Below are 72,089 nucleotides of genomic sequence, written 5' to 3'. Positions count from 1 at the left end.
CTAATGCTGTTCTGTCACAAGTAAAAAGACCTCTATGGGGAAACACTCAAATGTTGCAGAGAGATTGTAGTCTTCTGATGGTGCTTCAGCGATAGCAGGATATGTTTAAAGAAACTTTCTGTACTAAGAGAAAATATTTGGTGGCAGACAATTGTCACTTTCATCTGGTTTGATCAGGGTTAATTTAACTTCTTTTTGCAACTTAATGTTGCTGCTTAAGTGAGAAGCTATGCTTCTGACAGAAACCTGTCTAAAGTTGATAGCAAACCCTACCTAAAGGAGAGTCAGCCCAGTAACCTAGAGCCTACCCTCTTGAAAGGCCCACCTTCATTAATTAGTTATATATCAGGACTAGCACAAGTAGGCTGCTAATTTGGTGTCTGTGGCTAGGTGTGATGAATCTGGGTATGTGACTCAGTTTCTGACTGGCAGAAAAAATTGTAGTGCTCTTTTAGGTGATAATCCATAACAATATTGCTTTATTTGCTATTAGAAAGTTTTTTGGGTTTGGCAAGTTGACTTAAGATGGTTTTCAGTTTTGTGCTTCAATAAGGAACAAACATATGATTATGGCGATCATAGTTCTGCAGTCGAATCTGTTGGTGTTAAACATACAAGGCAATCATGAAAGATCTATGAAGAAAATACTTTAAATAGAAGTTTAATTTCTTTCCTTCCCTTGAAAAATCCCAGGATTGTTTGAACCTGGTAGCGAGGTGCTCTTCCAGGACTGAATTATGCCTGTGTGGGCAACTAATACATTGGTAGTAATAACTGAGTGCTTACAAGGCCCTAGTTACTCTCCAAATCAAAGGGGAAGATGGTGAAGAAAACTGTAACACAACTGGTGTGATCAAGGTGGTAATTTGCAAAGGTGATGTTGAAGTAAGGTTGTTAGTGGTATTGTATGATACACAGGTGCTTGCTTTTATAAAGTATTGGAATGAGGATCCAGGCTGTGGATTTTGAGTACAAGTGGTCATTAATGTCAGACATCTAGTTCGTCTAAATAGCAAAGCCATTGTCCCCTTTCAGTTGCATCATTTAGTAAACACAGTAATATGGATATCAATGGATATTTCTTTCCACACTTAAAAAGGGTGAACAAAATGTATTAAATTACTTTTTTAGGAGAATTACTGAAGTCTGGATTGCTATCTTGATACTATAAACCTGCAATAAGTGGCAATGTCAAGGGTTCCTACCCCACCTCCTCCTGGGGAGATGTCCAGTGGACCTGTGGCTGAAAGCTGGTGCTACACACAGGTAATCTACGTAAATTCCAGCGCCTTTATTTTCTATTCATAATTATAACTAAAATAAAAAATAAAATTATTGAGCCGTGCTGACAATCTAACTAGCTGGTGCAAGTTAAACTTTATTGACAGTCTCTACATCTCTGCATCTTTTATTCAGGTTAAAGTAGTAAAATTTTCCTACATGTGGACCATTAATAACTTCAGTTTTTGCCGAGAAGAAATGGGTGAAGTTTTAAAGAGTTCTACCTTTTCATCAGGGCCAAATGACAAAATGAAGTGGTAAGGTCTTTATTCTAGCAACTGCTTTGTGGGTTTTGTTTGTTGGGGTTTTTTTAATTTGTTTGTTTTTCCCACTCAAAAAAGTTGCAAAATTCAATTGCAAATAAATATTAAACCTCATACTTCTTGAAGTTTTACTGTAGGTACAGATTGGTTCTAATTTCAAAGTTTCAATAGTCATAAGGGAAACATTAATTTTTGTAGCATGTGTCATTGTATTTTATAAAAATATTTCTGAATTTATTCTGGATACTGTTGAGAAATGTACAATTTCTGTGTTCCTTTCAGGTGCCTGAGAGTAAATCCAAAGGGATTAGATGATGAAAGCAAAGACTACCTGTCATTATATCTGCTTTTAGTCAGTTGTCCAAAAAGTGAAGTCAGAGCAAAATTCAAATTTTCCCTGTTGAATGCTAAAAGAGAAGAAACAAAAGCAATGGGTAAGGGAATCTTGATGTATTACGTGTGGATTTGTAAAAGCATTCCCAAAAAAATCAGCCTTGTAAGCTTTTCAGTTGAGAACAGAATTTAGTATTGAAATAAACTCTAAAATACATATTTAATATACTTTTAGAAACTTAATTAAAAATCATCTTCATGTTTCACACTTTCCTGATTACTGAGCTATGTTAATTCTATCTTGAGCAGTATAAATTACAGCACATTACTGTCGTCACTCCGGATTCTTGTCACTTGGCTCTTCTAGCAGATTATTCCTGCTTCCTATTATTAAGGGTGTATTTGCTTGTTTCTAGCTGCAGTGGAAGTGTTTGATTTCCATAGTTAATTGGAGTAAACATGCATGGTTGGTTTCAGACCCTCCTTTAAAGTGTTTTGGTTTAGTTCATCTGATTTATACTCAAACTTTAGAAACATGAGCCATATACCTGAGGAATTAGGAAACTTTGAAATAAACAGTGGTTTAATTCGCTGCTTTAATATGAAAAATGCAGCTCTTAGTTTTAAAGTTACAAGCTTAACCTTCATTGGAAACACTTTTTGGAAAAGCTGGAATTCTCATGAATATGTGTAATTTAAAGCTGGTCTGCACTGTTGCCAGTCCTATATATGAAGAATCTGTCTACTTTTCTTCCTCCTACTCCAGGACTTAGGAGATCTCGTAGGGTCTGTTCTGTTGCAAGTTCTGAATTTCTTGGAAAAACCTGTAGCTCTCTAGTACTCATACCCAAAGTTCATGCTGCTTTCTCCTTATGTAACTAGGCACACTTGTAATCTTGAAGTAAATCCACAGAACTGAGTTAAAATCTAAAATGGTTGGACTTTTTGGAAGGACCAGGCTTCCTGGTTCTGTTATATGAACAAAGCTACACTTTTGTACATATGGTGGATAGTAGTTTTTGCCTTGTGACGGACTTGAATTGTGGAGTCATAGAACAGTTGGGGTTGGAAAGGACCTTAAGATCATCTAGTTCCAACCCCACTGACACAGGCAGGGACACTTCACACTAAACCATATCACCCAAGGCTTCATCCAACCTGGCCTTGAACACTGCCAGGGATGGAGCATTCACAGCTTCCCTGGGCAACCCATTCCAGTGCCTCACCACACTCACAGTAAAGAATTTCTTCCTTATATATAACCTAAACTACCCCTGTTCAAGTTTTAACCCATTACCCCTTGTCCTACCACTACAGTCCCTAATGAAGAATCCCTCCCCAACATCCTTATAGGGCCCCTTCAGATACTGGAAGGCTGCTATGAGGTCTCCACGCAGCCTTCTCTTCTCCAGGCTGAACAGCCCCAGCTTTCTCAGCCTGTCTTCATATGGGAGGTGCTCCAGTCCCCTGATCATCCTTGTGGTCCTCCTCTGGACTTGTTCCAACAGTTCCATGTCCTTTTTATGTTGGAGACACCAGAACTGCACACAATACTCCAAGTGAGGTCTCACAAGAGCAGAGTGGAGGGGCAGGATCACCTCCTTTGACCTGCTGGTCACGCTCCTTTTGATGCAGCCCAGGATACAGTTGGCTTTCTGGGCTGCAAGCGCACACTGAAGTTAGCTCATGTTCATTTTCTCATCAACCAATACCCCCAGGTACTTCTCTGCAGGACTGCTCTGAATTTCTTCTCCCAGCCTGTAGCTGTGCCTGGGATTGCCCCAACATAGGTGCAGAACCTTGCACTTGGCTTATTTAAATGTGATAAGGTTGGCATTGGCCAACCTCACAAGCATGTTGAGTTCCCTCTGAATGGCATTCCTTCCCTCCAGTGTATCAACCAACTCACACAGCTTTGTGTCATTGGCAGACTTGCTGAGGGCGCACTCATTCCCACTGTCCATGTCACCGACAAAGTGCAGTAGTGGACTGGTGTATGTAATTAAATGAAACTGCAATGTGACATAAAAAACATTTTGAGATAATCAGAATCACAGAATTGTTGAGGTTGCAAGGGACCTCTGGATGTGGTCTTGTTCGATCCCCTTGCTGAAAGCAGGATCAACCAGAGCAGTTTGCTTTGAATCTGTCATGCTTTGAATATCTCCCAGGGATGGATACTCCACAACTTGTCTGGGCAACCTGTTGTAGTGTTTAATTAGATACTGCTGGTCCTTTTTTGCTTTAGGGGTTCACTAATGACTCTTGTTCATTTGTTGCCCACCAGTACCCTAATCACCAGTCACCTGTTTCTTCCTGATGAGTAGGTCTGCAAGCAGACACTGAGCACATTGCTTGCATTGGCTTCCCCTCTAATCCTGTAAATTCTCTACTGGCTCATCACCCACTGCAGGACAGAGCTCTATGCATTCCTACAGTTTTCATGCAAAGGGTAGCCTAGCCTTCCCAAGGAGATTGAACCTGTCCACTGCAGCACTATGGTCCCATGAGCTATCCTACTGTGTCTCTGTGGGGGCAAGATGATAGCCCTGCAACTGCACACAGAGTTCTAATTTCTCCTGTTTCTTCCTCATCGTGTGTACATGAGTTTATGAGCACTTCAGAGAGGTGCTCCAGAAGTGTTACTTTAAATGCTAAAGATCACAAGGTGCTAAACCCCAAAAATCCTGTGAGTAGCTGCATTTTCATTTTCTGCAGTAGTAGCTGTCCTGTGTTTGGCACTACAGGAATTATAAACATATTTTTATCTTGGGACATTACCAACAGAAATCTTATTTCTTGAACTTTCCAGCCATTTGCCATCTGCTTCTGGAGATGCTGTGTTTTTATTTATACAGTATAATGATGCCTGACTTCAGATGGCCTTTGTAAATTAATTCACGCATAGACTGCTTCAAATGATGAAGCTGTGTGTAAAATATATTAACAAAGTAGCATTTGAGCTTTATTAGGAGGAAAAGAATCACATTTATGCTTTTATGTTGTTTTATTTTTGTTGGTTTTACATACTTAAATTGCTACTGGTCACTTAATTTCAGAGGGTTTAACACTGGTTGTTGCTGGTAACAGTAAAATAAGTTTTCAGAATGAAGAATTGGGCTGAAATCTAGAAGAAAACAATTTTAACCTCTTTTTTTTTTGTTTTATGTTTTCATTCTATTCTGAGGTTTGTTGTGGATTTTTGGCAAGTTGATAAAATTGTGAAAATGCTAATCCAGATGCCAGAAAACCTAAATGGTATTTTTTAAAATGACAATTTTTATTTGGCGTACAAATTTAAATGTAACAGTAGTTGGCATTTGTTCTGTTGCCCTCAATGCCCACACTGCACTTAGTAAGTGTATTTCCCTCTGCTTCTTTGTTCTGCAGCATAAGGAGGATTTGTTGTTGTTTGAATTGTATTGTCAGTTCCTCAGTGATTCTTCATTGTATTAAAAAAATAGAATCAAAACTTGTACAATATATTTTGCTTGGTCTAAATCTAGTGGAAAAACTGTTAGGAATATGATTTTTCCAGCTATTGGCAGTGAGGATAATGTATTAGACATATGTTTTCTAGCATGTGTGGTGTGTTAAATGGTCAAGTCTGTTTCAGTGATGCTGCCACCAAGCTGAGTAGAGAAGTCTGACTTTCCTGATACCTTTATTTTAGATGTTGTAGAAAGAATTATATTTCAACAGATTCTGTAATGAAAAGTACATTGCTTTTATAACAAACTTCTGACTTCTAAATTCTTCTCTAAAAGGCTGAAGTATCTATCTATCCATACAGCTTTGTGTGGAAATGTATGGAAATATATGTTTCTTGTCCAGCTTTTTTTGGAATGAAAAAAAAATCTAATTAAGAACTCTGAGATTTCTTTCCCCTTCCCCCTGAATCCATGTTATTTCAGAAGTAGTCTTGCTCTCTTCATTTTGAACAGTCTTTCTACATCTGATTCAGAATGTGGTTTATTCTACAGATATTCTCAAAGGTATTCCCAAATAACCTCCTTTCCATGTTTTAGTTCCATATAGAAGTATATAATACTCTTCCCTGTGGAACAAGTAAACACCTTTTAGCAAACCTGCCATGTAAAATAACTAATCTTTCAGAATTACATGTATTTGCACTAATATGACCTTGGGAACCCTTTTGTGGTCTGTGAACATTAGAACTGGAAAAAAAGGGTTGTATGGTCACAGCAAATCCAGTGGATTAAAAAAAAAATAATAATTATCCTAACTATGGTTAAAAAGTAAATATAAATAATACCTTTTTATGACCAAAAAAGTTTATTACTTGAAAGCTTTTATTTCTGTTTTGCCTTTTTTAGTGCTCTTACCATATTTCAAAATAATTTCAGCCTGTGAAACATGATTTTCCATTTCAGGAGGAAGTCAAAACAGATTGTTACAACAACTGCAGAAGTGCTGTCAGAATGTACTTGTGGTGACAAATTCATTGTAATGGTACTTCCCTGTGAACAATTTCTGTTTTGACACATTGGCATTCTTAAACATTAACTGAAAAACTCCTTTCTTGCTGGATGGTGCCTAAGATAGCATCTAAGGGGGTGATATGGTTTGAATTGCAAATTTTGCTCTATTAAATTCTATCAACTGTTTCATAAAATAATGCTATTACAACGTTATATTTTTAATAACTGTGGGTTTTCTCAGCATGACACATGATCCAAACATACTAAATGTTGTTTTTTTTTAACGCTTGGCTTTAATATAGCATTTAGGTGTTATTTGCTAATATTTTTATTTAACTTGCTTTATTTGTACATTGACTGTATTTTATCAGAAAGCCAAAGAGCATATCGATTTGTGCAAGGCAAGGACTGGGGTTTTAAGAAATTTATCCGAAGAGATTTTTTACTGGATGAAGCCAATGGTCTTCTACCAGATGACAAGCTTACATTATTTTGTGAGGTGGGTATAGGTTTGTAAGTGGTAGACTTTTAATTAAAATGTTTTCTGCTCAAATAAAGGTTAACATTGATTTAAACAGGGTTATCTTAAAGTTTTCTTCTGTAAACTGTAAATATGGTAAAATGCACATTTACTTGTTTTGTCTTCATTGCATTTGTTGGTTTTTTCCTACATGTATACTGAACTGTAGAATAAGTCTGAATTGATCACTTGAAAACTATTGAGCTTCTCCATAAATCTATTAGGATTACTTTAGGATTACTTCTGGAAAAGGTAGCTTACACATGCTCTCAGTAGAAGTACTCTTTTACTGAGATCACTTTTATTTAAATATGTTGTATTTGGAATTACAGGATTGGTTTTCACTGGATAAACAAAAAGAATGTCTGCATGTTGGTTTGCATTATAAAAACCCCAACTGATTGTCAGAATCTGTATTTCTGTAATATCATTGATGGCTTTAACCAATGACCAGGTATTTCCAGTAAATGAAGTTTTTTAATAGTGATTTTACATATTGCTTTCTGAGCAAATGCACGTATCCTGTAGAAGGACTACTTAATACTGAGAATTAATATTGAGAGCTGTGGTATATATTTAACTTCATGGTGCATCAGGGGTCACTTCTGCATCAGTTATATTGTAACCTAAATTGTCATATTAAAATTCAGTAAAATGCTTACTCAGTGTTAAAAATGGGAACTAGAGAAAGTATAAGTACAGTGTAAGATACTCATTGGCTGGTTATCTCTGCTGCCGTAAAGTGATTAGTGACTTAGGAGGATGATAGATGTTCTAACTGTTAATAAGTTTGCTTTGATCTCTGTATTTACAGGAAATATGTAAAATTGTCTTGGCAAGATTACAATTTAATTATATGTCATTATGCTGTGTAGGAAGAATAATTGAAATGTGGCCCCTGAGACTAGATATTGCAAATATAGTGCATCTTATTTTCACATAGACAAGTTAAATGAGCTGCATGATAAATTTGTTATGAATACAATTATTTGGGTGATAAAAGCTGGTGTAACAAGTGTCTTATGGTTCTGTAAAGATACTTTTGAGTATTTTCTCATTTTAAGTTTTCCTTGTACTGAATGCTTTGATGTAAATGAACAGTTCATAAAAACAGTCTTTTGGTTTTGTAAATAGGTCACTATTTAATGTTAAAGTTTTTTTCTTTGTTTTTTTTAAATTGAACAAATATTGAATTTTCCGGAAAGAAACATTGTCATGTAAATCTTGATTCTAATCTTTAAATATAGCTGTGTTTCAGTACAAAACTTCTTGATGTTTTATCATGAATGGCTTTTTTTGAAGTGTTTGACCTACCCTGGTTACAAATGCTGGAAGAATGTACAACATTTAGTTGTGCACAGTGAGCATGTTAAATACCTTTTAGCTTGTTTTAGGCTAAAGGGAAAAAAAATCAGAAATCCATATAGTTTTGAAATTAGTTTAATCTAGTGTGTTCTGCCATTTCTGATGACACCTGAAGAACTAGGTGTTGTTTGAAGTACTTGTTTCTATAGACAAGTTTGAAGTTTTTGTCCTTTAAAAGTGAACTGTAGGTTATAATTTCTGTGTTTGCCTTCCTCCTTGTGTCCTACCTGGAAGACTGACCACTTCTCAAAACTATGTTGTTAAAATTTACCAGATGTAGCAGATATTTAGTAAAGATCAGTGGGAACCTGCTGTGCTGGTTGGCTCTTTTCTCCCTTTTGAATTGCAGGATTATTTGGTCTTCCTTGGCAGCAGAGGTGTTCCTTCTGTGTTCTTGAGTATTCTTGGCCATGTCCTTGAATTGGAAACTGAAGGTTTGTTAAGTTAAATACTTTGCAAAATCTGGTGTTGCCACTGACAAGTGACCTCCTGATTAAATACAACTTCATAATTTTAATTATTTTTAAGCAAACTGATGTGTTTCACTCAGTTTGCACGTTCCATATAACCTACAGTTACTGAAGTCTTGCAGGTATTATTACTAATATAATAGTAAATTCTCTGCAAGGATGTTTTTCCTAGTGAGTGCTTTCACAGATCTCTTACCTAGCTTATGTTGAGAAAGTAGTCTGGAATATCACTTAAATTATCTTTACTATTAGATCACCATGGGTTCAAAACCAAGAAAATAATAGACATTATCCACATTAACTGTCATCATACACAAAACTTGAACAAGTCTTATTTTATACATTCTTTTATACCCTTACATGTGAGAGAATGCAATGCAAATAGGACCTGTACCCCGAAAGTATGTAGGCTGTGCAAAAGCTGCATGTTGGATAGCTTCCTAAGCAGTAAAATACATCAGACCTTTTAGATGGAGTACCTGGAAATCCTGGCTGGATTGCCGCTGCTCTTTGAAAAAGGCTGTTTGCTGTTCTAACATGTTCTCACCATCCCTCAGTTCAGTAAAGAAATACCTTTGCTCTTGTGAGTGATTTTTATAAACACAAGTAAGGATTGTATCAGGTGTTACTCAGCCTGAGACGAGGTTTCAATAGTTATGTGGGATTAACTTCATTGGATTTCAGCTTTATTTAAACAAATTAAAAAAATAAAAAAACAAAGAAACCCTGAACCATCTGGACAAGTGAGATATGAAATAGCAGACTCCTGTGTCTGTATTTAGAATTTTAAAAATCTGTTACTATCTATAGACAATACATGTCAGGCCTCTCAGAGGTAGGAGACTTGAATTAAAATTTTGCTTGGGTTATATCTTTAAAGGATGGATCATAGCAAATTGTTGTGTTGCACAACTCCTGATGTGAATTGGAAACCAACAGAAGTTTGGAAGATCAGAGATCAATTTAATTACATATAAAGAATGTGCAGTTGACCTTCCTAGGCACTTGTCTGTAGCCAGCAAGAGAATGCTGTGCAGGCAACTTGGATCAGGAACTTTGAGTCAAGTTTCTGAAGAAGCAGAACTCTCCTTTGACAACAGAAGACTAGCTTTGCTAAGCTGAAACTTTGTTTGTGTGTATGTGTATCTCTTGAAATCACTCTGTGTGTATGAAAACTGTGAAATGAAGTACGCAATAGCTCTATAGATTTTTAGTGTTATAAATTTATAGTCTTAGTGTAAAACTGAAATTTCACAGTGCCTGGGGTATTTTTTTTTCCTTTAAAAGGTGGAATATAAAGGAATTTCTACTAATCACAAGGGGGTATGGGATGAAACAGGGAATTAGTCAATGTTTCAAATTCCCAAGCTGCTGTCCTAATTTGATCATCTTCCTCTTCTGATCTGGAGTTTTGCTTGCTGTGCTTCAACTTTCTGTGAAGCTTAGCTGTGCTGTTTTGTTTTATGCCAGGTTTATTCTAGATGCTGTGCCTCTAGAAATCAAACTGAGCACTGATCTTAACAGTATCAGCATTTTCTCTTAATATATAACCCTACTGTTCCGTATTTGGGAGATCTTGTGATCACGATCTTGTAATATGTCTCTTATTTACAAAAGTGTTTTTTTTTTTCCTCAGGCATCTAATCTCAGGGAACAGATGCTATTCTGTTTTCCCAACATAAATTAAAACAATATGTAAAGATATATGAAAAGAACCATGTAAGAAAGCTGCTGTCCTGTTCTCTTCTTACATGAAAGATTTAAACATGGGGAATAATGGCAATATATTCACTTCAAATGCACAAATTTCACAGTTTTCTTAACTAATTCTGTACAAAAATGACATCCTGTGAGCATGCATTTCACTGTTGAAGTTACCTACTCCATCTTATACTTCATTGACTTACATTGATAAAATAATGGCTTTTAATCTTGTTTGGAAAACAAAGACTGGTGATTCCAGCCTCAGCTGTACACAGTAAAATAAAGTAATGGAGGACCTATGTTACTTGCACTTAGTTTTCATTATCACCATTGCAGGTGAAGTATGAACTTACTGTAGTTAAAGTTGTAATTATCCAAAATTTCTGTGGATTATTTCCTTAAAACTTTGCTGTGACCTTGTGATCCTGATGATGTTTATAATTTATATTGTATGTGTTTGCTTGAATGTGTAAAGAGTGAGCTGTTATCTCTGAAAGAGAATTAACTTTTTTTTTATCCCACTGATATCTCAAGAGCTGTACTGATACTTTGCCTTGTCTATCTGGTGGCATGTGGTATTCTGCTCTTTTTGTTTGTTTGTTTTGGTTGGATAAACACAAAATACTAGTCTCTAAGTAAAGCCCTGTTTGCTTTATAATGCTTGAAAGTAAACTGTAAAGCGTTGGCTTATGGTTCTGGCCTAATGCCAAAAACATCACTGTTTTTTGCTTTGCTTTGAAATTGATGAAATTCTAGCAATAGGTACTGTAATATAATTATTACTGTCATTCAGTTGTGAAGGAGTTGTCTTGCTGTGATTTTTTTGTTAGGTAAGCGTGGTCCAAGACTCAGTAAATATATCAGGACAGTCTAATACAAACACTTTGAAGGTACCTGAATGTCGACTAGCAGAAGATTTAGGGAATCTCTGGGAAACAACAAGATTTACAGATTGCAGTTTTTATGTAGGAGGACAAGAATTCAAAGCTCATAAATCTGTTCTTGCAGGTACTTTCTACTTTTGTATTACTCTTACTTTGTAATTTAAATTGCTGAAAATTTTAAATTTGGCTATATTCAATATTTACTTTTCTTAATACAGCACGATCTCCAGTTTTTAATGCAATGTTTGAACATGAAATGGAGGAAAGTAAAAAGGTAAGCATTACTGAAAACTTCACATGTAAATATTTGTATCTTGTGAGAAAGGGAAAAGTTGCAGAAAACTTAAGTATTACAAATTGAGGAAGATGAGTACTGTATGATAGTGCATGAGTGGAGGAGGGTACTACTCCTGATTGATTTCCTGGTGAGTTCTGCAGGAATTTGTGTAGAAAGAACAATTAGGGTTGAATGTGGAGGTTCTGGAGGATTTGTTCCTGCAAGTACTTGTACCTGCCCTAGATCAGTCAGGATTTTCTAACAGTGGCTACTTATGTAATTGACCTAGTAATCTCTGCCCCTTTTTTGCTTTATGCCTTCACATGAGCTGATTGACTTGACTGAGGTTTTGCAATAGTGTATTAAAACATTTTATATGGTAGCTAGGAGACATAGAAACAACAGGTGAATTATGACTAAAATTAAGCCCTGAGGCAGTGAAGCTCTACTTTTCATTCAGTTTCTGCAGGTACTTGACCCGTGTAAGTGTTCTAGATGGATAGTTACTTAATCAGCACAGAGAGCTGCTGCTGCTTTTATGCACTTGATCTCTCCCACAGTGAGGAGTTGTTTGTGTCTTTCATGAAGAAAAATATCTGAAATGGGTTGGTTATAGGCAGAATCCATAAAAAAGGCAAGGAACTGATCAGCTCATGAAAGGGTTGTAATAGATGATCATCACTTAGTCTTGGAGGCTGCAAGGTTGCCACTGGTGTGAACAAATACATTGGATGAATATGGGATGGAAGTACAGTTGGATTTTACAAGCATGACATTTTTCTTCCCTGCACTTATGCAATCTGGAAACTTTCACAGGTAGATTTGGAATACTGGAAGCATTTTGTAGAGATTTCTGAACTGAAAGAAATCCAGATATGTCACAGCTTCAGTAATGCACCATTGCTGGGGGCCTCCACCTTCATATTAACAATGAATCACTAGTGCACCCTACTCGTAAATACTGTTTGTGGTTCAGTGGATAGAAAACCAGAACATGTGCATCTCATGTACTGTTGTGTACTCCATTCAGAAGTCTGGTGCTTGCTTCTTCATTTTTGAAATAATTTCCTACTGTGTTGGTTGCTTATAGGGAGTACTATTTGAGGGTGGGGTCAAGCATGTAATACCGCAGTCTTACTAGGATGGGCTTCAGCACATATAATGTCAATTATATCAGCTTTTTTGTTTGCTTTTTGGATTCTGAGAACCGAACGTAGGCTGTGTTGACTCAAAGTTGAGCCAAAATGTCTGACTTTGTTCTGTCTGGTGCTCTTACTTGTGGTATTCCAAGCAAATCATTGTTGGGTGCAAGCTCAGCAGCAATTTTAAACATTCCTGAAACTGTGCCTTGATTTTTATTTTTATGTGCAGCCTATGCAATAGTCCAGAGTTGCACATGTCTAGGAAAAAGTTGCAGTTATTCCTGAAGCGTTCCCAACTGATTTCTATGGGATTTTAAGAGCCGTTAATTTTTATTTACTTTCTGCTTAATATTGTTGAGTGCTAACTTAAGTTTGTAAGGATTTTGCGTGACGGATGGCAAATGAAAACTTGTAGTGTTCATCAGATGCTATTTGATGTGTTAAAGTTGTAGCTAAACTTTAGAGGCATTTATTGAGTTTTCTTTTTTTCTTTTTACCAGAATCGTGTAGAGATAAATGATGTAGAGCCTGAAGTTTTTAAGGAAATGATGAGGTTTATTTACACAGGAAAAGCACCAAACCTCGAAAAAATGGCTGACAATTTGTTAGCAGCTGCAGACAAAGTAAGTTATTGACTTTTAAGTTCTCAAACCTCATGTTTGCTTGTGGAATTTTCTTCTAAAAAAAAAAACAAACAAAACAACCTACCACTTTTTTTTCAGATTGATGTGTCCTTTTATATATATATTTTTTTTTTAAATTATGAGAAACAGATTTAATCAGAAATAGAGAAAGAACAGAATTCTTTTAGCAATAGAAGGCTGATAAATCTTTCTTGGCCAGAAGTGTTTTCAGATTAATTATATTTACTACCCAATTTTTTAATTTTTTGGGTTTTTTTGAGATGGAGATTGGGGACCATTAATATGCTTGGAAAACTGGTCTTGAATAAAATGTATCCTAGATCTTTGTGATCTTGAAGAGGATATACGCAAGTGTTTGAATTAATCATACTTCCTAAAGTACTGCTACTTCAGAACTTTCATCTTTTTATTTTCCCTGCAAACATAATAGTTTTAGCTTTTCATCTCTTCTATATTGGAGCTTTGTCTATTTTAAATTGTCGCTCTGTGAAATACTTTTTCTACAATGATATTTGAGATAAAGGGGCTTTATAGCAGCACAGCAGTTAAGGTGAGATTATTCTCTATCATAATTTACAGTTTTCTAACTTCTGATCCCAATACCTGATTTTTTTTTTTTTTCACTGCTTTACAGCTTGAGCTAAGATTTTACTTGGCTATCCTCAGAGGGTGCACAGTTGTCTTTCTCTGAGGAGGCAGAAGCAGTTTAGAATCCAGAAAATACTCACTTCATTGTGTGTAATTGAAGTTTTCACTCCCAGCTGCAATGGCAATTTCTTAAACTACCTTTGCAGTTTCAGTATTGGTTGATCAATCATATTTGTAAAATATTAGTGGTGAAAGTTGCCTGTTCTCATAATCAGTCCTAATATAAAAGATTTAACATAATAAGTCATACCAGTAGTTAATTTCAAGAAAAAAAATATAATATTCTGGCAATTTAATGATTTAAGTTTTCAAGATCTTTTGACCTGGCTTTGGTAACTTGCCACTCGTGCTCTTTTCATCTCTCATTGCTAGCATCTTATCTTCCAAAACTGATGGTGTTTTGTCAAGTTTCAGTATACCCAAACAGAGTGGTAAAACGGTGATATTTTAGGAAAACTGGCCTTTATTTAGGGCATAATTGATAAATGTAGATAAAATTATAAGTTGCAGAGGTGGGATTGTCTGCAATATCTGGAAATAAAATGGAAACTTTATTCCTTTTGAATGTGTAATCTAAAAAACTAAATAAATAATCTAATAATCTTAAAAAAAAAGTTTTACATTTTACAGAAGGCATTATTCCTACCAGGTAATACCTTTATTTAGAGTGAATAAATATCAGTTAAACAAATCTACACTGCTGTATCTTGAGGAGCACTATAGAAATAAAGTGGAATTAAAAAGCATAGGTCTAGAAACATAGAAGTTAGCACGATAATTTGAATTGAGTGGCATTTCTTCATTGCACTCAACAGTTGCTAATACAGATGTGTAAGTGGCAATATATGCTACTTATGTCTAAAATTCTTTTCAGACTTAAACTCTTATTTGGAGGGTGCTAAACTAAATGGGATGGGTAAGCTCTCAGTAGTAATGTATACAGCTGAATGAAACCTGTTCAGACTATGACATCCTTCAGAAAAGAAGCATCGTTTATTAATGCAGAATATAATGTGGGAATGCAATTCTTTTACATCAGATTTCTGGTAGGCTGTGTCAAAGGTATGGAAGAAATAAAGAATTCGGAGGTTGGGGTAGGAGTGAACTTGGAATAAACTAGTTTAATATATTTTCCAGGGGACATTTCCATGAATGTTACCACTGTATAATTTCCTGCCCCTCATTTTGAGATGTATATGTGTCTAATGTAACTTTAGAGCCTGTGTCTGTTTCTTGCTCTTCCTCCCATACCAAACTGAAGGAAAAAGACAACTTCTGAATGAGTTATTTTTGTTCTCCTAGTAAAGCATTTGATCAGTTTGCGACAAACCTAATACATGTCTTAGCATCTGAGGACTCTTCAGTGCAGCATATTGAATTAGAATTATCTGTCTGGTTTGATGTTAAGCTTGAGAGGCAAGAGATGCTTTCATGACTGGAAGTGTCGTAAAACTGTAGAGGTACTGGTAGAAAAAATGAGTTTGAAGAATGATTAGTGTAGTTTTTTCTTTTATCAGTATGCACTGGAACGGCTGAAGGTCATGTGTGAGGAAGCACTCTGTAGTAACCTCTCGGTAGAAAATGTTGCTGACATTCTTATCCTCGCAGATTTGCACAGCGCTGAACAGTTAAAAGCACAAGCAATAGACTTCATTAACAGGCAAGTAATGTTTTTGAGACTAAATATATTTGTATTTATGCTTTGTGTACCTTTTCATCATGAGCATGGCACTTTCTTACAGGTGCAGTGTTCTTAGACAACTTGGGTGTAAAGATGGGAAAAACTGGAATAGCAAGTAAGTTTTCCTGCCTCACGATGTTCTGTACAAACACTGCTAAATAGACTGCAGATCTTAAGAACTGTTGCTTCATGTCCACACTACTGAGGCCAGTCACTGACTGTAAGTAAAGTAGGATTCAGCAGATGCTACCCCGGTTATGATTGTGACTTCCCCTTTAACTGATAGGTAGAGTTAATTGCCTTCCCATGTGAGATACTAACAATAGCTAGTTTTCATTCCTCTCCCCCACTCGTATCAGTGCTGTGGGATGGTGGCAGCAACCTTTATAAATGGAACTATTCTCTTGACTAACCAGGTTTATGCCTGGAGGAGTGACAACCCCAGTGTGGCTTCATGACTTGCTTAGGTCAGTATGAGCCTGAAGTATTTCCAAAGAAAGGAGGGCAGTTGCTCTTTTTGCCTTTGGCAATGCTTGTGCACCTTCCCGCATGCCAGCACTAGTACTCTTGAGGCCACACAACTAGTCAGGTCCCTGTGATCTGGCTGGCTCTGTAAGTGCTTCTGCCTACACTGGGAATAGGTCAAGCATATATGGCTTAGACTGTAAGACCAATTGCAGCATGTATTTGGAACAGCTCAAGTGAATCACAGAGTAGAAGGCAGCCAGCTTCAGAATAGCCAACCATAGGCTGAAACAGTGAAACGAAGCAGAGCACTTATCTTCAGAGAAGTTAAAATGTACGTTGTACCAGTTGCTTTAAAATTAGTGTTTCTCCTTTAATAACAACAACAAAAATCTTCACAGGCCTAATGATTGAGCATGCTGTGAAAAAGGGAGTGGTAGACGGTAAATAGTGAAATACCAGTAGAAAACTTAATAAAGATAAGTCAGCATATGTAACAATGTAAACTAGCAGGTGTATTCCTTTTTAAGTGATTTGGAATTTACTGAGCTGACTTGTGTCTTGGCACATTGCTGTTAAAGATGCTGGTCACTTCTACTTCAGCTAAAGCATCTGCAATAAATCAGGGAAATAACATGAGAAGGCCTGACTTAATTTACTAACACATGGCACCAGGGAGTCTGAACTTTGATACTGTTTCTCAAGGCACTTACCTTTACTGACTTGCAGCAGAAGATTAAAGGCTTGCATTAGAAATGTGCAAAGGTTATTTAGAGATCATATGGTACAAGTGTCAGCTGTTAACTTTATGCTTGACAGTATTCCTGAAAACACTATGAGGGTGCTTATGAAAGGCTTTTGAAAATGCAGGGTAGCAGAAACCTTTGATGTATAAGTTGTTCAAAATTACAAATTTATCCTGTGTCAATGTGGCATGCATACCAACCAGTGTAATGTTCTTCATGTGCAGAAGAATCTATATTCACAAAAAGCTAAACATATACATTGAGGAAATACATGGCTTTTAATTTCTTGGGTACTTGCTGAAACTTGTTGTTGCTTCTATGTTAAGAATCCATAGTGGCTATTGAAAGCCATTCGGAGTGTAGTCTGTGATTTTGTACTGAAGGAGTGAGTATTCTCAAGTATACTCCACTGGTAGTGAAACTGTGAGCTTGCAGTGAAGGGCTCTGTAGTCAGGCAGCTAATCTGTCTTCATTGCTTTTTCTAACATATGAACTACATAATTTTTGCTGCTGTTTTGGCTGATTCATGTTGTCATCTTTCTCTCTCCCTAAATTGAGCATGCCCTTCTATTTAATGAAATTACCACGTCTTCCCTAGCATTTTGTGTGTACACTAGACCTCACTTTCTTCTAGATTTCCTCTTTCTTTTATTGTGTTTTTCTTGAGCAATTTCAAGGTGGTTATCTTAACACAGTGCCCAGTACTCTGGGGATGCAGGCCTCTAGCTAATTTGTTCCTAGTACTAAGTAAAGCAGAATAGGTACCTTATGTCCTCCTACATGTGATGTTATTAGTACACCCAAACTGCAATTTGCTGTTTCTTTCCAATTGCATCCTTATCAGCATTCATAAGGTCTGTTTCATAATGTTCAGCTGCTTATCTGCAGTAGTTGTCTTGCCTGCTCTTCTCAACTGTGTATTTTTGCATTTAGTTTGTAAAGTTGTGTGACTATTATTAATACTTCTGTTTTCAGCCAAGCAACAGACATAATGGAAACAGCGGGCTGGAAGTCCATGATCCACTCCCACCCTCACTTAGTAGCAGAGGCCTTTCGCGCACTAGCATCTGCACAGTGTCCACAGTTTGGCATTCCACGCAAACGGCTAAAACAGTCATGAAATCTTCCATGAACTCTAGAGAAACTGAATTGACTCTACTCCATGTCCAGAGGTGTTTTCACAAACCATAAAAAGAGTTTTTGTTATCCTTGTCCACAGAACAGAAGCTGAAAAAGCCTATTGTTTGCTTTTCAGATGGATAATTTATGGTTTAATCCTCAGCTTTAAATTAGACTGATTAATTCACTGAAAGGCCTTAAATTATCTTCAATGACTCTAGTCCATATAGCCTAATGTATCTTGATTTTTTTTATTATTATTATTATTTTTTAATGTGCCTTGTCTTTTTGACTAGGCTCTGCAGGATTGCACTAGCGCCATAATGCAGTAAAGTTGATAACTGAAGATTAATTTTTGAAAGGGATCTTCCATTATTTTCAGAAGAAAAAAAAAGATTATAGTTTGGTCCTGTGCTAAACTGGAAGGTTTTAACTAGCCTCTCATTAAAAGCACTTGAATCAGAGGCACATAACGTACCCTAGGCAAGTGTTAAATATGGGGAGAGCCTGTTTACCTTCAGCAAATGCTTACAGGCTATTTATGGCAATAGACTGCTTTTAACATAATTTACTTTTCATTGTGGGGGCAAATATGCAACGGTTTGGCCCAAAAATGTATTTTCATTACAGTTTGTAATGCTTATTGTGTGTGTGTCAAAGCTGTCCAAATGGTAAAAAGAAACACAGAATAAACCTCTTGCTTGTGTTTCTTTACGGTCCATCATTAGTTTACATTTAATGCAGAACTGAACAGAGGTAAAGATTGTTCAATGTGAAAACAGAATAGTATTGTATATGGAAAAAATATATCCCATGTGTATGGTTACATAGGAAAGTAAAGGATGCATAGAATGACCAAATGTAAATTGAAGAAATGGGCCAAATGGATTCTGAATATGCACTTTTCATGTGTAACTTTTGTATGTTGTGTGGTACATATATATTTTGCTTTTGATGAATTAATGAGGTACAGGTAATTGTGGCTTAACTTTTTAGATACAATTTAAGATGCCCACAGCCACATGGGATTTAGTTTTGTTAGAAAAGAAAGGCATGTCTTTTTAAGACTCAATTGAAGGTGGCTATTGCAAGCTTTCATATTTAAGTAACAGAATATTTTTGCTTATTTGAAAATGGCATGTGAATCACAAAGTTTTGAAGGGTTTTTTCCTCATCTTGACCTATGTGCACAGCTTTCATTAACACCTAAGAAGGTTATGTACACATCGAGAGGAATATTTCCCTGAAATGTCAGATGGAGTTTGCAAGCAAAGACTTGCTCAGTCTTGCATTTCAGTTATTGTACTAGCATTGTGGATGGTATTGAAATTCTGCATAATGTGAAAAGGATGAAACATTTATAAACTGCTTGTCATGGGCCAGTTCTTTATGATGCGAACCTTAGCTTTAATATCAACATCCTCAGTGTTTGATAGCATTGTTTACAATTGGGAGGAAAAGTCTGCAGTAGTGCACACTCTAAATGTTTCCTGAGTTATTGCGTTGAGTTTACTGTAATAGTGATAATATGCTATACTTTTGGGGGAAGACTTGGATTAGCAATGGGGAATGGGAGGAGATCTCACCTAATTTATGAACATATTTGCATAAGGGGGTTAGTTTGCCTATTAAAAAAAATCATGCAGGGAGGAGAGAGGAAGAATTTCAGATTGTTTACTATCTTAAAATCTATCTCCATCCTCATTTCATTAGGATTCATCTGAATTGCTCTGAAGGAAATTTTTAGAGGAAAGAGTATATAGTTTTATACTTTGGCATTTAAGATACCACTAGCATAGGTAAATTGGAAAAAATGCTCAGTTCCATTTTGAACAGTAAAATAACCTCTAAAGATGCATTTTCTTCTTATCTTCTGACTAAATCTTTATGATGGATAAAGTGTAAAATCAGAAACTTTAATAGAACATAAGGCATCAAATTATATATTTGCAGAGATTTATCCTTTTATCAATTTAAAAATATTTATCTAAAATAAGATCTCATAAGCATTCTTCACAATAAGACAAAACTAATTGTTCTCTCCAAAACAGTGATGTTTTTGCTGCATTGTGTAATGCGTTAGGACTATATATCCTCAGACTCATCACTGGTAAAACTTGCAGCTCTAACATACAAAGTGACTTGAATATTTAATGCTGTAATGATTGTCCAGTTCAGCTTACTGAAAAATACCAATGTACAGTAATCAAATGGAAAGCTTAAGGACTTTTTATGAAATTTTTTTTTTTTAATAGAAGCTTAATAGCACACTTTGTACCAAAAAAATGTCAGACACTATGCTGTAATATTACCTACATTGTAGAGTGTCCACTTTTCAAGTCAGACAATGTGTATCATATGTTACACTAACAGGAAAAAAAACCAAACAGCCCACATGGTGATTGATCTGTTTAGATATAATTTCATTATGTATGTTTTGAAGTTTTGTCAGCTCTTGCGAAAAAAGTGAAACAGTTGCTGTATTACTGAGTGCACTAATTATTCACCTCTTATTCTTTAATTAGCTACATGCAGTGTTCTCACTGGAGCAGGGCTGGCTGGTAATTACAACTTTCTCCTTTGGAGTCAGTAGCTTGTTTTTATTCCCCACATCTCAAGAGCTTGCCCTTCAAAACCTCAGTTGTCAGTTCTAAGTGCAGCAGGTATGAAACTATCTGATACAAATGGACAGGTTTTTTTTGAGGCTGAAATCTTAAGGGTCTTTCTTAGTTTTATATGTGTTAGGAATATAATGTATGAAGGTGCCATGTTTTGGCTTGCCAACACTACTCCCTCAGATAGATGTGAACCATTGCTTCCATATTTCTCTGGGGAGAACCCTGCATGTGTCCTGTGTGTGTGTGCGTGTGTGTGTATGACTGTGCGGTGTTTTTTTGTCAAGAATGACTTTCTAAAAATAAGGACTCAAGTTGCTGTTAAAATGCTATGATGTATTATATATATATTTTTTTTTTCATTTGAACCTCTCCTAAGGAGATACTTTGGGTGGGAGATGCTTCAATAAATGATCCTTATTTCTGAGTCCGTTTACTGCATGCAGAAGTATGAACACATTGTGCCTTTTTAGGAAACCGTTGTAATGAAGGGAATATTTAACAGGACACAAGATCTTTTTTTGAAAGGTAATCGTAAAGGTGGAGTATGCTATTTGATATACAATTGGGATGCAAAAGTTACAAATTGTCCATTTAGGCTCTGTTGCATGTTGATTCTTTCTACCTAAATTCATTTTCACTGAGGTAGAAACTACACAAAAAAAGTGGATTAAGTATTATAGATACAAGTTGAGTAATGGTATATTTTTGTGAAAATGTGAAAATACTTGCTGTTACAAGATAAGTGTATGTCAAAATGTGATCATCATGGACACAAAGTTAGCTTCACAAGTTACTCTAGTCTGATGTTTTTCTAAACATGGGGTATAAAATCCACCTTTGCACAGATGGTCAGTAGAAGACCTACATGGAGGTTATGTTCCTTTTAAATCCTTATAGTAAGGTTTCTCCCTTGGGAGACTAAAACAATGTGCAGTATTTGAAACTGTGTTTCATGAAAGACAGCAAATGTGAAATATTGCTACCTGAAATGCTGTTCAATTTCATTGGATTTTACAGTTGATTAAAATGTCTGAGTTTAATGGATTTACTTTTTGTAATTGACAAATGGAATGTTAACTGTCTGCTGTCTGGTGTTGATAGTGCATTTAGTGCAGAGCTTAGCTCCTTAGCTAGCAAGACACTGACTTAGTCTCATAACTTGGCTTCTGCTTACAGTAAATGGACTACATTTGTAAAGGGAATTCACTCTTTCAAGTGTTTTGCAAGGAACTTCACTGTATTTGTAACCTGGTTTTTGAAGGCTTAAGATCAATGAGTCCTATTTTAGAAATTAAACCAGTGAAATGACTTAGACCTGTTTTGGGGTGGAAATGATTAAAAGAATTCAGATATGTAAACAGTTGTATCAAACCATCCAGCCTTTTTTTTATCAGCTGATGTTAATGGTGAAATACTTTTTGTACCTTGTTGCTGAAAATATTTTTGCATTTCAGCACATCAAGTTACAATAAAGTTGTTACTTATACAGAATGTGTCTGTGTGGCTTGTATTTGACTTACTTCCTGTATGTGTTCACAGTTGCTACTTCTCTGGTTTTGAGAAAGGAATTTTACCAGCATTGTCAGTCTGTCTAGCATGAAATACACTGCTGTCCTTTGGAATCTGGTTTTTGGCGAGGATCATATAGCAGTCTTGCTCTGATCTTCACTAACTTAATTATTTTTTCATTTTGACACCTTCAGATAACTTCAAGGTCTGAACAGCTTATAACTTGCCTACCTGAGAAATGACTGCCTTTACACAGACTCTGTCAGAACTGATACTGGGTGGGAAGAAGAGTTGATCTTGTGGTAATGAAGGTGGACTTCATAGTTTCTAAGAGATTTTGGTTTCTTTTTCCACCTGCTATCAAAACCTGGTTGGTTTGTTTTTTGTCAAGGAGTATAGGCTCATATGACTACATACAACAGGAATGTTGCTTACATTTGTTATGGGAGAAGTGGTATGCAGGAATAATCTCTGGGTAGTTCATAGGATGTAATATGTTTATAGATATTTTTGCAAAGATATGCTGCTCCATGTGTTTGACTTTGGATGTGCTGAACTCAAGAAAACAGTAATGTCAAGGTAAGTCACTTTTATAAAAAATGTCACAGGCTGTTTGAATAAATATAATTATTTGTTTTGTGTTATCTAGGACAGGACAGTCAACCATTGCAGTTCTTCCTAAGATGACTTGAATAACAAAAAAAGATACAGAGCTGTCATCACAAGGCTCCTGTGGGTATCTTAGCATAGCACATTGCTGTTCTGTGTATAGGTGAACGCAAAGTTCTCCACGTTTGCTTAAAACAGAAATCCCTTAAATTATTTTGCAGTGATTGAGCTTGAAGTTACTCATGGGGCTAACAGCAACAGTGGTGTAACTTGCACCTTCATGGGCAGTTTCAGTACCTTCCAAGGAAAACATGACTAGTTACTCCTTGTGAATGGCAATCAGTTATTTGTGCAAGTTCAAATTTTTGAACTGAGCTTCAACTTCTAGGTAAAGAATGTCAGACTTTATTATTTCTTTTATTTTATAAAGCTATATTTTTATCCTTGGTCTTTCTGAAGTAATTTTTCTTGATGTATATCTTCTCATTCAAAAGTTTTCTTTGTTATTCAGCAGAATGGATTCAGTTGGCATTGATGAACAAAGCACCTATTTTTCTTCTAAAATTCTGATGGCCTTTGGGGTGTAAATAAAGCTTTTCCTCATTTTAGTTGACTGCTTCTGTTTTAAAGTATTTTATGGCATCACTTTATCTGAATCTTGGTTTAACTAAAATACTCCCAGTAACTCTGTCAGGTTTGTGAGAATCCTCATTGTAAGTCCAGTGTATGCCCTTTTCTTTAAAAGGGGAAAGCTCAAATAATCTTGATTGGTAAGATATACTGTTATAACAAAAAGCAACTCTTGTATACCAAAGTGCCAGCCCTGCCATATGCTGTAGGCGGTTTGATGTACTATGAGTAGTGCCAGCTTAAGCAGTACCCATTACAGCTACTAGAAGAAAATTTTTTTAGTCACAGCTGAAAAGTACTGATTAAAACATGTCTTTGTGCCGCTTTGCCAAACTTCGTAGTAATGGACTAATCACAACAGCTTGCACCTTAACTTAATCAGCAATTCTGATATATTCTAGAATCTTACCTAACTTAATATTTGATGTTTTTTTTGCTTTGTTTTGTTTAGGATTCAGTAAGTTTAGCTATTATCTGTATGAAAGAATATAACCTTTTAATGTCTATGTTGCAGATGACTTCTGTTACAATTAGTATTTGTTAAAGTGTTACCTATTCCACTACAAATTTTACTTGCCATATTTATTAAGTAAATTATATTTATGATCAAACTACTTCTATTATACACAAGTAACTTTGCACTTAACATTGTGATGGTATGTTAATGGAGGAAATGCTGTTAATTGCTTTTAAAATTAGAGTAGGTTTGAAAAACTTTCTGCAAACTTCTTGGTAATTTTCCACTAGAGGAACATGGTTTTATTGTTGTTGATTTTGAAGATTCCTTCTTTGTTATCTCGGAGAAAGCTGGAAGAAATATAAGTGCGGAAGCTGGAACGCTGCAAATGTGTGATGTGAAGGACTTGCATTTTCCACTACAAGCACTGCATCTAGGAAAAGAATACCCACCAAAAACGAGACAGAGCTGTGACAATTCAGGAGTGCTTTGGAATAGAGGTGGCATGCCAGTGGTTGTCTAGTAAGTTATATTTTAAACAGTATGTGAAGTTGATGCTTTAATTGTAAAGTTGAGTTTCTCATACATTTAAGTATGAATAACAGAAGTTAATTTGTGATTTGATGCTCAGGAGGGAAGAATAATTTTGCAGAGCTGCCTGGCCTTGGCTTATAGAGAAACTACCAAGAAGAGTTTGAGTTCTCAGTTAAAGTATTTTGAAGGACACTTAGAGCTGTAGCAATCATGGTGATCATCCTCTAAAGTAGTGTGGATTTGGCTTCCTTTGAAAACATTACCTGACACTAATATTTTTGTCTTATGTTCTTAGTACAGTTTGGAGCATAACAATATTTTTTGTGCAGGTGTTGGTTTTCAATCAACAGCATATATGTGATGAGTGAAAATTGGCGCTCTGCCAAACTCATGCATGTTTCATGTGTTGGCAGTGATAGTCATGTAGGAAATAAACTTCACTATGTCAAATTTTGTGCTGCTGATCAAAGCGGAGGCAATTTGTGCTGCATTTTAAGCAGGTATGGGTTTTGACTTCCCGCATTTCTCACTGCATAGTTGACTGAGCCATTTCAGTTAATAAAGGTAAATTTTGAAGCATATGCAAAAAAAAATTCTAATAGGGTGCCTTCTGAAAGCACAGAAGCTTTAAGTGCAGGGTAGCCTATTTTAACCTCAATTGCCAAGTAAACTTTAAAATTTCTATTTTTCAATTGGTAACTTTCTATGAGCTTTAAAATCTTCTGCATTACATACACAATTTTCTAACCCAGCTGTGTCAAGGTTATCAAGTCTTGACATTTTAAATCAGACTATCTACATGTTATTGAAGAATGAAACTAAAATATTTACCTGCTGTGGCCATCAAAGAATAAGTCTTGCTAGGGTAGTTCTGCCATCCCTATATTAAGATCTGTGATGTATTCCATAAACCCACACCATGTGTTTTAAAAGGAGAAAAAAAAACCACAAAAAAAAACAAACAAAAAACTAAACTATTAAATTTTGCATCTTGTCCCTGTCAGATCTTGCAGATGGCTGTTGGTTTTGGACACATGCATGCGGGAGTTCTTTCACTAGCAAGGCTTAGTTTCTCCCTTAGAGCAGGACTGTGTGTTGTTGCGCTGGATCACAGAAGTCTATGCCATTTTACCTGGGGAGGATTACCCCAGGGCAACAGAAGGGCTGAAATTCGTTTACCTCTTTTCCTGCTGCTGTGATAAGGACTGGCATGCAGGGAAGCATGCCGAGGGTGTGCTCACTAAGGCTAGCTGCCAAGTTGGTTGCTGAAAGTGCAGCTGAAGTTAACCAAAGGTGTTTGATATAGATTGCTGGGGCATCTATGTTATGGACAAGCTTCTAAGCTCGCTCTTTGCTGTTATTTCATAGGTATTTATGTGGTCTTGGCTGTAACTAGTGGGATAAATAATGCCCACTAGTTGTTGCGTACTTACTGGCTTTTCTGGTCAATGTGAATTTGAGGTGTAGGTATGGTGCAGTGTGGATATCTTTTTGAATGGAACTTTTTCTTCAAATGGCTTCTTGGTTTTATGTTTTGTTTTTCAGAACGTGTGCTTGCGCTTCTTAAATAATTTAAATGCAAAATAACTAGTGAACCTGCAAAAGCTCTATAATGAAATTTCAGCAAGTTCAGTTTCCCTGAATGAGAGAAATGGACATAGACATTTCTTTGTAACTGTGCCTGCTAACAAAAAATGTATCAGGTGTAGTAAATCTCTAAACAAAGGGGGGGTGTTAAACTGTGTACTAAATTACTGGTAAAACACTTTGCATTTTCTTAATGCTAGAATATGAGGCATCTACTCTTGACAAGCTGACAGACCAGAGAATTGAAACTTAATGAATCTTAATGCTTTCTGTCATGTACTTCAATTTTCTCAAATTAGCTCTCCAGTTAGTTTAGTCTTTGTGAAGGAATGATTAATGATAATTAATGCATTCTGATAATTTGCATATTCAAGCTCCAGTGTTTCTAAAAAAAATGCAGTTTGTATATGTGGGCAAACCAGGTTTGTCTGTTATCTCTTTGGGGTGTTCAGAATTTCAGTTTTCAGGGAGAGCTTGGTAGATGCATTAGGTAGTTCAATATACTTTTTTTCCATAAGAAATGTTTTGGGCACAACCCAGATACTGGCTCTTTTCTGTAAAAACAGTTTCTTCCCAGCTACTCTTCAGTAGGTCAGTGGGAATGTAGGGATGCAAAGCTGTCATTGGGAGCCTTAACTCTACCTGGAGTCTACCTCAGCTTTGGAAAACATTTAGATCTGCGAGATGGCAAAACAGGTGAATCCTGTAGAGCATTTACTGTTCAGAGGGTTTAATTTTGTTTTTGAGTCTCTATATGCGTCCTTTATGTTGTACTTTACTTGGTTTTGTCTTACTCATAATATGCATGCATGGGGGATTTATCCAGATACGTTATATTAATTTTGTGCTTAAGATCAGCAGCACAAGGTTGCGGAAGCCATTGTGGGTTTTTTGTCTGCATAGGAGCTTAAGCTTTCCATGCTGCTCTGCAAATATCCAACCTTTGAGTCCCAAAAAAACTCCAAATAAATAAAATGTTGGTTTCTGCTTAATTAGTCCTGCCTCTTCTGGTAGAAATGCTCGTCCAGAGGAAAGAACTGAGTTCAAACAAAGTATTTTCTCAGTAGTTGGGGAAAAAAAGGACAGTAGGACAAAACTTCGTAATAGATTTACAGGAAATAAAAGATTCAGCTTGGATAAATAGAACTTAATATTTGGCATGATAATCAGCTGAAACAGATTTTGTGCAAAGGAGATGCTTTAAAGGTACTACTGCAGAAGAATACCTTGAGTCTATAAGAGCACTGTGCAAGATGGAACCTTACAAGCATATTAAATTGGCATGACTGATTTTCTATCTGGACTTGTGCAAAGCGTTCGACACTGTCCCACATGACATCCTTGTCTCTAAATTGGAGTGTCATCAATTTGATAGGTGGACCACTCGGTGGATAAAGAACTGGCTGCATGGTCACACTCAAAGAGTTGTGGTCAACGGTTCAATGTCTGGCTGGAGACCAGTAACGAGTGGTGTCCCTCAGGGATCAGTGTTGGGACCAGTCTTGTTTAACATCTTTGTCACTGACATGGACAATAGAATTGAGTGTGCCCTCAGCAAGTTTGCCAGTGACCCCAAGCTGTGTGGCTCTGTTGATACGCTGGAGGGAAGGAATGCCATTCAGAGGGACCTTGACACACTTGTGAGGTGGGCTGATGCCAACCTCATGAAGTTCAACCATGCCAAGTGCAAGGTCCTACACCTGGGTGGGAGCAATCCCAGGCACAGCTACAGGTGGGGCAGAGAAGAGATTCAGAGCAGTCCTGCAGAGAAGGACTTGGGGGTGTTGGTCAATGAGAAATGAACATGAGCCAGCTTCAGTGTGCTCTCACAGCCCAGAAAGCCAATTGTATCCTGGGCTGCATCAAAAGGAGCGTGACCAGCAGGTCGAAGGAGGTGATCCTGCCCCTCTACTCTGCTCTCGTGAGACCTCACTTGGAGTATTGTGTGCAGTTCTGGTGTCCTCAACATAAAAAGGACATGGAACTGTTGGAAGAAGTCCAGAGGAGGGCCACAAGGATGATCAGGGGACTGGAGCACCTCCTTTATGAAGACAGGCTGAGAAAGTTGGGGCTGTTCAGCCTGGAGAAGAGAAGGCTGCGTGGAGACCTCATAGCAGCCTTCCAGTATCTGAAGGGGGGCTACAGGGATGCTGGGGAGGGACTATTCATTAGGGACTGCAGTGATAGGACAAGGGTTAACGGGTTGAAACTTACACAGGTGAGGTTTGGATTGGATATAAGGAAGAAATTCTTTACTGTGAGGGTGGTGAGGTACTGGAATGGGTTGCCCAGGGAGGTTGTGAATGCTCCATCCCTGGCAGTGTTCAAGACCAGGTTGGATGAAGCCTTGGGTGATATGGTTTAGTGTGAGGTGTCCCTGCCCATGCAGGGGGGTTGGAACTAGATGATCTTGAGGTCCTTTCCAATCCTAACTATTCTATGATTCTATGATTTATAAATAGGTACCATGCTAGGAAGGTTGGGTGAAATGATACATTTGTATTCAGCTTTAGATCTTGCCCAAACTACCACTTGGTTCTAGATAATTTTGGCGTTCTTCTGCATCTGGGAGAACATGGGGCCAGGCAACATAAATATTCGGGGAGTAAAAATGGGTATGTATATAACAACAGTTGTTGAGGATACTCCCATGTGGTATAAACCCAAGAGCATTTCTAAGCTGGGATAATTTTGTGTAATAATAATCATCTCTGCACTCTTGGTCATAGCCATTCTATGAGCAGTCATATTTACTCTAGTTCATTGTATTTACTTTAAGTCAGTACTATCAGCAAGTCCATAATCTTCCCTTATTGCTTATTTGCAGGGAGCAGACCAAACATTTGCTCCTAATTCCTCCAGATAAAAATGTGTAAAGGAAGGTGCTGTTGCACTGAGACCATGCTTAACTATAATCCTTGTTTGTGTTTTCACATGAATTACAAAAATGTAAGGAAGTTTTTATGGGCGTGAATGTTCCTCTTGCTTCATTCTTTAAAAGCAACCACAAAGCCTGGGGCTGGCCCAGCCATGTTCAGTGCTACTGAGACCACATCAGTAATAAAAATAAGCAGCTTATTTAGCTGTGTGTAGAGATTCCTATCACAGAACCATCAGTAGTGCTGGCATAGTTTTGTAATCTTTACTTGCTTCCTGTAAGGCTAAACTTTGTCAAAACTTGCTTCTATTCCTGCAGAAAAACAGGGTTTAAACATCTATAAGGGAAGTACCAGTTCTCCAGAGGAACTGTGCTGCCTAAGGGCATGTCTGGCTGGGGAGAGTTAACAGTTAATGTACTTGTAGGTGGATGTCAAAGCTATTTATTCCGCAATTTTAGCTTAAATAATGAGGGTGTCTTACTAGATGTCAAAGGTAACAGAGCTATAGAATCTGTTCAACTTAAAAATCATTAAGAATTAACCATTTTTTCCTTAAAATTTTCAAGTAGTACATGTTTGAAAATGTAAAATTGAGGACAATTCTGAAACTTGATCAGCCAGAGGGGATTTTCTGTTTTCCATGACAAAAGTGAGTATGTGCAAAATGAGGGAAAGTGGCTCTTAAAGCGGTCTTACAACTTCCTACTTGAAGCTCTTAGTAATGGCTCATAATTTGTAGCACTCATTAAAGGTTTGTTAAATATTTCATTCAAATACCTGAAGTGGAGTGAAATAATGATTTAAGCAATAGTGATTTGAGCAATCTCAAATTTTGGAAGTGTGGCAAAGTTTTCAGATGCTTTAAACTGATTAATCTTTCAGTAAGTGATAACTCTGAACATGTTACAATAGTTCTGAAATCCTATCATACAGTTTTACAGACTGTAGTCCCTGTCTTTGGAAATGCTAGATTAAATGTTAACGAAGCATGCATATGGCTGCTTTCCCATTTCTTGGAACAGTTTCACCCTTGAATCAAGATAGTTCAGAAAATTCCTGCAAGAACTTCATTTAACATCTAGGAATACAAGTAGTGCATTCTCAACATTCTTCAATCAATGCTGTTAGCCTATGTACTTCCTTGGATCTCTTCCTTCATGCTGGTGATACCCCATTTACCAACTGTGTGTAGCATCCTCTGAATTGGTAGCACTGTTCCAAAGATGTAGAAAGAAAACTGCAGTTTGCATCATGTTTCCTACTAAGATCTCAGTCTGACAGAATGACTGTGAAGCATCTTTTGTTCTTTGTCAATCCATTCATGTAAAGTATATCCCAGTCATCGGGAGTCATATTCTGTAATCACCTGAAGATCCATGTTTTTGTACAGGTTTCTACACACTTGCATGGAATCATCTTGAAACTGCTGTAACAATTTTAAATTGGTAACGTAAGGCAATGTTGTTTTGGTTTGCTGAATTATCACTGGGTACATAAGCCAGGGGATCTGGGGAGGAAAAGATGCGTGTGATGATGGTACAATTTGTTTCCTGAAAATGTTGGTTTAGTAGAATATTTCCCCAATTACAAAACTGTACTAGCCAAATTGGCATATTTTGAGCTTCAATATTAATCTTCTGTATTCTGCAGTAAATTAAAACATCAGTCATATTCTCCGTATTTCATAGTCCTGTAGAAGAAGCCTGAGGGAAGGTACACGTGTTTAGTGCTACTTATGTCCCACCAATAAAAGAACCTTCTAGAAGGAAGTCTGTGTAGGCCATACAGCAAGATGTCAAATTAATTGTACAGCAATAATGAGTTAGCACTAAATGCTAATTAAATATTGATGAAAGTCATACTTTCAATTATCTTCATTATGGAGCAATGTTTTATCTAGACATGAAATGCTGGGAATGTGGGCATATATTGTCATTAGTCTTGTCATATCAAATTAGTTATTTCTTTAAAATTCATTTTAAATGCAGTGGAGGTCCATGTATAGTATCTGTGACATAGTAGATATTTATAAGATTTCGCTGTGTCCCCCCTTCCATTAAAAACCCTGCAAAGCATTCGTCTTTAATGAGGACACTTTGTAAGTACAGGTTCTGCCACAGCTAGCCCATAGCTAGCTGTGGTCTATGCTATGGTTTTTTCTAGTCAGCATGCTAAAATGCGATGACTGAGATAAGTCAATGAGGTTTTGAACTTACTAGCTGAAGTCCTCTCTGTCTTTTTTGTTCCCAAGGAAGTAAGGTATTGATTTAATCTTACTGATTGAAGGTTTCTGAGCATTTATTCTAATGTATACCCTCCCTGTCTGTCGTCTTCACAAGGTTTTTGTTGCTTTGCTGAAGTGGAGACCAATATCTCAGTGCCGTTAGGCTACAGGAGCTGAGCTGGAAGGGCCAAACTCAAGCTCAAAGAGGACAGCAGCTGTAGGGCAGCACAGCAGAGAGAGAGAGGAATCCAAAAGTGTGAGCTTTACATCAAGAAACTGAGTTGAAGCAGAGAGAGGAACCAGTGGGTAAGACGTGATCCATGATGCTGTGCTTGCAGGAGAATGGGATGGGCTAGAGGCACTCCTCTTCATGTCCCTACCACTGCTGAGAAGGCTTTTAAACAAGAAATTAATGTGCATGGACTTCGTTGCTCAAAAAAAAAAAGTCTGGCACTATGAAAACCCAATCCCCAAGAATGTGAATGCTCTTTGTAACTTCTAAGGCTCTTTGTCACTTCAAAGAGCGCTAAAAGTTTAAGAGTGGAGGCAGGTGGGCGATATATAATTAGAAAGGAGGTTGCAGATCTTTTTATTATAGAGCATTCAGCCTTAGTGCTTTTGTCTAAGTTGTTCCTAAAAGATAACTGTGGTATTATTCACTGTGGAATATATGTGAATCCAGTGAGGGGCATTTTAAAATTACCAGTGGTGAAGCATGGTAGAGCAAAAGGAGCACTTGAGCTGAAGAATAGATAATACCCAGTGGAGCAGAACTGCGGTACCAGCTGCTGAGAGGGTAATTCAGTGCTCATAATGGTTTTCAACTTCACTCTAAAACTATCACTTTGGAAGTATCCCTCATCTGTAAAGTACAAAGTTTTCCCAGACCATCGGAATAGAATCTCTCCACATCCTGAGCATGTGAAATTAATGACTGAATATTATGCTGAGAGCCATTTAATTAAAAACACTTTCATTAATAATGCATTTGGAGAGCGTGTGTGTGTTATGTAATTAAAGATAGTACATCAGTAAATGATACTATGCAAAACCAATTCAAAAAATTCAAATGAGTCAGTGAAACATAAGGAACTTAATTCAAGTGGGAATAAAAGTCAATGTGAAATAAGCTTAGAGTTTTTCCTGGAAGCTGCAATTAATCTGCTTCTGGCGACACAATTCAGTACTCATTTTTTAAGGGGCTGTGCTTGTTTTAAAGATAACTGGTATGGTGAATCAAAATGCACATTTCTCTCTCCGTTCCTTTTGCCAAGTAATGTAAGTATCCCTTAATGTCTTGATACACCCATGAACTTGTCTGACTCAGTGTGTGTGGACTGCTTTGCTGTCCACACTGTTCATTTGTGGTGCGTGTTTTTACTTTGAGCAGTCAGGTTGTGTTTGGCTGTGGCAAAGCACTGTGGGTCTAGTATTTATGGTATATTTACTTGAAAACCAGGAGAAGTACGTGGAAGAGACAGTATTCACTCAGGACAGAGGCATCACCCTGTCTGATATCACCTCCAGGAGGCTTGGGTTAGCAGGCCTCCTGTTTTCCCCGAGTACTTCAGCTAATCCAAATCTTCAGTGATTGAAGCCAGAAATGTTACAGTTAAATACATCTGACTTGAGAAGTGGATTGGAATTAAGTAGCATGAAGTACTATATAATAAATAAGGATGCTTATCATCTTCAGTATGGTAACTTACAATATTTTTAATCCTTTGGTTTACCTGCTCAGAAATCTGTGTTAAATATTCTGTGCTCAGATCCCAGGTTAATGGTGCAAGTCTGCTAAGCATCACCTGCCACTGCTGTGTGTGGTTCAGGGACTCCTTCAAAGAAAAGCTGGCAGAAGAATCGTAGAATAGTTAGGGTTGGAAAGGACCTTAAGATCATCTAGTTCCAGCCCCACTGACATGGGCTGGGACACCTCACATTAAACCGTATCACCCAAGGCTCTGTCCAGCCTGGCCTTGAACACTGCCAGGGATGGAGCATTCACAACCTCGCTGGGCAACCCATTCCAGTGCCTCACCACCCTAACAGTAAAGAATTTCTTCCTTATATCCAATCTAAACCTCTGCTGTTTAAGTTTCAACCCGTTACCCCTTGTCCTATCACTGCAGTCCCTAATGAATAGTCCCTCCCCAGCATCCCTGCAGGCCCCCTTCACATACTGGAAGGCTGCTATGATAGGTCTCCACGCAGCCTTCTCCAGGCTGAACAACCCCAACTTTCTCAGCCTGTCTTCATATGGGAGGTGCTCCAGTCCCCTGATCATCCTCGTAGCCCTCCTCTGGACTTGTTCTAACAGTTCCATGTCTTTTTTATGTTGAGGGCACCAGAACTGCACACAATACTCCAAGTGAGGTCTCACAAGAGCAGAGTAGAGGGGCAGGATCACCTCCTTCGACCTGCTGGTCACGCTCCTTTTGATGCGGCCCAGGATACAGTTGGCTTTCTGGGCTGTGAGCACACACTGAAGCTGGCTCATGTTCATTTTCTCATCAACCAACACCCCCAAGTCCTTCTCTGCAGGACTGCTCTGAATCTCTTCTCTGCCCAACCTGTAGCTGTGCTTGGGATTGCTCCCACCCAGGTGTAGGACCTTGCACTTGGCACGGTTGAACTTCATGAGGTTGGCATTAGCCCACCTCACATGCTTATCAAGATCCCTGTGGTTGGCATTCCTTCCCTCCAGCGTATCAACCAAACCACACAGCTTGGTGTCCTCAGCAAACTTGCTGAGTGTAAGTGAAGAGTATAAGTTCTATTGGCTTTCCATCAGGGCTTTTTGGAATGGGGACCGAAGGGCAGGGTGGCTGCTGCCCACCATGTAAAAACCTCATACCTGGGGTGTTTATTGAGATTCTGCTCTCCTGGCTGCTGAGGTGTTCATCACTTTAATTGCAGGGATGAAAGCAAGTTCACAGCAATGCAAGAAAACTACCATGATGTCCCTAAGCCCCAGCTGGAAGGAAGGGAGTTGTTTGCTTTGAGCTTGCCTGTCTGAACTGGAGACTGAAAAATGGCTGACATGTATCAGGAACACCCATAGAGTCTGGGCACCTGGAATGTGTCTGTCAAGCTTCTGCACCCTTCACTCTCTCCCCTGATGTGGCTCTGTGCTAGTGAGCACAGTGCATCGATTTCATCACCTGTGTTTGGAAGCTGCAGCATTGCTGGTATGTGTAGGATCTCTAGAACAAAAGATCCCAAGCCTTGTTTCTTGGGAAGTACCACCAGCTTTAACAGAGGGTACAAACCTGACCAATACTAGGAGAGCTAAGCAAACACCTTGATAACTCTAGGTGGATTTTTGGGCCATTTTAAACTTCAGGGCTTGTTCAAATAACCTCCAAGTCTCGTATTTCGCTATTCTCTTTCTTGCCAATTTGGAACCAATTATAATGTATCACCTTTCAGGAAGATCACCAGCTTATTTGGAGCTGTTAAGATAAGGTAGCCAAAGCTTAATTGACTGCATAATGATGAAAGAGCCACATACTGTCTGGGAATGAGGCAGGAGAACGGAGATACGGGATTTGCATCCGAAGGGTTGAAATGTAGAGCTGCCAGGGCAGATGTGCAGGATAATGATGGAAGTGTGAGATGCCAGTCTGGGCTCAAGCTGGTAATAAAACTGTCTTGTTTCCCAACAACAGTTAAAACTGGAGGGGCAAGGTGGGATGTCTAAGAACATGTTTCAGATGCAGCTTTTGCACAGTTGACTCTCTGTTGTGGCCATGCTCAGCTGCAGCTGTGTCTCCTCTGAGGGCTCAGCCCTCAGTGAGAGCCCCAAGTCCTGCCAGAAGAGACCACGGTCTCCCTGGGTGCCAGCTCTGATTCCCATGTTAGTCAATGCAGAGAACTGCAGAATGGTTTGGGTTGGAAGGGACCTTAAAGCTCATCGAGTTCCAATGCCCCCTGCCTTGGGCAAAGACACTTTTCACTAGACAATATTGCTCAAGGCCCTGTCCAGCCTGGCCTTAAACACAGCTTCTCTGGGCAGCCTGTGCCAGTGCCTCACACACCCTCCCAGGGAATAATTTCTTTCTCACATCTAATCTAAATCTGCTCTCTTTCAGTTTAAAGCCATTCACTTTTTAAAGCTGGTTAGGAAAGGTAGTTGAGTCTCTTGATATAAGCAGAGAAACACTTCACATCTTTTCTCTGTCAGTATAATTCAGTTTCCCTTGTCTGGATGAGGAATCACAGACATGCATTTTTCCTACAGTGAAGAGAATACATTCAAAAGTCCCTGAACTAATGGATATTTATTCTTCCCTGTTCTGACCTGACAAAACCAGTGGGCAGTGCAAGCAATCGTGTCAGACCTGGCTGGATGTTTCACTGCTGTTGAATAGGAAGCTGTTGGTGTTTCTTTTGGAGTCTTGTTTTAGAGTCATACCACTGTTTATGAAGGCAGCTTTTTTTTTTTTCCCTGGAAAAGCCTTGTTTTCCCATGAACATAATGGCTTTTTAATTGGGGTGAAGCTGGTGCTAGATTTGAGCAGAGTTAAAGACTGAATTATGACCTTGGAAAAGCATTTTCTGGTGACTCTTTTCCTTCAGAATTTAGTCTAGATGACTGACTGGGATTCTTGCTGGAGAGCATCAGCAACTGCAGGCTTGCTCCTGACTGAAAACTCACAGGTATTATGGTCTGGAGAGTGGCCTGAAGGGGATGGTTACAGCAGTCTCTGCAGAAAGATGCTGCTGTGCCGTGCTGCCAGCAGCATCCAGCAGACTCCAGTCAGCTTTCATCCCTTCCGATTCCACATCTGCTGAGGTCTGGCTGACCCTTGCTCAGCAGCCACCCCACGTGAGGTGTGGTTTGACTGAAGCAGGGGCAATTCATGACAATTCAACTCTTCTTCTGCAAAACCAGTCCCTCGATCCCTCTTTTGTTGATCCAGTGTGTTCCTTCGCATGCAGCAAGCAGCGCTACACAGGCAATGGGGAGCTGCCTGCTGAGTTGTGGTTTAACTTCTCGTCACTAACTCCAGGGACCTGAATCGAGCAGGGATATGATATAAACCTGTGATTTCTTTGCAAACTTGTTGAGGGATGGCACTAACTGCGGTGTTTTGCCTAACACAGTACAGATAATACTCTCTCAATACAGTTTGGTGCTAGTTGCCAATATGTCACTTTATTTCTTTGTTTTCAAACTAAGAAGGAGGCCACTTCTGACATATGTGTGCAAGAGGTGTTGACAAAAGAGACGGGACTGGCAAAGCCCGGTTTTCAACAAGACACCCAACAGCTAAAAATCTACTTGATTGCCATGTGTTTCATTGAGCTACTTTGTATATTGTGACTTGTTTTTGTCTTTTCAACCGTGCATATTTGAATAGGGACAGTGGTAATGATGGATCATTATTATACTATAAATAAAACATTATCCAGATTAGGCTAGTCAGCAGAGCATAAAACAAATAGCAAATTCTAATATCCTTGAATTAACAGAAAGCAGCACAGGATGCTGATGTGCACTGAACGCCTTTGCCTAGCTGCTATGAGAGCTTTTCCAGTGGTATCGGGATTATTCAGGGGTTTGGTCTTTTACCACTGCCTTGTAAATCCTCCTTAAAAAGAAAATGTAGCAACCCTGGGGAGCTCACAGCAAACAATGCTTGGTTTTTTACCTTTTTCCTGCCTTGCTCACTGCTGTAGCATCTGCTTGATGTAAGAACCTGGGACTTGCCATGCAGGCAGCAAGGCCAGGAAGTGCCCTGGCTCCCAGCGCAATATCACAGCGCTGCAATGACGGGAGAGGCTGAGGAGCTTGCAGCAGGATCCGACCACGGGCGAGGGTTACAATGAGATGAAAAGGCTCCCGATCCAAGGCATGAAATTCTTGAGGGGAAAAGGGACAGAACCTCCCAAACTAAGTTAGTACCCTGCTCCAGTTGAAATGATTAAAAAAGTAAGCACTCATGTGCATGTGGTTCCTGAAGCACTGCAGTGTGCTGCCTCAAGCATGAGTGCCGATGCTTAATGTGGTATCATGAATTAGCTTTTTATTGGGACTTTTTATATGTATATCCATGGGATGGGAAAAGCAATAGGAAGTGTATTTAGTAAGGAGTTTAAAAACATATTTGCATTGCTATGCATGCATGCACAACTATACTGTTGAGATTTGGATTAAATTGAAGATGTTTATTAAGCTGAAGTATGCATATTGAAAACTTCCAGATTAAGTTACTCTGGTTATAAGTCATTATTGTCCACTTGGGACACTTCCATAAATTGGTATTTAATCTTTCAGATTTTTACTTTAAAACCTTTTGAGTGTCATGAGAGGAAGAATCCCTGCAACTTGTCTAAAAGAGTCACCTGTTCCACAGGAAAATGGTGGGGGTTTCTGTTTTGTTGTTTGTTTTTGGTTTTGTTTTTTTAATGGCCTATTCTGTGTGAAATTAAATCAGATTTAATTCTGTTCATGTAAACACTCATGGGGAGTGTGAAATTTGACCTTTTGAAGTCTGTCCCTTCTATTCATTACATTGTATTTTGCTTAGGTGCAAGTAACTTCTTTAATCTGATTTTGACTGCAGTTAAGATTGTGGGTTTTTTGCAGTGTTTATCTTAAAATTGATCAGAAAAAAGCATTACAGGTTGGGTTTTTTTTTTTTTGAGGTATTTTGATAGGAAAAAGTGTGGTGGTGGTGGTGAGAAGGAGTAAGCCTTGCCCCTCCTGCTGTAGCTGCCTAGCCTCTGCCTTGTGCCAGGGCTTGGAGCAAGGTGCAAGCTTCTCCCATTATCCCTGCTCCAAGGGCTGCAAAACTGGTCAGGCGCTGCTGCTGAGGTTAAGTTCTCCCTGTGAAAACACTAGGACTATGCTAAAGCACCCACCAAGTTTCCAAAGGTAGCCCCTCCTTTCTGTGCACTGTTGCCTTTGTAACCTCAGCAAACCTCAGCTTTTGCTGAACTATGCCAGGTCTGATGTGTGTGGAGGGACTCAAGCATGTTTGGTGGTGGTGGCTCCTCTGTCAGGAGGTTTGGAAGCAGGAAAACTCCTTGGTGGGACTTAGATGCGAAAGATGACAGCTCTTCCCAGTGCTCTGCTGGAAGATGGGTCCAGGTTCACCATCTCCTGCTGTAGAGGGATCTGCTTCTCTGCTGCTGCCCATACCCAACACTGCTCCCGTGGTGTGGCACCAGCCTGAGCCTCACTTGAAGAGCCTGAGAGTTGTTTTAAGTCAAAAACTGCCGGTTGGATGCATGTTGTTTTCCTGTTCAAGAAGCTCAGTGTTAAACCTGTTAAAATACTTGGCCCTGATCCCTAATAGCCTTTCCATGTGGATCCCCAGATAGATCAGGCTCTCTGGGTGTTTAGAGTGGCCCTGGTTCATCTTCCTGAGGTCTGGAAAGCTCAGTCTGGGATGTGGCTGTGCTGCAGTGAGGGGATGTCTGTGCCAGAGGATGATAACTTGGAGCAAGGGCTGCCACCTCTCCCAGTGTTTTCCTAAGGGGAAGCATTTCCTAATTTAGACTAACCCCTTCACTTCTAATGCACCCTGCACAATTACTAAACAGTTCGTGACTTTGTCAAAACATGCACTTAATTTGTCAAATATGAAATGCTATTGAACCTACTCTGCCTAGGCTTGTAGCACAGTTCACTGTGGCGCATACTTAAACTTCATCTCCCAGAAAACAAATGGGGAAAAATGTTTCAGTGCCTTAATTTTCACTTTGTGTCTTCAATATATATATATGTGTGTGTGCATATATATATATCTATATATATACACACACAACATTTAAGAAAAAAACATTAAAAATCAAGTATGCCATGAGCAAGTGCCAGATTTAGCAAACTCTCTTTATTTACATACAAATACATGTACACATATATTCTGTATATGTACACTTATTTAACTGTATATACATACATAATTTCCACATTCTCTACAATAAATAGCATGTAGGGTTTTCTTTTAATTGCCTACAGTTCTGAGTAAAAATAGATGGCAATAAAACCATGGCTTACAGCTAAATTACAAAAGCACCAACCACTGAACTCATTGCAATAAATCCGAGCTTATATACAGCCAGGACAAGGACACGCTATACAGAATACAAAGTAGATCATTGTGTAGGAACTGATAGTGACAGACAAACTAAAAACCATCATTTAGACCAAGAGAGACTCTGTATGAAATAAGATGAAGGAAAACATTTAGATTATTGATCAAACTAAACCACACATTTAGATTTGTCACCTAAAGAGAAAAACAAATTAGCCAGTTACTCATCTATTTTTAATAGTAATTGTTTATTTATTTATGTATTTAGTATGAGTCTTTACCAAGGAAATCAGAGTTAATCTCACAAGTGAGTCCTGCCAAGCTGTCACAGGCGTTTCTGGGTGTGCACCACTTAAATGGAGTACTTTAATAGTCCTTCAGCTGTTTGTAATACTGAATGTTTTTATATTGACAGTAATTGTTTGAAATGTGCTTTATGAGGTGAAGGTGCATAGATTGTTATTGTTCTGTTTACTTGTCATTGCTTATATTTTGATTTAATTGCAATGCAACACTAAGGAAGACAACTGGATGCCATTAAGCAGAAAGCTTGTTGTTGTTTGGGTACTGTTCTTATGCTGTGGTGTATTATCCTTGCTGCAACGCAGTGCTAAGAGGGCTAGACAGCAAAATAATTGCTTCCTGTACATGGAAGCCAGCCCCTGTCACGATTTGCAGACTTAAACAGAGATTCTCTTTTTCCAAGGTAAGTGTATTCTCTACCACTGTAAAACTTGTACTGGTGTGAATGTAAACAGTGGAGAAGAATCGAAACCAGAGGTGATGTACACCAAACCTGCACACCTGGTGGGTCTAATAAACTAAAGCTCATCAATGTCTAACTGTATCATTGCATATCCACAGGTAAGAAGGCTGAAGGAAGAACTACCCACTCTTCAATGAATACATACAACTACTACAACTCATAAAAATGCAGATTCCTGTCCTTTTCTTTGTCCCAGAAATAGCACTTTCTCTTAGTATTTGGACTTGATTCCTTGAGCTCTGTGTAACATTTTTTATTAAATTAGTGGGAGGTCTGTTTATTTGGATTTTGTATATAAGCATGTGAAAGTCTGCTTCATCATTTGTTCTTTATGTCATCATCTAACATCCCCAGTGAGAAACAGGCTCCAATGCAAGTAAAAGACCAAGAAACAGGATCCAATGCAAGTAAAAGACATCTCTATCATCAAGTCTAGTTTCCAAAACTGGTTTTCAAGGTCGATGTTCATGACAGACAGAATTCTGTTTGAATTTTGTCATGGGTCTGTCTGGTAGTTCCCTTATTAAAGAGTCTCAAAGGAAAATGATTGTTACCTAAGCAGTTTGATTATCTACGATACAGCACAAACACCACTACAGTTTTTAAGGATTTTTTTTTAACCTGTTAGTAAAACATGTTCTTCTCCAAAAGGTTAATGGAAATACGTATTTTTGAGTGATGCTGTATCTCTAGTTACCCACAATCGCATCAGCCAGAGGACAAGTACGGAGTCTCACTATGGTAATTATAATCAGGACAGACCTTTTGCACCAGTTTGTAATCTACGCTGTAGAAAGCAATGTAGATGCAGATAACTTTAAAGGGTTTGGAACACAACCAGGAGACATGGCTTTGAGTCTGCTCTTGGTAGCAGATCTTTGAAGGATCAAAATTGCACAAGGCAGTTTTTTTAGCGCGGTCTGTTTTTTCGTACTCGATTCGGCAGTTGAAGGACTTGGATTCCTTGGTCTCCAGTGTTGACTGTGGAGATGATTCAAACTCAACCACCTTGGAAGGTGGCACCAGGCTTACAGAAACATTTCCTAAACCTGTGGAGTTATGTCGGAAATAAACACTGAAGGTCCCATTGCCATGATCGACGATTTTCCCCGTGATGAGGAGGTTCAGCTTAACAGTTTTGATGTTAGAGTGGAAGTCGCCCCATCCGAACATTTTCTTGAATTTCCCAGTTTTTACTATAGGTCTGCGTTTAGTTCGTGTGAGAGATTCCTGAATCTCCGTGATGTTGGACAACCAATCCCAAAAGTTTTCTATGCTGTCCGAGTAGGACACCTGGCCATGTTTCAGTACTGGAGATGGCTTAACAAACAGGCGTAAGGGATTGATGATCCTGGAATGGACCACATTGTCAACAAGTGTCTCTGCAGCATCCTTGTCTTCCCAGTCCAGCACGTCTGTGGCTTGTACGACTCGATTAGTGTCACAAAATACCTGTTTCAAAGCAGAAAGAAAGAGTTGTATAAAACTACCAAGATACTAGAGGAGCCATTAATACTTATTTGTACACCAGTAGTGTCTGAACCAGTCCAGCACCAACTTCTGCCCCATGAAAGCTCAAGAATTTTACTCAGAATAGCTGACAGAAGATGCAAAAAGCTCAGTGGGAACTGTCCACTGGCACAAATGGATAAATCTCTGGATAGGTTGAGGGCTGTGATGTGCAGGAGCAGACACCCTCTGCTTGCAGATTTGTTATAAATAGAAAGATGCCCTCAGAAGCTGGAAAAAAGCAAAGCGGCACCTCTGCTCAGAGATGGGAGTGAAACAGAACAGCAGCATTTCTCATTCCCTTTTTCTTTTTCTCTTAACGTGTCAACTGCCTTAAGCTTAAAATCCTGCTTGCTCAGCTACTTCTGGTAGTGTATTTGTGTACTAAACTGTTTATTGTACTTTTGTCTCTCCTGGTGTTGCCTCTTCCATTTTTCCCAACTTAGCATGCCGATTTGTGCTTTTAATTTGAGACAGACAGCAAAGGTAACCATATTTTTGGTGTCTTGGCTTCAGTTGCTAAGCTGCCTGCATTTAGCCAGGCCCAGCCTTCAAGAAGCTCTGAGCAATCCCAGCCATATCACACATCTCACTATTCAGAAATGTGGTGAGACCAAGTCAAGTCTGACACAAAATTGTTTGTAATCGGAAAGCAAGTAATTACTTCTGGTAGCAATAGAACAGCATTAGATTTCAGAGTGAAACACTGAAAGTAAACAGCAGACTTCCAATTTAAGGTAGACACTGCTTGTGTATATTCTTCCTGCACACTGTGGGAGTCCTGTTGAAAATGCAGAATGCTCAAGAGGTCGGAAGCAGAATTTGTCTTTCAGCAGGCTAGAAATGTCCATATAACTTTTCCTGTTTAATTCCTTTAAGGGTTGACTGTAAGTTTCGGATAATGGCTGTCCAGGATTTGTACTCTTCAGGACTGCCTTACGCTATCATCCTAATGCACAGAGAAACTTTTTTTCAGCTGCAATTATACTTACAAAATGTGTGAACAGAATGAAAGGGCACTTAAAATGGAAATAAGAATGAACTGCCCTCATCCCCAGCGAGAAATTGCTGCTACCTCTTCCTCCTGGCCAAATGATGCTCTCACTTCATCATCCATCTTGTAGTGCCAGGATTTGGACAGAGGGCTTCCAGTATCACTGCCACACAGGATGGAGCTTTCACTATCCAGCAGGCCACCACAACAGGATTACAGGGTGGAAGCTTGCCTAAAGCAATCAAAACATTGAGTGCTGGTGCTGGGTGGGATGTGCTGCCTGTCTCACTAGGGAAACTGTAATGCTGGGCTTACTTTTCTCTCTGCTACTCATCCAAAGGGGTCTTTTACGCCTTTAGTTCCTAGCAGTATTCAGCTTCTAGAATATTCTGTTTCTATAATCTTTAATTTTTAGTTTCAACATCTGGCAAAGGTCAGAAGCTCTGAAGGGCTTACTCCTCACTAGGGCCTATTCTTTAGCAATAGGCTCTACTCCAGCACCCATACCCACTTGCCATGTTGTCCTCCTTCATCATCCCTCACCCAATAATTAAGATTGGGTGTTGAAGGGCAGCCACTGCAGCAATGTTCACAGCTCGAATGCTGACAAAGGTGGCCATCACCATTACTATTACTAAATAAATCTACAGCTGGATTGAAATGCAGCAGTCAGGTGTGTTTCTGCAGAAGTACAGTATTTTCTTCTTTAGATTAGGAAGAGGGGAAGAACAGACAACAGTGATCACTCTCAGCCTGAGACCCTGTATGTCAACTTTCTGCCTCTATGCTACATTTTTTATGGCCGAGCTATGAACCCAGGAAAATAGGAAATTCTAATGGAAACAGTGACTGATGCTTATCGGTACCAGCACAAATAGTGCTGTCATAATGATGTTGGGGGAAGCATCATTTCCACTGTGATGGAAAGCTCCTGGTGAAGCAATGTCATGTTTATGTGTGGGTCTTCAGCTACTTTTAAGCCTGCTCCCAATCTCAGCGTTACTCAGTGGGGTGATGCTGAGAACAGCTGGCCATCACCACTGCTAGGAAAATAACTCCCTTGCCACAGAGAAGTGAACCTGTTCAGATGAAACAAGAACTGATGGACATGTTTGCCCATCCTCCACCCCAAAACTGATCAGAGCCTTTTAGAAGCGTGGAAGAGGCTTTGCTGCTGTGTTTCTAGATTGCAGCTGGGATCAGGGGCCTGGCAGTGCTCAAATACCAGCAACTTTTCTCTGTGTTTGCATGGCTAAAGCATCTGCTACCTAAAATGCTAATGCCCACCCAAAACTGTGGGCACAGGTGGTTGGTGCTGCTGTTAGCAACTGAGCTGGAGGGAACTGCCATTGGAAATTTTAAGTAGAAATACATAGAAATGAAGCCACTTTGTTCACAGGAGGTTCTAACTTTGCTGGTGTCCACACCCAGTTCTGACTGTCCTCTGGCAAGGGCACAGGGACACACACACATCCTTCTGGGCTACTTCTGCAATGTTTACTGAAATCCACGCAATGGCTCTTTGGTATTTCTTCTCTCTTCTTTTATGAAGCGATCTGGAGGGCATTGAGTCATGTGCTGCTGGTAATACTCTATGTATGTCTCTTCAGGGGGCTTTAACGCCAAATGAGATAGCGGAGTATTGCTTTCTGAACTGCTTTTTTCAGAAGGCTCTGATATAAAAAGAAGAAATATGTAGGTGTAAGGTCTGGGATGGCTGAAGGGTGGGAAATACTAATGTATGCTACAACTAGGTGGGTTTGTCACATTGATAATGTATTAGGACACAATTATTTCAAAACCATGATGGTGGAATTGCAGAGTTGCATCACACTAACCTACTACTTTTAATTATTTATGTGTTACACTGAATGAGATGTAATCATAAGATAATGAAACAGAGCTATAGCAATGTGGACTATTTCATGTGGCAACGAAACAGCTTTCATAATATAGGAACATGAAATCATTAATATATTCAATTATAAGGATGTAATATTTGCCTTTAACACCTAGACAGCAATCACTAGCTACTGCTGAGAGATGTACCGCACACTTGACCTGAGCCATTTTTTTTCCTTCTCCTCCTTGAAATAGTTTGTAGACTGGAGGATTTTCCGATCTCGCTCAGCATTAACTCTTGCTTCACCCAACTTCTTGTTTCACTGATTTCAGTATTGGAAGGAGATTCAGACACCGACAGAGTAGTCGGCTCCATGGGCTGCAGGGAAGGGGACTGGGCAGAGTGACACATTTGTTGTGTTTTGCAAGTGTTCACTACCAAGGTGTCTAACAAAGGCCCTCCTGGCTCTGCTCAGTGCCCAGTGCAGGAGCAGGAATGAGGGGGAATTGTTCAGAAATGTGAATAATATTTGTGCTATTTTAATGTAAAACCTTTTTTGTGCATCTGCAGGAATTTGGTTTGGTTTTTTTTCCTATTCTGAATCAAACTTTCTGCACTGTAAGAGAACCAAACTCTTAACACTTAATTTTTCTCTATATGCCAAGTTGTGATGTATACATCACAAAGGTCCTTCCTTCACTTGACGGCAGGTTTTTGCTCTTAGCAAGGATGGGCCGATGCTCTTTGTTCAGCTGTTTATTCACATTGGTTAGCAATTTCTGGGCAATAAAAAAATCTGTATTGAAAGAATGCAGCACATGCTGGAAAAAATTACTTCCTCAGCATCTTCCCATTTCACTGTAATGCTTCCCTATAGTGGAAAATATTGCTCATAGGGTATTTGGAAAAATACTGGCTTAGGGAAGTTAGCATATACATTTAAATAGATGGCTATTGCTGCAGTTCTCTGCTGCACCTGCATTTCCCATTCCCTCCAAACCATCAATTTCCAAACAGAAGAAAACACCTAATCTTTTTCCATATTACACAGGCTGTAAAATGTCACCTGGTTACCCTAAAATTTCCATTAGACTGTAGATATCTTCCAGTAAGAAACATAATCTTGGACCAGTCGAGATGCACAGAATACACAGCATGGCTTGCTGTTTCCTTTTGCTATGTTAACCACAAGAACAGCTCAAACCAAAGCATGATGTGGTTTATATTCATGGAGTTTTAAACTTCAAATCACTTGTTTTAACCTGTGAGCTTCTCTGAAAGATGCTCTTCAAAAACCCTCTCTCCATGAATGATCCTGACCATGGTAGAGCATCACAGGGTTAAATAACATTCCCTGTGAACTGTTTCTGAGAAATGAGCCTGTGTTGATGTGACACTGGTATCAGTACATGCTGCAGTTTTTTCTATTTGCCTAGATAAATTTGGGGTTGTCTGGAACTTGCAGGGCAAAGCAGGTGTGCAGGAGTTCATCATTTTGATGCTTTGGGAATTTTACCCAGGTTATTCATCAATCACCACGATCATTTCTACAGCTTCACCCTGCCAGGAGTCATTCAAAAACTCTTGGTAATTAGCTAAAATAAATAGGTCTGTTGGGATAAATGGCTCTGAAGCACCTATCAGCTGCTCACTGGTGAGTGTTTTATCCCACTGATGGAAAGGAATGGGTGGTAGGAAGGAGGTGGTACTCAGTAACCTCCTCCCACCCCCAGTTTCACCAGTGAAAAACCCACACTGAGGGAGGCTTCCAGGGGTCCCCTCACTCAGCTGCTTCCATCCTTCAGCTATAGCTCATGGTTTATATTCATGTCACTGCTGCAGCAGCACAGGGCGCTTCTCAGGCCTGCCTGTGCCATCTCAGAACCTCCCTGGCCGCCATAACGCAGCATCATCGAGTGGCTGCACAAAACCTCAGTTTGAAGGGAGTGGGGAGGGACGAGAAATAGTTCTGCTTTATCTGGTTGAAAATTCAACGATTTCAACACATTTATCATATTTGAAATAATTTATGTCTTGACAGGCCTTACCAATTTTGCAAAGCACACACATTAACCAGATAGATAGATACAATGATCTCATATTAGCTTTTTCAGCATCTTACACTGGAGCCCAGAAAGATTAATAAAAAACTCAGCCCATCATCAATTAAATGGAAAACCACAAAATTATGTTCCATTATAGCCTTTTTTTTTGGCAAGAAAAGGCTGATGGGTTCTAATAATTCATCACAACAAGCTGAGCTTGAACTTTACTGATTATTAAATACGTTTTTCCCAAAGGCAGAGGCCATGATGGGTTTTATGGCAGCAGATGTGGTCGCTGTCAGGAATGCTTCAAGGAATTCAGGAATTAAGCATCTTCTTTCAACTGGACTGTACAGAAGAGCTATGTTTATTCCATCTAGTCACAGACTTATTTTCCAGGATGGTATAAGCCCATGTGCTTTCATAATTGTCAGGTGGATTAGCTTGCATTTATCATCACAGCTTTTGCTAGGAATGAAAGCTGTGAATTAACAACTTAAGCTGCCACGCAGAAACATCTTTAAGGATGCCTCGATCTTCAGCTGCCGAAACACATGCTCAGGTTTCTGCTTGTGAATTTTGATTTTTAATCCCTTCTCCCAAATATTCTGCTGGGAAGATTTTGGATTCCCCTTGAGAAAACAAAGCTGCACAGGTCAGCTTACCCCAGGAAACAAGATCTTGCTTTGCACTGAATCACAAATCTTTCATTTCCAGACAGCTTCTGGAATTTGCACTGCTTTCTCCTCCTCCTGACTTCGCAATCAGCTGCAGCTCCCATACAACTACCCCGTGCAATGTGAAGGGCTGGTTCATGTTGCCAACAGAAAACTGCATCAAGTGAAAACTGAGTGTGTACTCTGCTTTGTACTCAGCATGTAACATCCTGCCACAGACTGCAGTGTGTGTTTCTTCTCAGAAGATGTATTTTAAATTACCTAAATACAGAGGAGCTGATAGAAGCTGCTTATTAGAAATTGTTTTTCTAAGTTAAGAAGTGTATGTGAGCACTTGCCGATGGAGCTCCCCTAGTCCTGTTGATGCTCACTACCTATGTGGCAGCCGGTGTGACCCATGGGGAGCCCATGAGCCATCATGTGGCATTTAATCCACTGAGCACTGAGCTGATGGGAAGGAACTGAGTGAGCAGGGATTTCCTTTTGTCAATTTTCAGGAACAAAAGAAATGACAGGAGACAGCTGGTGGTTGAGAGCGGGGTCTCTGTGCTCCATGTGGCTCTGGAAGCGGTGTCTGCGGTTTGCAGCCTGGGAGAAAGCAGGGGTGCAAGAAGCACACCGGCAGAAGCGGGACCTGAATATTACTGAAGGTTCTGCTGTCAGCTTTATTGGTTAAGCAACCCCAGTTTCGTTACGCATTTGTCAAAAGCCGGGAATTAATTATTTCTCCATGTAAATTAAGAGACTCCACAGAAATCGCTGTCACCATTTACCCATGCTGGTAGTGGGATGTGAATACTCAGAGGAGGCTGAATGTTGTAACTGAGGATGCCCTTGCTCTCCAGGCACCCAAAACACTTTTCTACACTTGTACAACCTCTCCATTGCTAAACTGTACATAAATAAATACCAGCAAGTTGTTGTGACTGGCTTCGTCCCTCCTGTGGGGGATGACAGACTCTTTGAAACACTATGGTGCAAGGATAAAATTAAGTAAGTCATAGATTCAGAGGTCACCTGCTTGATTCCTCTCTCATTTTAGAATGGAATATGAACAGGGACTATGGGGATCAGCACCCTGATTTCAGCAAAGACATCCTTTACCTGGGGGAAACAGCAGAGCAAGGAGTGGACTGTCATAGGTGCTGATCAGCATAGCTGGATGACAGCAGAGCACAGACTTCTGAAAATCTCTCAGTCATGTCAGGGATGCTGCAATTTGGAAAGTTTTAAAGGCTCATACGGCTATTGCTACTGTCTTCCGCCCAGGAAAGGTGGACAGAAATCCCCTGTTCAATAGCTAATAAAACTGGATTGCTTTAACAATTTTGTCCTGTCTCCTACAGTTAAAACTAAAATGACAAGCTGCTTCAGCAGGAAAAAAAAAAAGGCCTCATGATTGAACCTTGCAGCCCATTAAATTTTCTGCTTGTAAATGAATCCTACAGAGAAATTCCCCCCTGCAGAGGGATGCTGTACTAGCATCCCCACCAACAGAGGGGAAGCGATCATTGCTGTACCACATCCTGCTATCAGTGACTAGTGATAGGGCTTCCTCCATAGCTATGGCTCTTCAGCATCACAGGGAAAGGGTCCGAATGGCACGACAGGAAAGTGAGAGAAAGAAAATGAGGAATGGCACGCTGAAACTGTGTGTCAATCTATTAATTGTGAATGATAATACTTGTCCGAAAGTCAACTAATACTGCTAAACACAAGCACACACTTAAATACCTGAGACACAACAATAAGGGTATGCCTGAAGCCTTCTCTCACTTTTTAGCCTTTTGCCTTTCAGGAGTTTCAGACTGTCACAGAAGGTAAGTCAGAAAACACAAACTGGAAACATGAAAGCCAATGTGCGACTCAGCACTATTTCTCCTCCCTCTAATGTGGTAAGTTGCTCTTCTGCTCTCACGGCAGGCGTGCAGGAAGCTAATGAAGCGTGGCTCCTGGCACACTGCTGAAAGGTGCTTGCCATTTTTCCTCAAAAGATCTGACAGAGAAAGATCTCTGTCTACATCTGTACACAACTAAGGGCTAGGGAAGGCAACAGGTAGAAATCTTGACTTTAATGAGGATGTGAGATGATAACATCCAAATAACCCACGGACAAAAATACAAATCGAAAATGAAGGGATATTTTGGGAGAAGTTTCAACTCAGGATGCAATTTCATTGCAGTTTTAAACAAAACAGATACTTCAAACTCAGTACTGTATTTTACAGAAAGATAAAAATCACTTTTAAATCCTCCAATTTGTGTGAGAAAGCAAAGTCGTATTTTACAAATACAGCACTTCAGCAAAAAAACAAAACTGGGAGGAAGAAGGAGTAAAAATTAAAAGTAAAGCCTGCAAAGGTTTCCTTTTTCACGAATGTATTTGTGGGAAGTATGTATGTGCTGCCTTTTCACACAACCTTGATAAGTAGTTTTAAGTTATATCTGAAGTGTTCCCTCCAGCCTCAACTGGATAAAGTGCTTAGAACACAACTAGCTTTTAAATTTTATCCATGCATTGAACTGATCTACCTTTTTGCTGAGAACAGAAAATTCCTTCTGAGAAACACTTCTTGCCAAAAAATGTGCACCACAGCCATTCTTGAAGACTTAACCTCTTTCTACTTGTTTGGGTTTTGCTCTCTAACTCTGAAAGAGAGATCTTTGAGATAAAAAATAGGTAACCCATTTGTATGTCTGTAGAGGAATGACTCTTACAATTCTGTCTGAAACTACTGGGTAGTTTTCCTCTTTGCTATATATGATGATTCCAGCTCTTCTTGAAGGGTGGAGAAGTAACATAAATGTAAACCATTCTGTGAATGACCTGAAAACACAATGTCTTGTACAAAAAACATCAAATTCAGTTATGATAGATACAGAAAGCTTAGACTTTATAAATACATTAAATGTTCAAGAAGAATTTTTGGTTCATAACAGGACAGACAAGGAAATGCTGCCAATGAGTGGGCTGGTGATCCACCTGACTGGCTACATGGCGTCTTGACCTGTGTTAAGAGATCAACTGTCCTTCAGCAAATAAAAGATCATTGAGTCTATGACAGTACTAGAATAACCTAGCTAGGTGGGACTTCTGCAGGACTTCTGCTGACAGATGGCTAAAAGCTGAACTCTGACTTCGAAAATCAATGAGCATTTATTTCAAGAGTAGTTTCGAACCTTGGTAACTGGAAGGGAGAAGATGAAACCTAAGCTGACCATGTGGGTTCCTGATGCAGCAAGTCCAGAGGAGGCCATGAGGATGCTCCAAGGGCTGGAGCACCTCTCCTATGGGGACAGGCTGAGAGAGCTGGGATTGTTCAGCCTGGAGAAGAGAAGGCTGCAGGGAGACCTTTGAACAGCTTCCAGTACCTAAAAGGCCTACAGGAAATCTGGAGAGGGCCTTTGGTCAAATGAAAGTAAGACAAGGATAAGGGGGAATGGCTTTAAACTGAAGGAGGAGAGATTTAGATTAAAGTTCTTGCCTGTGAGGGTGGTGAGGCACTGGCACAGGCTGTCCAGAGAAGCTACAGATGCCCCATCCCTGGCAGTGTCCAAGGCCAGGTTGGATGTGGCTTTGAGCAACGTGGTCTAGTGGAAGGTGATCTGCTCATGGCAGGTGGTTGGAACTGGGTGTTTTTTCATGTCCCTTCCAACCCAAAGCATTCTGTGATTCTATGGTGGCCCTTGTCTTCTGCCTGTCCAAGTGCATCCCAAGGCTGTGGTGGGGTTGAAATGGCTTTTGGCAGAGGCCTTCAAGTAGGTGCCTCTAACTGGTTCTCCTCTCTACACAACCCCCTCCCTTTCCTTGAAATTCAGGCTGCAGTCTTGCAATCTGTTTTGCACTGAGCTTCACTGGTGCTATCTGGACTCAGGTATTCTCTTCTGGGACTGAAGCTTCTGCTTTTAGGATGAAGATCTGGCAGTTACTTACTTTTAGAAACCATTCCTGTTCACCTGAAAAGCTTGTGAGATGTCCCAGATGTTTTCAATCTCCACTGAAGTCACTGTGCCACTTGCAAACACTGCTCCTAGAATCATTTTGTTTGGAAAAGACCTTTCAAGATCAAGTCCAACTGCAAACATGACGCTACGAAGTCCCACTAAGCCACATGCCTTGGAACAGCGACAGCTTGCAGGACCAAGACCTGAACAAGCCTCCTCTTACCAAAAATTGAAACGGGAATACTCGACTTCTTTGCCAAGGCAGCACCTGCTGACTACCCATCTATTGAACTTTACAGTTAATAATTTTCCCTCCTGCTTATTTCTTTAATGCCTGGGAGATTTTGCTTTACATTTGCTGAGATCAGTTCATTAAAATACTAATTTTAAACTGTAATTATCTGTTGGTGAGCATTGCTGGTTGAACCAGCAGTAGCACTGATATGCTCTCAGTTTGCAGGAGAGTTCACAGATGCTCAGGTCCCTTGAAGCTCCTAGCAGGAGTCACGCTGCTACAAGCCGGCTTGCAAGGATTTTTTTGGGGGTTAATGTTTTAAGAATCATGTTTAACCATTAAGGCTATTTTATGTGGTAGGGAAAATGCATTAACAGATAACTGCTGTACCTGTTAGAAATGAACCTGGTTTTACTGAAGTTGTCATCGAGGTTTTGAATGCCTTGTAAATTTTAAATTAAAAATCAATTACTGAACAGCTCTTAATCTCCTCTGTGGAGCTGATTCATTTTTGGATGTGAACTCCGAGACCCTCAGTGACCTCCCTCCGTGCTAAATACGACACAGCAAAAGCTGATTTTTCTATCTTCCTACTCATGTGCCATTATTCAATTTTTTACTGCATTATGAAGAAGAGAGTTTTAATAATCGAGCCAGATTAAAGGAATAAAAGGATGCTTCTGGCAAGTTAGAGAGAAACTGCGCATTTCTAGCAGATTTCAAGCTCTGTATTATTACAACGCGTAAGAGATGATTAACAAAGAAAAATATTACAGTTATCTACTCCCTTTGAGAGTCTAACTAATGAACCTCTAACAGCTGCTGTTGAAAAATCTGTAACACCATCACTATCAATTCCAAGACAAAGCACAGCTGACAGATGTTTGAAGTGATAGATCAGGCTGCACAAGGATTAAAATAACAAGCCCCAAATGGCCTTTAAAAGACAAAGGTGCTGCAGCAAACTATTTTCAAACACTTTGGATACTGTCACTGAAACAGTTATCTTGCAAAACAGTAATGACCAAAGTAATACATTATGAAAAATCTAACAATGGTGATACTTGAGCCAAGTTTCTGAAAAGAACGGGGTCTACAGTCATTTGTGCTTTTAATGGCAGAACTGAGAATGCTGTGCTGCTCTTCATATTACTCCTGGGAATGAGTTATGAAAAGTACACACTGGCTTGAAGCATAAAATGTAACTGAATTGCATTCTTGCATATTCTAATTAATCCTATGTTAAAGCAAGAAGTTACATTTTAATAGGCAATGAACACCATTATTTAAATAAGCCATAAGATCTTTGTGTTGCTTCACTGCAGGCTGAATCCCCTAACAACCTGTCACTAACGTGATAGAGATGAAGAGCCCATTCCTGGAAGATACCTTCTGCCTTTAATCTGAGATGACTGTAGCAAGAGGAGAACGAGCTGAACAAATTCCAAGTTTCTGGATTTTATCTCAGCTTTCTCTGTTAAGCACATCTTGTCAGAGGGTGCAGGATTCTGAAGGGTCAGGGAGGAAATGCTCACTTTAAAGAATAAAAAAGTGCAGCTTTTGTCCTGGCACGTGCTTGGCTCAGACAGGGACCCGCAGGGGCAATGGCAGGACACACTGTGTGGCTGCAGTGCTGTGCAGGGCCAAGCTTAGCTGCCATGTATGTCCCTGGCTAAGCCCAATTGACATCACTGTCACACTGCAGTTTAACCATAGTTTAGGAATATCACAGAGTTCAGCGTGCAAAGCTCCTGGTTGAAAAGACCTGCCACAAGTGCTTTCTGTGCTGACATCCTGGGAAAGCTGTGGCCACCCCAAGACCCTGGGCAATACCCTTCTGCTAAAGATTCTGCTAACTGGAGTTATTCAGGGACTCTTCATGATGCCTCCTGAACCCTCTTGGTATTTGAAGAACATGTGTGGATGCATCCAAAAGCCTATCAGCAGGGATAAGGGGGCCTGACTAATAATCTCAAATTCAAACCTTTCTCCCTGAAAACACATCCCATCATTTATTTGAAGCATGATATTCCTTCTTGGTAACCCTACATTCCATGTGCACTTTTGTTAGTGCACCAGAAAGGAAACAGCCTCAAGCCATGTCTGTAGCATGTCCCCAAGAAAAATATTTCTGCTTAAAAGCTTTGTGATAGAAACACATGGGAATTACAAGAGCATGCCGGACTGCAACTGATACACAGGAAAAGGTGACCTCCCACTCCACAAGAAATGCTATGTGTTGCGGGGTGAGGGCAGGGGTACAGACGCTGGGGATGAGGCTGCTTCAGAAGAGCGGCAGGGAGATGTGAGGACCACACACGGGGGAGAAGCTCCTCCACCTACATCTCTTCAGTGCAGTGGAGGCCCTCTGGGAAAAGCCTGGCTAGCGCTGGGTGAGCACCTTCCCAGGACTGTGCAGAACAGCCATCCCTTGCTGGGGGTACCGGGCGGCCTCGTCTCGCTGCCTTTCCCCACCTGCTCTGGCTGAGATAATGATAATGCTGTTGCATTGATTCGGGAGGAAGGCAGGGTTGCGGTTTGTCTTCCTCCCCACCACGCAGCCGGGTGCGGGAGGTGGAAGCTGCCTGCCCTCGCCCCTGCCAGAGGAGCAGCGGCATGCTGGCTCCCAGCGTCCCTCCTCCCCCCAGTATGTGTAGCAGACCACTGCAGTTCCCTAAATTAAATTAAAATCTCTTTTCTTTTCAAACCACTTAGCATGAGGTTGCACACTGGGGCACTTCGAGACTTTTTATTGCAGCCTACACACATGCATGCATGCTGCTTTCCTAAATGAATTACTCTCTTAAAGAAGACAAAATCATTGACTGAAGCTGCCTTCTTATTAAGTTTTAAGGTGAAACAATATTAGCCTTTGCCTAGCAGCAGCCAGCCACGCCTGCAGCCATTGTGCACTGCATAATGGTATAGTAACAGTGACTTCATACTGTAAGGTCCTATTGAAACCCAATTTTAATCCTTTTTAATTTATTCAGCCATCTTTTATGTCCCTGAGAAGAGGAAAAACAGAATTCCTTTCAGCCTGAATTTGTTTGTGCTTTGAAGATTTGTGGAACAGTTTGAGATTAGTTGGTCAAATCTTTTCTGAATTAAAAGCTTTCTAAAACAGAAGGATTTTCCTTATTAGCATTGTTTTTAAATAGAAAACCTTGGCTTTTTTGATTGATTCTTAAAACAGACAAATCAGAATTAGTCATATTCTAGACCAGTGGTAGGTATAGATAAATGTTACTTCCAAAATGAAATAATAGGTTTGATACACTCTAAAAATGACAAGGTACAAATTTGAAATCCAGTCGCTGCATAAGGTTTAACATGTCTTAATTATAAGCTGGCAAGTCATCAGTCCTGATATAATAAATCCATGACTTGGGTTTAAAAAAAGGAGAAGAGATGAGTTTGATACCTAGTTTGACTGGAAGAATGTCACAACACGTGCCTGGCTTGTTTACTTTCCATAATTTACTGAGATATTTAGTATCTAAGATCTTTGTACATGCACTGTAAAACAGAAAGAGGATCTGAAGAAAGACAGAATTACATCAGATGAAAATGTTACATTCTAGCACAATAGGAGTTAATACAAATTGCTGTCATTTGCGTATAAAATACACTTTCAAACCTATTTGCTCCACATATGCCTTATCTCTAACAAACAAAAAAGGGAATACATTCAACACATCTTGGTATCTTTCAATCTTTCTTTCACTGTAAATTGCTGTGCACATAACCCCAAGTATTAATTTGGTCTTATCCCACCATGAATTTGATGCATTTCAATTGTCATATAAAGAATTACATTTTCAGGTTGTATGAAAGAACTGTACTAGCAGGGTGCTTGCAGCTGGTGAAATAAGCACCAAAAGCACACAGATCACCCACGGGAGAACTGGGGGCAGGGGAAATGGGACTCTTGCATAGAGCTTTTAAGGCACACATGTCCAAAATGTATAGCCTAGAAAATGTACAATCCTAGAAACAAAAATATCTCTTTGGATATTTACTAAAGGTGTTTTAGAGGAAAGGCCGTATAAAAGCATAACTGTACAAAGTTTTTGCTTTGTTAGCTTGAATAATGCAAATTGGAATGCAAATATCAGGGGATACATGTGCTGTAATAGCCAACTGGATCCCAAACCTCTTGCTGCAAAATCTGGGAAGGTCTGAATATGATGAGGTGAGTTTACGTAAGTATCCAATGAGAAATCTCAGCTCAGCTCTATTGACTTGTATTTCTCAGAGCACACACATTTTTTCCCCCCTAAAGTTTAGATAACATCTGCATTATCCCCATTCCCCTCTGCCTTTGATTCTCTTCCCTACTCCTGGACTTGACCATGCACAATAACAAAACCAAAGTGCTCCTTTTGCACCTCAGGGTTCAAATTTCTTTGAGGACTTTTTCAGTTGACCATGGTCTTGCCCTCCCTATCACATAATGAATTTGCTTCCAAAATGGAGTTTGCTAATTTAACATTTATTCTGAAAAAAACCACTCTATGGTAATCAGTTCTCACCACTTTTTAAAAACCAGAACAAACCAGTTCAGAAGAATCATAATTGCAAGTAAGACAGGTCACTGCACAGTTCATGTACTGTCTGAAAAGGTTTAGTACAAAACAAGGTCTTTTCCATTAAATAGAATCATAGAATAGTTAGGGTTGGAAAGGACCTTAAGATCATCTAGTTCCAACCCCCCTGCCATGGGCAGGGACACCTCACACTAAACCATATCACCCAAGGCTCTGTCCAGCCTGGCCTTGAACACTCCCAGGGATGGAGCATTCACAACCTCCCTGGGCAACCCATTCCAGTGCCTCACCACCCTCACAGTAAATAATTTCTTCCTTATATCCAATCTAAACCTCCCCTGTTTAAGTTTCAACCTGTTCCCCCTTGTCCTATCACTACAGTCCCTAATGAAGAATCCCTCCCCAACATCCTTATAGGGCCCCTTCAGATACTGGAAGGCTGCTATGAGGTCTCCACGCAGCCTTCTCTTCTCCAGGCCGAACAGCCCCAACTTTCTCAGCCTGTCTTCATATGGGAGGTGCTCCAGTCCCCTGATCATCCTCGTGGCCCTCCTCTGGACTTCTTCCAACAGTTCCATGTCCTTTTTATGTTGAGAACACCAGAACTGCACACAGTACACCAAGTGAGGTCTCACAAGAGCAGAGTAGAGGGGCAGGATCACCTCCTTTGACCTGCTGGTCACACTTCTTTTGATGCAGCCCAGGATACAGTTGGCTGCAAGCGCACACTGAAGCTGGCTCATGTTCATTTTCTCATCGACCAACACCCCCGAGTCCTTCTCTGCAGGGCTGCTCTGAATTTCCTTTTTGCCCAACCTGTAGCTGTGCCTGGGATTGCTCCAACCCAGGTGTAGGACCTTGCACTTGTCATGGTTAAACTTCATGAGGTTGGCATCAGCCCACCTCACAAGCGTGTCAAGGTCCCTCTGGATGGCATTCCTTCCCTCCAGCGTATAAATAGCCAATTCTGAGTTTGAGTAAGAAATCTAACCACAGTTTATGAATGGGTTTGGAATTGAAAGTTAACAAGTGGATGAAAAATCTCTAAATCCAAACAAACTAGGGTTAGGAAGAACGGGCTGTTAAAGCAACGGATATGATGTGTGAGCTGATAAGCAGAAGGTTCAAGAACTTGTGATGTGTAAGTGAGGTCAGGCTTAAGAAGCCATTCATTCCTTCTTGTTTCTAATTTCATACAGAATGTCTAGACCAAAGAAGGAAGCAAACCAAAATGTATCTGCTGCCTAGACCAAAGTCGGTAATAAAAATATAACAGACAAAAAATTAGTTCTGTTGTAAATATTTTAAACTGCCTCCTGTAGATACAAAAGGTGGTTCTAAAGAAACAGGAAAGAACCCCTTGTATTAAAATTGAACGTGTTGCCCTATGTGATCGATTTCAGAGATCTTCTGAAGTCTATAAATATGTATGTGCATGAATGAATCCATAATAAGAATGTGATTTTATCCATCTCTGAGACCAATAAGCTGTGTTACATGCAATAACATTTCAACTAATGATACCTATGAAAGTGCCAGTTGCTTATGAAGAACCATTTCAGGAAGGGCTTGTCTGTCCTACCTGCCCACAGTGCTGCAGGGGTAAGGATTAAGGCAGCACAGCCCCATGCCAGATCCCTGTATGGATCACCCACCAGTACAAACTTAATCTGGACGAAGCATGACCACCAAATTAGCCAGAGTATACACACAGTAGTTTGCTATGGATCTGGGGTCAGAAAGTTGTAAATAAATCAGGTTCATCTGTTCTTCTTGTCTGGGGTTGAAGAAGGGAACCTTCCAGCTCCTGTCTGAGGTATAGCAGTTTCTTCCATCCACAAGCCACGTACAGAGGAAAGCAGGATGGCTGGACTCTCAGTGAGAAACAAGAATTGTTAACACCTACATTCAGAGAACAAGATTCTTGAATACACTGCTTCACTGAACAGAGTTGCTATTTCCAAATCATGCTCCAGAAATATCTTGGCAGATCTCTGTCCAGCCAGCAAAGGGCAACACCTCATTAGTATAGATCAGATGTATGTGGCTCATGTTCAGCTTTGCTTAGGGGTCAGCTGAATTTCAGAAAAAAATCCAACAGCTGAATATGGATCAAAATGCCTAAATAATTTTGACGTGCGCTTCATTTTGCTCAATACTCAGCAAGAGATGCTTTCTCCAGGGTGCCAACAGCATGCTTCACTTAGCTGCTTTTTCTGCTTTCATCTTCATGGTCACTATTTAGGATAAATGTAGCAGAGATTGGAGGGAGAAGGCAAAGTTGCTACACTGCTGGTTTACTCTTCTCTCTGGTTTGGGATGCTTTTTTCTTGGTCTCATAGCCAGACTGTGATGTTCCCACCACTGTTTCTCTATTCTCAAGGTATGAGAGCTGCTCTTGCTCAGGTCTGGATTTGGGAACAGGGGGTTGGCTGAACACCAAAGATTTGCTGCTTGCTGTATTTCTCCTCGCTGCCATCCCACCTAGTGCTGTACACCAGGAACACGTCACTAATACCTGGCTTTGCATTAAGGACAGCCAGTCTCCTTTTGTGTGTCCTGGCTTATCGTAGAAACCCTCTTCTTCCCCCCTGTTGGTGAACAGGCATTCAGGTATGCACACACAAAATTAGAGAAAATATTCAGTTTGGAAGAATGTAAACACTTAAAGGCCAGATGTAGTCTGATGTTCCATATTTAGAGACCTTTGACTTCCTGTATGTTAAGTCCAGAGCTAAGTATACTATACATATGTCATTTTTTGTAATAAACATTTGCATTTTGCATGATTGTATGAGGAAAACATTCCCTACCAGAAATTAGATCTATTCAGCCATCCATGAGTTTCAGCACGAAGTAACTGGAAAGCACCTTGGTTGCAGATTCAGCTTCTCCTGTCTTACAGCTACAGGCTAGACTCATGCAAATAACTGACATACGTGATTGTGACAAAAGCAAATTATAACACCAGGTAGTCCTGACAGAAGATACACCACTGCAGGTCAAGAACAGCTAACAACTGCCTTTAGTTTTAATTATTTTTATTACATGATAAATGAATGGACAAGATACATGTGGCTTTTATTGCTCTACACGTGGCTCAAACCAACTATCTCTTACTGTTTGCTGTGGCTAATATTGCAGTTAAACCTTGGTATACACACTGGGATTTTATAAAAACACAACCCTTTCTCAGCTGTGCTACACAGAATAATTCTTACAGAACCATTCTTTTTCTGGTTTCCTCCATGTCAACATTCTTCACAGAGCAAACAGACAGAGAGAATCATATCACACAACCTACAAAAGGAGTGAAGGACCTTACTTGCTCCCAGTAGTGAAGGAATGTAATGTTAAGACTTGAAGCTCATTTCCTATTTTTTGTGTTCATAATAGTCTCTAAACAGTGCATTATCTCATATACCAGATGTGCAGCAGTATCTAGGTACAACAGGGTGCAATAAGTACGTAATTTAGTCCTGTTTCTTCTTTTATGTTTTAAGTCAAATCCTTACTCTGATTTTAATTTAGGTTTTTATCTTGTTTTCTGTGTGCTTTGAGTGGTGGGAGAGATGTGGGGATTTGGCATTCAATTATAGGAATGGAAAAATAAATATCCTAGGACTCGGAACATCTTAACAGCACAAGAGAAAGCAACATCTAAACCTCCAATTTCATTTAAACTGGCGTAAAACTACAGTACAGAAACAATTTGTGCTGATGTGATTAACTCCACTTAAGTGTAATTTGCCTGCAAGACTCTTGGCTGACACACCAAGCTGCATTTGGAAACTAAATAAATCGGAAAGATCTTGAAAGTTATTTGAACCACTGTCAAATACTATTCTGAACATACTGTCTGTATGTTAAGTAATTTGAACACATTTCAATAAATAAGTCCACTACTTTCATGTTCCTAATAAGTTCACCAATAAAAATCCTAGTAATATAAAAAAAAATACTGTTGTGTCTCAGCTGAGAGGTGGTAACCTCGTAAAGCAGTCAGTGTTGCAAGAGCATGCTTTCCATATAGACGTAGTCATCCTGGAAATAGAAGAAGTAAAGCTTTTCACCAGGATGAGCATAAAATGTGGGTACAGCACGCTAATTTTCTGGTATGCTAATAGTATTTGGGAGTTGGAAGGCAGGAGTTTCAGCAAGGGAAAAGGGAAACCACAGTGAGGGAAAATAAGCTTTAATTGGCAAGCCACATTTTGTCTTGCTGTTTCTCCAGGAAGGCCCCTTTGCCTGCAAGGAATCACTGAGTGCTCTTTGGATTCAAAGGGAAACTCCTTGCTGGTTTCTGTGGGCTTCCACTGAGGCCCAGTGCCTAAACACCAGCTTGGTGCTGATGGCCCCATAGGTGTGAAGGCTGTTTCTGTGGAAGTTGAAATGTGTAGGTTCCTTGCAGGATTCAACTGCTGCATGTCTTTGCAGCAGCAAAGCATGATATGTAATGCTTCCAGTCATCCACAAGTGAGTGAGCTAATTACAAGATTTTTTCCCTTTCTCTGGCACACTGCATAGTCCAATTAAGTTGCTAAGCCAATCATCTTGAAATAAATCAACCATATTGTTACATAATTCTTTTTAATAAACAGAAATATTGTTACATGAACTAGGTTCTAAGGGTGCCAGATGCTCTTAAACAGGGAGTCTAATTTATTTCATTGAGCTTAAGAAGCAACGCATTCATGTGTGATACCTTTTATCATCCACATTGCTACTTCTTATCTGAGTTTAAAGTAGATTTCTTTCTCATACATAAATGAGCATGTAAAAGCTAAGTATGAACCTTCCTTACTTCCCCATCACACAATCACATAAGAAATGCTGTCTCAAACCACTGAATAAATGTCCTTTTTAACACAGTTAATAGGATCGCAACAGAAGAGGCCAAAACCCCCTCTCAAAATTACTGCACGCAATAGGAAGAAAAACCTTGGAAAACAAAGGTTTTGCTGAAGAAAGAACACACACTGGAAGGTTACCACTTGTAATGGGAAAAGGGAGATGAACTGGGTTCATTGCAGCCTACAGTGCTGCCCAGTAATTGTGCTCAACCCTAGAGGAAAGCAGAGCCATGACAGTGGCTGGCAGGGACTGCAGCAGACTTGGTCTCAGACAGACAGGGAAACCTAGTTTCCTCTCTAAAAAACCTCAAGATTAACTGATTTAGTCTTAATGCTTCAAGGACTGTTAAAGGAGATGGGAAGTAGAGATGTTCCCTTCAAATACTGTCAATGATGTAGGCTCCTCCAGCGGAGAGTATAATGCATACATCAAACCCAGTAATCAAGCAAGACTGTTTTTATCTTTTTGGTTTATGCTTTTTTTCTCCCATAAAGAAGATTATACAAAACAAAAAAACTGTCTCAGTTGTTTTTTGATAGCTTCACTGGAGGGCTGAATGAGTCACACAGAAGTCAAGGTATGCAAAGCACCTTTACTCAACAGTCCTCTTCCAACCCATCATGAAGTGTTTCCTGAAGAAATGGCTATTAAACATTCATGATCTGCACCCTCAAAGAAGCAGGCCATTTAGAACATGACTGAGAAGAAAGAAATAGTGCTTACTGAGTACGTTTGGTGCACCTGCACCTACCACTCCAATTTGTTCCCATTTATTTTGGACCTCAACAGAACAGCTTTTGCTTTGTATTTTTACTTGGACAGTGATGGCTGAAAGCTACTTCTCTGCATAAAAGCTGAAAGAAAAATCCCTGTGGTTTCCATTTGGACATTAGAGGGTTGATATGTCTTGCTGTCACATTCTATTTTTAAATGCATGACACTGCACAGGTGTTCAGACTCCAAATCCTTAGCTAAATCTGTCATCTCTCTGCAGCTTGTCACTACACCAGCTAACAATCTGAGGGGAGAATGAAGTTCCCGTATGGCAGAAAACTGCAAGTGCTTGACAATGGTTAACAATAATTTCTTTCCCTAGCTGAAAAATATCACTGCACTTGATAAATTTGCAGGTGTTATAATTGCTTTGAGGTTCATTTGCCTATCTAGATTTTTGCAATTTAATAATTTATCTACAAGCCCTTAATATGTAGGACACTAACAGATGATTAAAAATGCAGATTGTTTCTGCAAGAGCAGAAGTTGGTAAGCTGACTTGAAGTATAGGCTGGCAGTTTTACCTCTATGCTTGCAAACCATAAAACACTGATTGAATTCAGGAAGAGGAGATTTACAAAGAATTACAAATCATCTTTCTGTGTCTGCCTTAAGCATATATTATTTCTATATCTGTGGGTATTGATAAAATACAACACATCAAACAATATAATAATCAGTATTTTAAGCAAGCTAGTCATGGCATTTTACTCCAAAAATGAGGCTAACACACACTAACGCTGTTCTTGAAATTTTTGCTGAATTTTATGTGCTGATGATGTAGACTTCTGGAAGCATACTCTGTTCAAACTATATAGGAATAAAGAAAGATGGGAGAATGAATTGTTTCATACAGGACTGGTGTTCCAGAGTCAGCATGAGGGTGGACACTGGTGCTTCCCCCAGGAGCATCGTTACCCACAAGGAGCATTGCTTTCTGCCTCTACAAGGCCATTCTCTGTTCCAATAACGAAAGACCAAACTCAAGACCTACCCTTGTAAGTAAAGTTAAATATCCTTAAGAGACTTGAAGTGAACCATCATGTTCTTCTAGAGTTAATTTAGAGAAAAAAATGTGAATGACAACTCTTCATTTGCAGATGATTATTTAAATTTTGGTCTAATGATCATTTAGCATCCATCACTAAACAAAACCAGTGGTGCCTATCTCAGTGAGATAACACTGAACTCCAAGGGATGCAGTTGACTCTTGCACAACAACTAAGTACAGCTAATTCTGGACCACTGAAGTTTTGACTCCATTCCCTGCATGATTCTTACTATCAGTCACAGAAAAGAACTCAAGTCAGTGACCCCCTAAACAATCTGAACCATATGTTGTCCACAAGGGCAGACCAATATCATTCAAGTGTGCTGAAAGAGCTGGCTGATGTTATTATGAGGCTGTTCACTATCAAGTTTGAAAGGTTCTGGAGACTGGGGGAGGAAAAACCCAAATACAGTGACTATTCTCAAAAGAGGCTAAGAACAACCAGAAGGTTACCAGCTGCTCAAACTCACAGCAGACCCTGGGGAAATCATGGAGCAAATCCTTCCTCAAGTCGTATCTGGGCATGTGACTAGGAATAGCCAGCATAGATTTACCATGGATTTACTAAATTTACCATGCTTGACTAAACTGATAGCCAACTGTTTATTAAAAGACTAGATCTGCAGAGGAGGAGAGAGCAGTGGAATGTCATCTGCTTTACCAAGGTTTTTGACATGGTCTCCTAAGCATTTCTGTCTCCAAGCTGGGACATTAACTGCCTTGATGAGTGGACTACTGTTTGGGCGAAAAAGCAGATGGACTCAGGCTCAGAAGTAGCAACTCACATGCTGTACTCCAACTGGAGGTCAGTAACAAATGGAGTCCCATTCTTCTGTAAGATTCTACCCTGAATTCACAGAGGGATTTTCTAAGCTTAAATTTTCATAATCACTATCATTACTGCAAAATTCTGATGTAGTTTGCTGGAAAACACAGTATAAACAACATAAAATGCCTGAGAACTAATCTTCCCAAAGAAGATGATTACAACAATCTTATTTGCTTCAAATTCTATTATAAAGTTATTTTCAAAATATATTGTTGAAAGGTGTTACTATTGGGTTTGAAGACCCCAAAGGAGGGGTGTTATTAAGCACACGGAATTTCCATATTAATGAAAATGTAACTTTCTCTTCAGCAGACACTGATGGGTGCTGAGTATTTAAGTTAGTGTTTTCCTGTCAGTATTAGTAGTGTACTTTTGCCTCTCATGGCCCATATTTATGCAACATCACTGAGAGGGTGGACTTCCTTCACCGGGTTAAACAAGCATGGGTACCCAAATAGGCACTATCACCACCCTTCTCTTACTGTTCCAGTACACTGTCTTTCCTTCAGAGAAATGCTTGTGCTAAAATGTTCTATATGATCCACTTCAAATAATGTTTGCTAGCAGATTTATTTTTTAAACATGATGACTCAAAGTTATCTGAATTACAGACTTTGAATGGAAGCATATAAATGAATTCGGCAATATTTTTTCCTTGTTTCAAACGTACATATTCCTTGAAACAGAAGTTGTATTTGTGTTGTGTAGTAGACTTAAAGGACAGCTTTCACCTGCTAACTTCCCATTGATTGTGCCATAGGACGAGATGTTCTTCTTTGCTTGGTAATATAGCTAGACACGGACTGATTCCTATTTGAGTTGTCTGGAAAACAGCACACTTCCTGAATAAATGGCTTGAAAGCATTAAGAAAACAGGTTTGGGGGTTTTTTTGAATAATAGACAAGGATATTCCAGTGCAGATATATGGTAAGCATCATGCAAAAGAAAAATTTACCTCAAATTTAACTTTTAAGAATTGTATTTGTATTTACAAAGATTAAAGAAAAAAATAAAGATTAATTGTGATCTACTGACTGAATCTCCCACCTTACACATGGATGTAGTACTGCAGACCCCCCATTGCTTCCAGGAATGTGATAGACCATAGGGAGGGCTCAACTCCATGGTGTGTCACCGCAATTGAGACCACAATCAGAAAATGGTCAGGAGTACATAAATGTGTCTCTCTTTTTAGGAGTTACATCAATCAGTTGTACTTATTTATACTGTCTTACAGAACATTAAGTAAATTAATAGAACATTAATATACTTTTACAGCAGTATCATTTATAAAAAGGAAAAAAAAAGTTAGGAAAAGCTCTGATGCATCTACTGCTAAATTTTGCTCATGAGGAGGAAATTGTTAAACTACTCACCTTGTAAACACTACTTAAAACGGACAAAGTACAGCCTAGGAAGGTTATTCTGTATCTTATCCTCCAGAGTCGATAATTCTATACTTGGAGCCTTCTCTGCACCGATTTGTCTGTACTTCAGATAGACATGCACCTTGATGTTTCTAACCAAATTGATGAATTTCTCCCACACATTTATTGTTCTTATTTCTGGCTACTGCATGAAAAAACAGCACCTTGTCTAGCTCTTAAGGGAAAATTTATCTATTAAAGATGGTAATTTGAACAAGAAGAAGGTGGTGGTTCCAGGTAAAAGCACTATTTTACAGACTCCTCTAAACGTACTTCTTTCAGGAATCAGAAATCTGAAGTAGTATCAGGTTTATAGCAACAGAACATGGAATAGCATTTCTCAGCAGCAGCTTTTCTTACACACTGACGGCTACAAAGGTCATCCCTGTTTGCAAAGAAACATGTCACTTGGGATTTTTTTCCTTATTCAGGAATCAGAAATCAAGCAAAATATTTTGGTATACAATCTGTTTATGTGTAATTCCTGCTATTTTTCTCTACAGCCACTACTGTATTTACTCAGGCATTGATGTGTACTCAGCTCTGCATGCAAAGCAGAAGGTACTCCTGAAGAGCTTGTAATGGAAGTAATACGTCAGAGAGATTGGTAATGTTTCTAGCTACATGTAAGAATGTTCTGTCTGAGCTTTTGAGCTGATCCAAACCTTTTAACTGTACTCATCTTTTTGGTGTTGTACTCATTAACTTGTGTGTAGTGCTAATACAGTCATGTAGTTGACACCTTCAGAACGCACACAAGCATGCACATAGCCCAGTCCTCAGGGGCTGCCTGCTGGTGTCCATTAAAAAAAAAACAAGCTGCCTAGGTAAGCTACCCAGAGATGTGTAGAAACATCTGGTAGTGAAAGCATTGCAGTCTGAAGTAGAAAAAAATATTCCAAAAGAATTACTCAGAATATAGTATGTGGCTACTGAATCCAGTTCATTTTCTTCATGTGCAAAATTGTCAAATTCTGCAAGAGACCTCTATGCTTAGTTAGTATGTTTTAACCTTAATTATATGGGTCTCCACTGTGAATATCTTTTCATTAAGATGGTCTGTGAAAACCAATGGGGGATGGAGGGGAAGGGGTGTCAGGAAAGGCAATGGATGCAAGTTACTCCAAACATGCATGATCAGTAGAAAAAGATCAATAAAGAGGCAAAACATGCCTTGACTCACAATGCTGACACTGCAGTTCTTTGAGCAAAAGGTCCCCAGGAAGAGGCAAATAATGCAGCTTAAAGCAAAGTGTCTCAAGAGTGATAGAAAAGAAGATAGCTATGTATAACAGGAAGGAATTAGGAAAATTTTGTGTATAATATAGGAAAAACTTACTAAACAGTATGATACCGTCCGCTGTGAAACTTCCTAGGGATTATCATGGGAACCTAAGGAATACTAGGAAGTGCTCAGTATGAGCAATACTACATCACAGGAAGATAGGGTAGCTTTTACCGGTATCCATCAAAAAATAACAAAAGAACAGGGAGAGCTTGAGACACAGAAAGTTAATTTTTCCACAGGTTCATAACAGATACTTAGGTGCTAAGTCTGTAACCTCTAAAACCATACTGTAAGAGACATGACCCGAGTAGCCCTTAACATTGCAAGAAGGCAAACTGCCTTTAGTTTGTTTTGGAGCATGCCTCTCTGAGCACATGAGATCCCAAACCATGTATGGCTCTCTCAGGATAGAAATCTAGATATTCCTTCACTTAATTTTTGTTGAAGGATCCAATCCAGGATGTGGTTTTCACACACCTTTGACTAAGGGCACAGGAAGAGGAATAAATGCTTGCAATGATGCCTCCACTTTTTAGTTTAGTTTTTAGGGGTTTTTTTAGTCTAGTGTCCCCTTACAGGAGCAAGTAGATCTTCTGGTAGGTGCACAAGAGCATCAGTTTCCTACTTTCACTAGATTTGAACATACCTATCCCACATCCTGCCAAAAAACCCCACCAAACACAGACCCCACTCCCCCCAAAAACAACAACAACAAAAAAACAATCAAAAACCCCAACAAAACAAAATCACACCAAAACCCAAACTTAATCTCTCTCGTCCTCCATAAAGGTCGATCCAAGCAGCTTCCAGTCCCTTTGGGGATAGGGACTGAGCACCCTTGTGTCCACCACTATCTTGATAAATACGATACCGTCTTGAGGTATGCACCCGAGCCCTCCCTTCTGCTACCCTAATTAGGGGATAAGTGCTGACTTATGTGAACAGAGAGAATGGAGATATTTTTATTATTATTGCCTATTAAAAGCTGTTCTACCTTAGGCTAACTTGTTTCCCTTAAAAAGCCCATGAGTCTAAGTGAAAGAAGGTGTCTTGCAACCCAGAGGAAGGCTCTAAAGTTTCTGAAAAGGCTGCATTTTAAGCTACTGTCCCTTTCTCCTCAGGACCTTGCTAGGTATCTTCCCTCCTTTTGTGTGGGGAGCTTGCTTAACATCATTCTTGGGCACCATATGCAAACTGCAGGTGTTTAATTCAAAGCTGTGATATAAATCACTTCTGTACTAAGCTTTTAATGATTTCGAATTTTCCAGAAACACAGGAAAAATCGTGACCATATTTACCTGTTAATCTCGAACTGAAGAAATTAGACACAAAAACCCCAAACACAATGAAAAAAAAAACCCAAACCAAACAAACAAAACCAAATGAACAAAAAACAAACAAACCCACAAAAAATAAACCAAACCAAACTCCAAAAGGCCTTTATTTGTGTAGGTTTTCTTGCCCCACTAATAGTGATTACTACAACTTTTCCAGTTGAATATTTTGAAGAGGAGCCTGAACTATATGAATTACACAGTAAGTAAAGATTCAGATCTCTTTTATAGCCTCTACATTTCGATACAACAATCACCAAACCCCCGAAATGGGATTACCCCAGGAGGTCCTGGTGAACTTCTGACTGGGATGCTGGTGTGTTTTGGCTTTCAGACTAATTTCTGTTTCAAATATTATTTTAGCTCTCTTCCTAAGAAAATCAGGCTTCCTGTGACGATGTTGCCGGTCAGCTGTATGTCAGTACTACTCATGTAACTGTTCAAACATTCTGTGCAGTTCAATTGGATCTGACAGAGCTGGTGATCTCAAGGATAATTAGATTTCTATTAAATAACTGCAATGGGTAAGACAGAAATTGGGGCATAGGGCATATACTCATAGTAGAGCCGAACCTGCTCACAGATGTGTTTACCTCTATAGTCCCTCAATGCACAGGAGATTAGTATCACTGGTATAGACAAGTCACTTAAATGACTACTGGTTTGTGTTATGAGGACTACAGTTTTAATATCTAAATAGAACATACAATTTAATCTCCTTCACAGTTACCAGCTTTATGGACATCAATTACAAACCATATCTAGTAGTTAATCTGAACTGGACAAGACAGTGCAATTCATCAAAACACGAGAAAGATACACCACCTATTAAATTTGTATTTTTCAACATTATTAATCCTGCTATCCCACCAAAACTATAGCTGTGCTGTTCATTGAAAAAATACTGCAAACTTACCAGAAGGCAAATCTCTGCAGAAAGTCATCATAAATACAAAGTTAGTGATTTTAAATCCATTCCTTTCCCTCAGTGTTCAACATTAAGTACAAAAACAAGCAACACTGAACCTTCAATCCAAGCAAGCAGAGTAACAGATCCTATCCAACAGCCATAAAAAGGTTTTGTTAAACAAAAGGAGGAGTTTGAATTCCCTAGTCACAGCAGTGCTAGGCTGTCCACTGCTGATAATACACAGATGATGCGTATCTGAATAAAAGGATTATGGGGTGAATACCATAAAATGGATCTGAGTATGAGGTATGTCAAGTTTTTTTCATTCTTCCATTTACAGGCATTTAATTTACTTTAAATCAAATAGATCCTAACTCAACAATGAATTTATTCTCCTGTCAGACACTCAACTACCTTGGTATTATTTTATGCTAGCTTCAGTTAGGTGCCAGGACTGGATACAGAGTTTTACTGAGATGAAAAGTAAGAGGAGGCTTGAAGAGTGAGCTGGATGAGAATGGCTCCCCCACTTTTTTAGAACTTTAAGGAAAAACATCAGCCGTGGTTTCACCAGAGCTGCTGCTGAAAAAGAAATATGGGATTTAGGACTCTAGGGGGAAGGAGGGAAAGCATAAAACCAAAAAACCCTTCTGGGGCCTAAGAATGCTAATGTGGTAGAGGACAGCTTGTTGTATTTCTTGGTCTTGATCTAAATTTTACACACCTGAGCACACTGCCACACCAAGACCTTGATAGGGAGAGGGTATCAGGAAATACATGGTTTATAGAGAACTAGTGCACTGTCTATAGGATCTGCAGTTCTGTAAAACTTGCTTCTTAAAAAGTATGACACAGTCCCCACATCATGTTCTAATCTTTTGCTATAATAATGGCTATCCACTCAGATTTCGCTGTGTTACAAATGAGTTGAAACTGGACAACTTCAAATAGAAACACTCTAGAAGTATGTTGTATAACCTAGGACCCAAAGCTGATAAAGCCTTTGAAATGACCTGCTTTTAGAGAGCTTGGGCAGGTAGCTGTCAGCAAGGGGTGAATTTATGATCACTAATGGATTCTGGAATTATTTATCCCAGATTTAATTTGTTTCCTGTACAAATACAATGCATTTTGTTTTAAATTATAAACAAACCAAAAAAATTAATCAAACCAACCAACCAAAAAAAAAAAAAATAAATCTGGGCAGCAGAAAGAAAATCTTTTTACCTGCTCCTGACTACTGTACTTTGGATTATGTGAGCATCTCCAGGAGGAGAAGCGAGCAACTAAGCTGCTGCTTTTCCCAGAGGAACTGAGCACCCTTTGCTTGGAAAAAAAACTTCAGGAGGATGGGTCAGGGAGGGAGACATAAAAAGAGGTGGCAAGCAGGCAGATCATGGCAGACTGCAGCTTAGAAAAGCTCCCTGGAAGGCAAGAAACTTCCTTACAGTAGAGAGGAGACTCAAGCCAGGGGAAGGCAAAGATGACTTGTGGATTTGTCATTCAGCACAGAAGACAGTGCAGTTTGTTTCAAAATTAACTCAAAAACTGATGACTCCAGTACTGAAAGACTAATTCAATGACTGGTTCAGCAGACGGATAGAGGAGAAAATCTGGCATACAACTGCAGCTGCATTGCAGGATTTATCCCAACCCAGTAAGAAGTTTGACAAAGTCTTTTCCTTGCCATAAATGGTGACAGAATTAAAATTAGCAATGGACAAAATTTAATCTGTTTTAAAAGGAAGCAAGGTGTAATTCAGTGACTGGCACATAGAAATGTTTCAATCATCTAATTTAAAGTGGTCCAGGCTAACACACCTGACAACTCTTCAGTGGTGCCACAGCAACCGAAGTAACATTATCTACTACACATCTTTCCACAAAGCTGATTACCATTTTGTTAGTTTAATGAGTGGAAAACAACACGGGCTATAGTCTTCTCCCCTGCACATTGCTGCTCAAGAAACTGAAGGACTGGGCTTCACTCCTCCCTTGCTCCACATTTCTGAAAATGTCCCAGTCACTGACCAATTAATATCAAATTCAGTAGCTCTTTTAAGCAGCAACAGTGCTTTAATCTTAAAAAAAAAAATAAAAAAAGAGTTAGAAGACTGAAGTTTCACCTTTAACTCAAGATACTGCTTCCCAGCTTCTTTATTAGTTCTGAATATCTAGAGATATTTTTATTTGCTTTTAAACTACTGAGGATCCAAACTAAAATCACATTTTAAGAATCCACCACAGAAATAAAGTACAAGAGGAGGATTCTGTAATTATCCCAAAATTAAACACCAAAATCTGTGAAATAAGTTCAGTTTTGCACATGCAATACACAGTTCCTGGCACATGGGAATGCACAGCTACATGGCCTACAATGAGCAGTTGTATAGCTTCTGCATTTAAATCTGGAGGCTGTTTAGATATATTTAGGTTTAAATCTTGACAATCTTTAAAAGATTTAGTGGCATGGACTTGTGCTACCCTATTTGACTTCCACACTGCGTTGAACTCCATGAACAAAGGGAATACACTGGAGTTTCTATGTGCCCGTGTAGACCACGGCCTTATAATGCAACCTCCACACTGTAGTATATGAAATAAATATCCTATTACACTTTGTCCTGAAAATATCTGAAAATATATTGTAAAGATATTCAAGAAGGCATTTTATGCTTCCTTCCTCAATGGAACTTGTGGAAAAAAAATCCCACTTTCAAATTGTCTCAAATTGGATGAGAAGGAAGATGGATTTTCTACAAGATTTGTCTATGGCAGAAAGAATCCACCACAGCCTCTCAAATTAACAACCTGGTGTAACTGTATAAATATTCCCTGTCACTGTTGGTCTGTCTGTCCCTCTTCTGCAGTAACTGCTCAGGCTCATTCCAGGTGCACACTGGGCTGTTTTATTTCCACTATCTACACCCCCCCCCCCCCCCCCCCCCCCAATATTCACCTCTTATTCCCAAAGCAAACTTCTTCTTTTTCCTCAGGTCAGCCTCAAGCACAAGCAGCTCCTTCTCCATCAGAACTATAAAACAACCTTAAATCTACATAATAACAGAATATAGAAGCATTTTTATGCACAGTGCTTTATTTTCCAAGATAATGGGTACAGCAATTAAGGTTTTGCGTTACACTGGTGATGCATGGTATTAGAAATACCTGGTCATCACCAAAAAGTACAAAGTCAGGAATTCTTAACTTACCATAAACATAAACCAAACATGCTGGATCTGGAAAATCAGAATTAGGACATTTGAAGTAGCTTCTACTCTGCACGGTAATGACACAATAACCATAATTGGTCCCAGTGCACATAAAAACTGATTTTAGAAATATTAGATTCTTAGATTTTTATTTCTCACTATTCTTTCATTTTCACTTCATGCTAAGAATAGCTTCTATTACTACCAATCGTTTGGAACAAAGAAGAAACCTACCTGAAGAACTACAGCTCTTACAGCTCTTTAATTCTACCTAAAATTACAGACAAGTCATTTAAATTCTGTATTTACCGTAGCACTGCCATTCCAGGGAGAGTGGAGCATCATACCAGCAATGAGATCCCTTTTGCAAGGACAAAACCACTTAGTCTTAACTGTAGGCCCATCTTCACAGCTCTTTATTTCCTCCTCACTCTTAATTTGTTTCCTTGAACCTCTTTGTTAACTGAGACAGAGCTTATAGCTGACACAGGACACAAACCCACAAGGAAATTCCCTACAGGAAACAAATGAACACTGTTTTCAAAGTCTTAACCTACAGACCTTATAGGTTTTGTGTGAGATTCATCCAGAAACTCATTCATCTTCCATCTCATCTCTTGCTCACTTGGCAGAGTGCTGACATCTCCCATAATTCTGCACAGGACCCAGAGCTTTTCCATTATCCCAAGTATGCAGAGCTTGGGAGCAGGTGAATATTAGGGCTCCAGTCCACGCTCCATGCTGGGAGGAGTCCCGCTGCAACACATGG

The 72,089-nt window shown here is 39.3% G+C and overlaps 2 protein-coding genes across 4 annotated transcripts in view; one reads left to right on the top strand and one right to left on the bottom strand.

Moving 5' to 3' along the window:
* The window catches only part of SPOPL (speckle type BTB/POZ protein like), a 38,947-nt gene extending 16,854 nt beyond the window's left edge, over positions 1-22,093 (top strand). For 2 of the 3 annotated variants that reach the window (XM_005153754.4, XM_031053279.2), the window contains 10 exons: positions 1,132-1,266; positions 1,417-1,538; positions 1,827-1,978; positions 6,691-6,818; positions 11,209-11,386; positions 11,481-11,536; positions 13,182-13,304; positions 15,491-15,633; positions 15,716-15,769; positions 17,841-22,093. In XM_005153754.4, coding sequence (XP_005153811.2) covers positions 1,189-1,266; positions 1,417-1,538; positions 1,827-1,978; positions 6,691-6,818; positions 11,209-11,386; positions 11,481-11,536; positions 13,182-13,304; positions 15,491-15,633; positions 15,716-15,769; positions 17,841-17,985 — 1,179 coding nt within the window. In that variant the 5' untranslated portion in view covers positions 1,132-1,188 and the 3' untranslated portion in view covers positions 17,986-22,093. Of the gene's footprint in view, positions 1-1,131; positions 1,267-1,416; positions 1,539-1,826; positions 1,979-6,690; positions 6,819-11,208; positions 11,387-11,480; positions 11,537-13,181; positions 13,305-15,490; positions 15,634-15,715; positions 15,875-17,840 lie in introns of all 3 variants that reach the window. The other variant, XR_004081212.2, reaches the window with a different exon arrangement.
* Positions 22,094-40,469: 18,376 nt separating this feature from the next.
* NXPH2 (neurexophilin 2) lies at positions 40,470-71,737 on the bottom strand. Its single transcript, XM_031053308.2, has 2 exons — positions 71,630-71,737; positions 40,470-41,294 (listed from the first exon to the last, which is right to left on the bottom strand). The coding sequence occupies exons 1-2, from the start codon at positions 71,663-71,665 to the stop codon at positions 40,551-40,553; spliced, it is 780 nt and encodes a 259-aa protein (XP_030909168.2). The 5' UTR covers positions 71,666-71,737; the 3' UTR covers positions 40,470-40,550.
* Between the last annotated feature and the right edge of the window lie 352 nt (positions 71,738-72,089).

Source organism: Melopsittacus undulatus, chromosome 4, assembly GCF_012275295.1.
Source record: "Melopsittacus undulatus isolate bMelUnd1 chromosome 4, bMelUnd1.mat.Z, whole genome shotgun sequence".
Lineage (NCBI taxonomy): Eukaryota > Metazoa > Chordata > Aves > Psittaciformes > Psittaculidae > Melopsittacus > Melopsittacus undulatus.
The sequence above is the reverse complement of the archived record's forward strand: the minus strand, read 5'-3'. Positions and strand labels throughout refer to the sequence as shown.

Coding starts and splice junctions, on each gene's coding strand:
- NXPH2 (XM_031053308.2), bottom strand. CDS start 71,665: ATGATGCTCCACTCTCCCTGGAATGGCAGTGCTACG. Junction 41,295..71,629: donor CCTGGAATGGCAGTGCTACG/GTAAATACAGAA, acceptor GCTTTGAAACAG/GTATTTTGTGACACTAATCG.